Source organism: Cebus imitator, unplaced genomic scaffold (genome assembly GCF_001604975.1).
Source record: "Cebus imitator isolate Cc_AM_T3 unplaced genomic scaffold, Cebus_imitator-1.0 Scaffold261, whole genome shotgun sequence".
NCBI lineage: Eukaryota > Metazoa > Chordata > Mammalia > Primates > Cebidae > Cebus > Cebus imitator.
Window position 1 is genome coordinate 2811273 of NW_016107576.1, and position 68823 is coordinate 2880095.

Consider the following 68823-nt stretch of genomic DNA (forward strand, 5'->3'; position numbering starts at 1 on the left):
CATGAAGAGGTGTTGAGGTTATGTCAAGGAAACAAAACTACCATCACGCTAAAGACCACAGTGAGGAATAACTGGACATATGGCATACAAGATGTTTACTGAATATGTGGAACAGTCTGAATTTTCCTGGGAAGGAGGGGATAAGGGTGGTTTTGGGTGGGTTGGTGTCAATGGCTGGGTAAACATTTGTAAGAAGTAAACAAACTTTTCAATGGCCAAGCTGCTTGTCACCTGTGAGTGCTCCTAAGGAACCGGATGTGGGCTCCCCCACCCTTACCCCAGCATCCGGCACAGCTGAAGGCAAGGCCAACACTCCTTTCAAATTGAAATATTTATATGTACACAGTCTGAGGCTAAGATATTATCATTCTCCTATTGAAGACAAAAGCAATAGTAAAACACATTTAGGTCAAAGGGTTAAAGACCTGTGAGAAACCACTTCTGATAAGTTGGAAACGTGTGTCTACATTTTCATATATATATATATATATATAATGGCAAAGAAACACATATTCATAACTAGCCTTTTCCAAAGAGCGAAATCACAGGGACATGAACAGCAATGGGGCCATTTAAGAGTTCTGTGTTCATCTTGATTCTTCACCTTCTAGAAGGGGCCCTGAGTAATTCACTCATTCAGCTGAACAATAACGGTTATGAAGGCATTGTCATTGCAATCGACCCCAATGTGCCAGAAGATGAAACACTCATTCAACACATAAAGGTAAGCTCATAGTAATTGTCCATGATTTTTTAAAAATAAGCATAATGTTGTGATAGAGAGAACGTGAGTGCTCTATTCCAGTTGCATGACACTGGCAAGTTATTTTTGTGTCTAAGTCTCAGTTTCTTTATCTGTAAAACTGAAATAATAACAAGTTAACCATTAGGACTCTTGTGTCATATGAGATAATAAATGCAATGCACATAACTCAGAGTAATACATTGTTGGCGACTGATGAATGATGTACTGCTGTGGGTTATGCCACTGAAAATTATTTAGTTCTATAGTAAGGCAAAGACAGCTACATTTGACAGATACTGTGAGATGCACAGATTCTTTGCCTGATTTTGCCCTTGACTCGTATCAGACTCTCCGTTTATTCTCCTGATTGGAGCCCCCTTCCCTGTGATCCTAAAAGGAGCCCAAGATGCAAATCTCTAAGTAAGAACAACCCTGACCCTCTGATGGGAGAACACTTTGCATTTTCTCAGCCCCAATTCAAGGGATCCTTTCAGGGATTTGTTGCTGCCTCCTATGAGGCAGAAGGGAAGAGAAGAAGACTTCCTGTCCTGGCAGAGGCATCTATACTGTTAGAGAAGGTCTTGTATGACAGCAAACAGCTAAAAACAAGAGGGCATTTTATAAAAGACCTTATAAAAGACCGCCCTGGAATTTGGCTATAGCACATCCAGAGGAAGTACCATACTAGTAAGAGTACTAGTCTGTAAAATGGGAATAATAATAATAAATATCCCCCTTATAGGATTTTGTGAGGATCAAAGTTTAAAATGCATGTGTATAAAGGGAAGCTGGATGAAGAGTATGTAAGAATACAGTGCAAAACATTGTCTGGGTGAATAGTATGTAAGAATACAGTGCAATAATAAATTAGTCTAAATGTATCTCAGAACTTTAAAAAATAACTTTAAAAATGCATAGTGCCTGGTACATAGTAAGAGCTCAATAAGTGGTGGATATAGTCATTGGTTACCAGTCCCCTTTTGATCTCTCTAGGTGGATAATCAATAGTACAAGGGCCCAGAGGGTTTTCCCCAGAGATCCCTTGCTCTAAGCAGAGGCAAATACAGAAAGGTAATGTTTGGAAAGAAAACCGTCTCTACCTGCCAGGAAGGTGTAGTTAGGGAATTGCAGCAGTAGGGGATGAGGAACAGAGTGGAGGGCACCACTCGCCATAAAGCTTACCTCCTCAACCCAAAGAGGATCAGGCTGTCTGTGATAAAAGAGAGATTCGGACCTCTTGAATCTTTAATCTAAAATGTTGAGTGAGTTTTCGATTGTTTCTAAATTTGGAAATGGCATCAGCAAAAATGTAACCAGTGTGTTTCGGTCTCTGGCTAGACAGTGGGATTCAGTAATATGCCAGAAGGAGAATGTACATGCTGTATTCATCTCTAGTGATACGGTCATTTGTATCTACAGTATGTAGTGCTTAGAGACTTCAAAGTGCTTCCACTTCATTGTTCTTGGAGATTTTCCTCCTGAGATATGTACTTCTCACTACAATTATTAAATTGGCTTTCTAGTATGGATCCTAAAGTTGAGGGTGAGATAAGTTGGCTTTCACCATTTCCTTCTCTGTAACAAGAACACTTAGAGTTAAATTAAATTTAATAGAATACTCAGAGTCCCCAGCTCCTTCCTATTTAATGTTCCAGATCTGCAGAGTTGAGGGACCTCATCGAGAGCTTGGCCACCTTTCCTGACCATTCCTCCCTTTGCTCCAACAACCTACTTGCCGATGAGAAGACTCTCCCCTGGTTCCCTTGTGGGGACAGAAGCCTCTGTGTTAGCTTTTAAAATGCTTGCTTCAGCAGGACCGTCCCCAGATTTCCCTACCTACAAGACTAATTGAAGGCTCTGTACCACTTCCATCCACTGCACTCTTGCTAATATTAGCAAGGGTAATACATGTCACAAGATGAGAAAGGGAGAATCAGGGAAGCTCTCTCTCCCCATCAAACACACACACACACACACACACACACACACATACACACACACACACACACACAAGAAGGTACATGACAGGGTTATTTTGGGGGTCTCTGCAATGCACTGGAGCCCAGGCACTGCCTGTCTTGGCACTGCTATACCAGTTTGCCACTTACCAAACCTACTTTATTTATCCTTTCATTTGTTTATTCATTCAACAAACATTTAGAGAGCATCTAAATTATGTCAAGTACTAGGAGTCCAGTGGTCAATATACTGTCCCTGTCCTGAAGGAATTTCTAGCCCATCCTATAAACTGTCACCACCAACCTTCTCTCAGCCTGAGAGTTTAAGGGGTTAAGTGTGTATTAGGAAATGAGGTCACTTTCTGAAAATGTGGAACAGATGCCAAAACAAAGATCCCTTGTTATTGTTTCTATTACAATGTGGAAAACAAGAGCATTTCATGCTACTTATTCTTCCTGGGAGACATCGAAAATTCACATTTCACAAGTCAAATGATAAGATAATACTCTAATATATGAAGTTTTACACCTACTTTTCAAGTTTTTGGTGATCTTGCCTCATTTTTTAATTTTATTTTTTAAAGTGACATAATATTAAACTCTCCTAGTGAGTGTTAAAAATCTGGGAGTTTTAGAAGAGGAAAATGTAAATCATTAAGAAAATTTACAAAAAAATTAGAGGCAACCATTATTATCACTATTTGAAAGGGAGAAATTGAGGCTCAGAGAGGTAAAATAAGTTCTCCAAGTTCACCCCTTGGGAAGAGGCACAGCAGGATTTACCCCTGCACTAATATCTAAGTGCTGCTTCCCCATAAATTGATGAAGTGTTTCTGCTCCTATGACCACCCCCATGAGGAAATGGAGTCTAGTCACTCTGGTCTGTTCCCACAAGGACTTTGCTCTTCCAATGATCCCTTTTTCTTTTGCATTTTTGGTTTTTTTCCATTGGCATAGAAGTATTTTATAATAGTTCCCATTAAAACAAATAAACAGTCTTGTCCTGAAGTACACTTCCAGGTGCTGCCCATTTCTCCATTCCCCTTTAGTTTACAGAAAAACTTCTTGACCTGTTGTTATTTGTATTCACTGTCTCCACTGCTTCACCTCTCACTTTCTCAAATCCTCTCTTATGGTGCTGCTGTCTTTGTTCTGCTACAAGGGCTCACCATGCTGCCAAGTCCAGTGATCAGTTCTTAGTCCTCATATTAAGTAATAGCTCAGCAGTGCTTTACACTGATGATCATGCCCTTCTCCCTCCAATGCTCTCATCCCACGGCTTCTCATTTCCTCCACAGGCACTGACTGCCCTTCTGAGGCCCCTGTACTGGCTCCTCTTCTTACCTCTGAATGCTGGGCCTGGGCTCAATCTTCAGCCTCTTCTTTCCTCTGTCTATGTTCACTTTTGAAGCAAATGGTTTTCAGTCCTAACAGACCCACTGCCCCCTTTCTATGACAATATCTTCTATCACTCTCCCTACTCTCTTGTTGCAACTCAGGGAATCTGTAGAGACACGTATAATTTAACACTGTAGCTTTTTCATTTTAGAAAAGTAAAATTAGATGTAATTTGAAAATATATAATTATGTCATTTTCTTGTATTTAACTCTTAGTACTACATTGCACACAAAAAAAAATACTTCCATCAGCACTTGGCAAAGTTAAAAAAAAGAAAAATGAATAACTAAATAAATAAAATAATACCATAACATTTAGTAATACATTTAATTTAATGTAGTATATAATCCCAAAATTATTAAAAGAGTCAGCAGGTTTTAAAATCACATTCACTTTATCTCTTCACTACCACTTGCTGTGAAACCTTGAGAATTATTCTGTTTCACCCTCAAAGGTTTATTGATCCTGTAAGGAGCAAATGAAATGAAACTCATAGCTAACACTTTATACTTGCTTGTGCAAAGTAAACATTGTTCCTAGCATGTCATATGTTTCACTTTGTTCTTTACCACAACCTTATCAGCTCGTCACTATAATATTCCATTTTGTAAATGGGAAAACTGAGGCTCAGAATTAGGAATTGCCTAATGTCCCACAAAAAATGGTGCAGCCAGGATTAGGGTCTGCCTCTAGAGTCTGCATTGTTACTGATGATGCTGTGACGCAGAGTATATGGTAGATGCTCACAAAGCTTAGCTGGTATTATTAAAAGGTATTTTTACGTTTCTTCTCATCTTAACAAATAACTCATTTTTGAAAATGTGAAATCCAGATGTGAATTTGAATCACTGGTAATTTATTTTCAGTAAATTGTTATGTATTTTTTTTTTCTTCCCAGGACATGGTGACCCAGGCATCTCCGTACCTGTTTGAAGCTACAGGAAAACGATTTTATTTCAAAAATGTTGTCATTTTGATTCCTGAAACATGGAAGACAAAACCTGATTATGTGAGACCAAAACTCGAGACCTACAAAAATGTGAGAATATCAAGTTCTTCTTCCAAATTCATTTTTCCCTGTAACCCAGATTTTTTTTTAAATCAAAATACTCTAGAATCAAATGTGAATATTTAAAACTTACTCCAGTGTGAATAAGGTTACTTCATTCGCTGAAACTTTGTGATGATAAAAACTTTTTGTTAAATTTCAGGCTGATGTTCTGGTTGCTGAGCCTACTCCTCCACAGAGTGATAAACCTTATACTGAGCAGATGGGAAAGTGTGGGGAGAAGGGTGAAAGGATCCACCTCACTCCTAATTTCGTATCCGGAAAAAAGTTACGAGAACATGGACCACAAGGTATGAAATGTTCTACCTTACTTCTCGTACAATATCACTATTTTACATTCAAAGTGTATCAACACTAGCATTATTTTTGTGAGTAAGCACATATAAGCCAAATAAACTATTAGATATAAACATCATAGCATTTTTCACTTAAAATAGAATATGCATTTCACTTAGAACTTCTAGCGTTTCTCAGCTATGAATTATTTTAGATACATGTATAAATATGATATTTTGAATTTTCATAAATTATTATTATACATTATACTACAACTGAAAAGGAATTTAATTTGTATTGTTAAGCTTCTATGGATCTGTAAGGAGACAACTGAATTAAATCTTCTGCCTGCAATACATATAATAGCCAGAAGATGGCGTATATATGCAGTGCTGGCAGAAGTGCCGGCTTCTAGGCACACAGAAGCTTGATTTTAAAAGAATACAAGTTGCCCAGACAAAGATAGAAAGAAAATATTCCAAGCTAAAGAAACATATGTAAGAAAGACCTGAGTTGAACAAGAGCATGATGTGACCTAGAAAAAGAAGGAGTTCAGAAATTCATCATAATTATAGAGTTGGGAAGTAAGTAGAGAACAGCAAGAAAAAAGGCTGCAGAGAAGAGCGGGCCTGAGGCATCAGGGACCTTGTACAGCATGCTGAGAAGCTGGACTTACCCTGAAGAATGGAGACATGGAGTCCAATCTGGTGACTATTGCAGCAATTCAGGAGTAAGTGGCAATGTGCCTGGAAAGGTGAGAATGGATCAAAAAGACAAAGGTGGTGTAGGCAGACCTTGAGGTTTGATGGGATATGAGCCATAAGGGAGGAGAATTTATTGAGGATGCTGCCCAGGCTGCTATAGGAATTCCTGGGCTCCCATAGCCACGTGTGCTGATCTCTGTCATCATACCTGCACCACCAGGCATTTTTGTTTCTAATCACAAATATCCTCCACTACACCAGGAGCTATATGAGGATAGGGCAGCTGTTTCTCTGTGTCTGAATAACTGCTTGGCACTTACTAGGTGCCTGATTAACATTTGATGAGTCGAAATAAGTATTTATATTTTAGGGAAATGTACAGTTGTGATATTAGATCTAAAGAAATCAAGTCTAAAAAATCAACAGAGCAAAGCATAAACATTCCAAAAAAATTGCTTTCTTCCAGTAATGAGAAGGTAATTTTGCCATTCTTATTGTAATCAGGTTTTTAAAATATTTTATCACAGGTAGGGCATTTGTCCATGAGTGGGCTCATCTACGATGGGGAGTATTTGATGAGTACAATAATGACGAGAAATTCTATTTATCCAATGGAAAAATCCAAGCAGTAAGGTACAGATACTTTGGTTTAACTTTTTCCATACTATTTTAAATTGCAAACTTTTTTTTCTGGAATTGATTACTTTAAAAAATGTGTGTCCTGTTGTATTTTCTAATTCAAATTCATTCTTAGTGCCTTCTTTTTCAGATTTCCACAAAACTACCATTTTGTTTACTTTACGAGTGCTTCAGTTAATTGAATTCTTCACTCTGCAGCTAGAAATCATTTGCCTCCTTTTTAAAAAAAAATGTACCAACTATAATAAATCTACAGGTGCTACGTTCAGTGTCTCCATCATCCCATACCAGCATCAGTGACATTGACAGAGCTAATGAGGCTCTTCAGTTCCTTGAGGGAAGAATAATTTGTTTTTTGTTTTTTTTTTTTTGAGACAGGACCTTACTCTGTCACCTAGGCTGGAGTGCAGTGATGCAATCACAGCTCACTCCAGCCTCAACCTCCTGGTCTAGAGCGATCTTCCCACCTCAGCCTCCCGAGTAGCTGGGACTACAGGAACACATTATGACATCAGACTAATTTTTATATTTTCTGTAGAAATGGAGTCTCACCATGTTGCCCAGGCTGGTTGTTGAACTCCTGGGCTCAAGAGATCCTCCCACCTTAGCCTGCCAAAGGGCTCACACCTATAATCCCAGCAGTTTGGAAGGCCGAGGCAGAATCACCTGGGATCAGGAGTTCGAGACCAGCCTGACCAACATGGCAAAACCCTGTCTCTACTAAAAATACAAAATATTAGCTAGGTGTGGTAGCACCCACCTATAATCCCAGCTACTTGGGAGGAGGCTGAGGCAGAAGAATTACTTGAACCCAGGAGATAAAGGTTGCAGTGAGCTGAGATTGTGACAGTGTACTCTAGCCTGGGTGACAGAGTGAGACTCCATCTCAAAAAAAAGAGAGAGAGACTAAGTGCACTGCTGCCTCCTAGAGCCATGCATAGCCTACGGATGCCTTCAGCCTGTACACTCTGCACTACACAGACCACAGCCTCTGGGGGCTTCTCTGATGCAATTATACATTGCTTTGACTTTTCGAACCCAATGGACACCATTCCAAACCTAACATCTATCTTTCCTAGTTCTCTTTCCTAAGCTTCCAGACAGTTAGACACTGTCTATTGCCTTGGCAGAAAGGCTGATTGGTGGTATTTCTTTCTAGAGATCTTCTAGAAATGTGTACATATAGAGCATGTTTTTCCTTTCCACAGATAAGACATGATTACCACCTACTCTTTAAAACTTTTAATTTTAATATATTAATAATATGTATTACTCTTTATCTTCAAAATTTTAAATTATTTGTAAGGCTTAGAAGCAGTCACACAAATGTCAGTACTGCCTAGCACAGAAGGTTACTTCATTCATGTGATACAAAACATCTGTTGGAAGCCAACAATCTACATCATATTTAATAGGGAAACACTAGAGACATTGCCAGGATCAAGAACGGCCACTATTATCACAATTATTGAACCTTGCTTAGGAAGTTGTGGCTAACGTAATAAAACTGGGGAGGTAAAAAGATGGGCTACTAGAAAGGAAGCGAGAAAATCACTGTTATGCAGATGATGTGATCCACTTAGAAAACACAAGGAAATAAATGGAAATTAAAATTGACAAGGGAAGCCAATAAGGTCACCAGATACAAAATAATTATTCAAATTACTTTTCCATATATTAGCAATAACCAGTTCAAAAATATAATAGGAAACTACTCCATTCAAGACAGCAATGGAAGGTATAACAAAAGTAGAAACAACTCTAAGAAATGTAGAAGATGTATTTAAAGAAAACTATAAAATCCTTCTCAAGGGATTAAAAGAAAACCAAGACAAATTGAGACACATTCAACTCATGGAAGATATAAACTCAAATAAAATTCATATGTAGGTTTTATGAAAATCTAGTCAGAAGTACATCAATTTTTATCTCATTAAAAAAATCCAAGAGTTCGTTTAGTAGATAGTAGCTAAGATCACTTTGGGGAAAAAAGTAATAAAGGGAATTCTTACTTTTCAAATTTTAAATATGCTATAAAACTAAATTAATTAAAACAATGTGGACAGACATTTACATATATGATAATTTAGTTACTATAGGTAGAATTACAAATCTATGAAAAAAGGCAGGATTTCTTGAGATAGACAATTTTTAACTATGTGGGAAAAAATTAACATACTCTTTTCCAATTGGATGAACTCAGAACTCATTAAAGATAAAAAGCAAAATTATAATGAAAAATAGAAGAATGTTAATAAGCGTCAAGTCCCTAGACGGCAAAGCTCTTTCAATGCATTCAATCTTTGGAAAATATAACTAAGAATAATAATTGTGACTACATATAAATTAAAAATTTTGTTACACAGAAACCAAACATAAACTAAATAAAAAGGAAAAAACAGAAAAAGATATTTCCAAAAATAAAAAACTTGTAGAAGCTTAGTATTGTAACACATAAAGAGCTTTTAAAAAATCAGTAAAACAGTAACATCCTAATAGAAAAATAGACAAAGGAGAAAAATAAATAATTTACAAAAGAGGAAATTAAAATCCCTAGGAGTTTGAGACCAGCCTGGGCAATATGGTAAAACCCTTTCTCTACAAAAAAATTTAAAAAATTGGCCTGGCATCGTGGCATGTGCCTGTGGTCTCAACTACTTGAGAGGCAGAGGTGGAAGGAACACCCAAGCCTGGGGATAAGGTTCAAGCTGCAGTAAGCTATGATCACACCACTGCATTCCAGCCTGGGCAACAAGAGTGAGACCCTGTCTCAAAAAAACAAAAAGTAAAGAAAAGAAATTAAAATGTCCAATAATAAAAATATTCATACTTACTAGTAATGAGAGATGTAAATTTGACAAGGATGAGATTCATTTATTACCTAGTAAGTTACTGTCAGTGGGATGAAAGCTCTCACAGATGGTTGTTAGAGGCATAAGTTCATGCATCTTTTCTGGAAAGCAATTTGGGTGACACATATCAAATTTTAAAAATTTCTTGGTCCTGTGATTTCATGTTTAAAAATGCATTGTAAGGAAATGATACAACAGCTGTATCAACAGGCTTTAAAATGTTCAAACTTTTGGACCCAATAATTACTCAGGGAATCAATCACATGGCAAACTTGGAAATACAGTCAAAATTGGATATGAAGTTTTATTTATCCATTGATGTTTTATTTATAGTACTTACAAATTCGTAAGGAAAACTAAACTAAACATGTTAGTCTGAATACATGTGATAGTATTAAAAGATAAAAAATTATTAACATTTTGAATTTTTTTTTGAGACAGCCTCACTGTGTCTCTCAGTCTAGAGTGCAGTGGTGCAATCTCAGCTCCCTGCAACCTCTACCTTTTCAAGCCAGTTTCAAGAGATTCTTGTGCCTTAGCTTCCCGAGTAGCTGGGATTACAGGTGTGTGCCACCACGCCCAGCTCTTTTTTATTGTATTTCTGGTAGAATTAGGTTTCGCCATGTTGCCCAGGCTGGTCTCAAACTCCTGGCCTCAATCAATCCACTCACCTCAGCTTCCCAAAGTGCTGGGATTACAGGTGTGAGTCACCACACCCAACCACATTTTGAAAAATATTAAATAATATATCAAAAAATTATATGCTAAGTTTTTTTAAAAAGCAGGAAACAAAGCTATATGTGCAATGTTATATTAATATGTAGAAAGTAAAAAATCCTTCAACATGGTAACAGTAGCTCATTTCTGATGGTGAGACATGTTTTTTTCTTTTCTTTATGCTTTTTGCCATTTTCCAAATTTGCTATGGTGTTCATGCATTGTTATATACTTAAAAAATACAATTAAACAATAAGATGTAGGAGGAAAGCATTCCAGCTATAAGAGCAACAAAACTCATAAATATCTAATATATGGAAACATTTAAAATAACTATGAACACGCCAGAACTCTACAAAAACCATATGAAATAAACTAGGAAAGAAACAAACAAACAAGAAATGTCAGCAAATCTTTTCTTGTAAATAAAAGAGGGCTCTTCACTTTGTAGGGATGAGGGGAATAGATTCAGAGGTGCCTGAGGACTTAGTTCTCTGTTTTAATGCTAATAGCAGCCCTAAACCAGAGTTGGCTTTTCTGCTGCATAGAAATATATTCTGATACTGTTTTTGTAATCCCCTATTTTCTGGAAAACAGAAATGACTCTGATGACAATTTAATAATTTTGCTATGACAGGGGATGTCCTTGTTTCTTGGATCATGAGAGGAAAATCACATTAAGGCAATCTGTCAGAAACTGAGCATAGACTCTGACCCTTTGAAATGATGACATCACCTAAACATCTAACCTTCCTGTATTTTCAGATGTTCAGCAGGTATTGCTGGTACAAATGTAGTAAATAAGTGTCAGGGAGGCAGCTGTTACACCAAAAAATGCACGTTCAATAAAGTAACAGGACTCTACGAAAAAGGATGTGAGTTTATACCCCAAACCCACCAGACCGAGAAGGCTTCTATAATGTTTGCCCAATACATTGATTCTGTAAGTATCTTGTTCTTTTTTTCCCCCTAGATTATTATGAATTTAGTGAGGCTTTTACTCCAGGTGCTCTAAGGGAGAATTGAATTTTAGAGAAATCATCAGTGAGCAGTGAATTCTCTCTGGGACAAGTTGGGAGTACAAGTCAAGGATAAAGTCCTATCTTCCTTCGCCTCACCCTCCTAGTATCCACGCTTTCTTCTCCATCATCTCCCTGTCACTCGTTTTTTAGTTCAAGTGCTTAGGATTACTTTAAATACTCACAAAGGCATACAAGCACAGACATTCTTACTTAAATAAGGACTTTACTCAGGGGGATTAGGCAGTTCCTTTTATTAGTTAATAAAGACATGATCAACAGGCTCTTGATTTAACTTTCAGAGAGCTCTTTTCAGCCTGCATGTTTGCTTTTGGTGGCTAACTGAAGTTTTCTGTCTTTTTCAGAGTATTGGTTATGTTAGGGAGTTTATACATAGTTTTAACAGCTTTAAATAGTTTTAAAATTTGTAATTTTTTAATGACCAACTGGCCATAAAATGAACTTTGCCAGTCATTTATATTACTGCTAATTATATAAATCAGAAATTTTGCACAAAATGAGATTGAAGGCATCAGTTAACTGACTTCAGTGGGAAGTCTCTCTTCCAGTCTCTCATATAAAATTACATTTTCCTTTTGGAATGGAGGGTGAAATAACTTGTAAGAGTCTGCCAATAGTAATGCAGACTAAGTTTTTAAAATCTGATGCACCATAGCTCACCAGGCCCATTGTTCTTCAATTTGGCATTGCAGTCCATTACCAGACCTATTCATAAACTTCGAGGAGGAGGCTCACATTATGTATTTTAAATTAGCCACAGAGTTAAATCTGATGCCTAGTCAGGTGTGGTAGCCTCTTCCTGGGGCTAACACAAAAGTTTTTCAACTCTTCTTCCTAAAAAGTATCCTTATTCATAACATAAAAACATTATGAAAACAGATGACCTGAAAAATGCACATAAAGAGAAAAATGTTGTACAACAAATAATTACTTTTTAAATTAATAGAATCCCAGATATTAGTATTTGTAATTGAATCATAACATTGTAAAGTAACTGAGAGGAAGAACTACATTACTTCTCTTTTGTATACTATGCCTTAAAAAAAAAATCCCCCACATGCTAGGGATATAAATACTAGCAAGTGCTATATGACTAAGAAAGGGAAAGGAACCATCATTTATTGGCTGTGTTAGGGTTGACTCTAGTCCATATATTCTCATTTATTCCCTGAATGATAACTACCACTGTTTTGTAGATTTAATAATTCAGGTGCAGAGAGGTTAATGTTATTAAAAAAACAACAAAATTATGTTGAGTTTTTGTTGTGTGTCAGACACTAGAGCCAAATTTTGAGGAAGCCAAATGTAACAAGCAGATTTCTATAATAGATGGTGTATTAGTGCATTTTCACATTGCTATGAACTATACCTAAGACTGGGTAATTTATAAATAAAGGAGGTTTCATTGACTCACAGTTCCACGTGGTTAGGGAGGCCTCAGGAAACTTACAATCATGGTGGAAGGAAAAGGGGAAGCAAGGAACACCTTACAAGGTGGCAGGAGAGAGAGAATGTAGGGGAAACTGCCACTTGTAAGTGGCAGTGATGACTTTGTAAAGTCATCAGATCCTGTGGGAACTCACTTAGCATCACAAGAACAGCATGGGGGAAACCATCTCCATGATCCAATCACCTCCCACCAGGTCCCTCCCTTGACTTGTGAGGATTACAACTTGAGATGAGATTTGGCTGAGGACACAGAGCCAAAGCATTTCAGATGGAGTTACAGCCCAATAAGTGCATTGCAATGTTAAAGGGGCTTTACTGAAATTTCTGCAGGATACTGTGAGACTCTAAATAGTGGAATGGAAATTCTCAGGTAGAAGAGAAGAAAATGAGGAAATATTTCAAGAGTGACTTTTTGGCCGAACATGAAGGTAGAGTTTACAATGTAGAAGACAGAGGAGGAGCAGGAACTTCTTGACCAAGTGGGTATCATCTCTAAGCAAAGCCTTAGAGATGCCAAAATCTGGAAGTTTGGGAACTGATAGGCTATAGTAGGGTAAATTAGAGACATAAAATACACAGCCAGCATGAGAATGGAGAATGAAACAAAACTCCAAGTCATGGAGTTTGCCATTTGGTATATGAAGGAGAGGATTGTAACATATAAACAATCATTAGCCACCAAAGGATGTTAAGCAGAGGAGTAAGAGGGAAGATTCTCAGGCAGCTGTGAGGTAGACCAAACAGAGGAAGCAAGATGGAAAACTGCAGTCATCTGAGGGAGGGACTGTGATGGCTTGGATGATGGATATTTCACTGGAGATGTAGGAAAGATGACAAAATGGAGAGGTAGTGAAATATATTCGTCTTGGTTATTTTTTAGTGGGGGAAAGGTGGGAAAACTTCCAGTTTCCTAATTTTGATGATAGGGTGCATAGCTGTGACATCAAGTTAGGAAATACATGAGGAGGAGGAGCAGATGGGAGGAAGGTGATAACGTCAACATGAACATGTGGAGTTTGAGGAGCATGTGAAACATCCAAGTGGATTTTGGAGAGAGCAGGATTATTAGGAGTTGAAGGTTGGAATATAGTGTGTTGGTAAATGACTGGGAAGTAAGGAAGTGGAGTTTGGTGGTATAAGGATGGAGAAACAAGATGGTTCCAAGAGAGGAATGCTGGAGAGGGTGCCATGGAGAGAGTAATGACGGCTTGAAATGGTAAATTTGAGGAGTAGGAAGGAAACCAAAAAGAGGAGATAAATGGATTGCTGAGGAGCACTAAGGGTCCAATGAGATTGAAGCTCTGGTTTCAGGTAGGATCTCTGTATTATGACTATGATTTTCCCCAGCACTGCTCTACAGTGATTGTGCAACTGAGCCAAGGTTATGCATTAGCAGAGCAGACGGGAGAAGGGCAGAGGATTAAAATATTTTAAATGTAGATTTAAAATATTTCTATCAGGCTAGTCACAGTGGCTTATGCCTGTAATCCCAGCACTGTGGGAGGCTGAGGTGGACAGATTGCTTGAGCTCAGGAGTTTGAGATCAGACTAGGAACATGGTGAAACCCCATCTCTACTAAAAATACAAAAAGAAGACAGGCATGGTGGCATGAACCTGTAGTAGTCCCAACTACTCGAGAGGCTGAGGTGGGAGGTTAACTTGAGCCCAGGAGGCAGAAGCTGCAGTGAGCTAAGATTGTATCACTGCACTCCAGCCTGGGTGACTGAGTGAGACCTTGTCTCAAAATAAAATAAAATATTTCTTTTAAATTATTAAAGAGTCTGCCAAGTAGTTTACCATTATCTATATCATTTCATTGACAATTTCAGATAGTTGAATTCTGTACAGAACAAAACCACAATAAAGAAGCTCCAAACATGCAAAATCAAAAATGCAATCTCCGAAGCACATGGGAAGTGATCCGCGATTCTGAGGATTTTAAGAAAACCACTCCTATGACAACACAGCCACCGAAGCCCACCTTCTCATTGCTGCAGATTGGACAAAGAATTGTGTGTTTAGTCCTTGATAAATCTGGAAGCATGGTGGTATGTTCAATGAGTCTCAGTCTTCTGGATGCTGGTCACCGATATGCATGTTCTGAACCCTGACTCAGAACTGATGGGAATAAACACAATCTGAGGGCCAGAACAGTTGTAACTATAACATTGTTTTCAGAAATGCCCATTTCCACTTTGTTCAGCAAAGATTCAGCGTCAACTATCTCATTTGCCAAATTGAATTAATTTTCAATTTATGAGCAAAGATCTGATGAATTATATAAGCATAACATTTTTTATGGTTCACTGACAATATATAAGTCTATAGGTCCATAGCCTTTTGTATTAGTCTACTCTCACACTTCTATAAAGAAATACTCAAGACTGAGTAATTAATAAAGAAAGGAGTTTAATTGACTCACAGTTCTGCATGGCTGGGGAGGCCTCAGGAAATTTACAGTCATGGTGGGAGGGGAAGCAGGCATGTCTTACATGGCAGCAGGAGAGAGAGAGAGGGAGCATGCACAAAGGGAGAAGAGCCCTTTATAAAACCATCAAATCTTGTGAAAACTCACTCACTATAAAGAGAACATTATGGGAGAAACTGCCCCCATGTTCCAATCGCCTCCCACCAGTTCCTTCCCTTGATATGTGGGGATTATGGGAATTACAATTTGAGGTGAGATTTGGTTGAAGACACAGAGACAAACCATATCACCTGATCTAGAACGTATCTAGAATTATTACTAATATATTGGAATTTAATGATTGTGTAATCTGTTGTTATCTTTTACTATTTATACACTGGCCCTAAAATTCTACCCAAAGATGCTGCTAAATATAAATGAGAAATTTTCCCCCATAGGATATGCCTCAAGTAAGCTTATAGTCACTTGCTCTACATTAAGGCAGCCACTCCCAAATTCCCTATGGCCTTTTCTGTTATTAGTCTTTCCATGTAAGCCTAACCCAACTGTTTTTCTTTTGCTTCTCCATTTAGACAGGTGACCGCCTCAATCGACTAAATCAAGCAGGCCAGCTTTTCCTGTTGCAGACGGTTGAGCTGGGGTCCTGGGTTGGGATGGTGACATTTGACAGTGCTGCCTATGTACAAAGTGAACTCGTGCAGATAAACAGTGGCAGTGACAGGGACACACTCACCAAAAGATTACCTACAGCAGCTGCAGGAGGGACATCCATTTGCACCGGGCTTCGATCGGCATTTACTGTGAGACGTGTTTTTCTATTGTAGTTTGAAATGTTTGCAATTTATGTTGCCTAACAAATTTCTATTTCCATTCTTTCCATACATGCGTAGGGTCCAACTAGATGAGATAGCCAAGGACAGAACAATGATTCAAATGATGCAAAGACACAGACCTCCAAAGATATTAGTAACCAATTCATTTACCCTTTTGCGCTCTTTTGCATCTGTGCCTTCGTGCTTTTCTGCATATGTACCTGCATTCAAAATAGTCATGGTGTGCCTTCTACATTCCAGGCAATGTTCTAGGCCCTAAGAATACCATGAGGGGCAAACAGACACTACCCTTCTGTCATGGAAGATGAGAAGTTCTGTCATGGAACTTCTCGTCTTATTAGAGGAGATATATTAACCAAAAAATAACACAAATAAGTGTATATTTACTAACTGTAATGAGTGCTATGAAGTAAAGGTACACAATCATGTAAAAGAGTATCTTCTATGGGAATAAAAAGACCTACGAGTATGGTTAAGCTTTGAGGCAACTGAACACTCCAAACTTCCAGGCATATTGGACCTCCTTTTGGGAAAGCAAAAGGTTTATTTATTGAAGCAGGAGGCTTTAGGAACTGTAACTATGACTGTATTGGTGTCATGCCTAAAAATCTCATCTGACCATCCAATCACATCATCCCTCTATTTAGATATCCTGTCTGTCCATTTTCAGCATAATTAAGTAAAAATTTCTCTATCTAATATGTAAGATCTATCATGATGTAGTCTTTATCTACCTTTCCAGACTTAAGCACAAGGGATGCTCTTCCTGACAGCCTGTGTTTAAGCAAACTGGACAACTTGTCCTTCAGAGAGCTTCCACATCTTTGCCACACTAGTTCCTCACTAAGAGCACTTTCTCCTCCCTTCTTTGAACTTTTAATCATACTCATTCTTCAAAGACCAATTTCAGACACCACCTACTTCTTAACATCTTTCCTGATTCTTTCTACCAGATAGAATTGCTTTCTGAAGCCTATGACTCTTAAAAAAAATTATCTCTTATAATATCTAACTAGCCTGTCTTACATTCTAATTATCCATTTCAATTGAGCAGAACTACTTTAGGAATAGGACTTATCTTCTTATCTCCCAGACTGTTAGCACAATATCATTTATGCCGGAGGTTCCTAGTAAATAAAATTGAATTCATTATTTGATGCACTAATAACACCTGATGTTTAGTTGCTGCAAATATAAAATGCAATATTCCATATTTACTTGGAGGCTATTTAGCCACATGAAACAACATAGTAGATTGAAAAAGGCTGGCAGGCATAAGGTCTCCAAACCTCACAGTGTCTTAGGCAGGTTTGCCTGAAGCCTGCTCGTTGGGCACATCACACCCAATAGCGCTGTTCCAGTTTCCCATGTAGTAGCAGGAATATATTTTTTCCAGCTCATACCTCTTGATGTGGACAATGGGCTTGACCATTTCCTCAAGTGCTTTCTATCACTCTGACCGTTTTAGTCCACCTTGAAGATCAATTCCCTAAAAGTGGTTTCTATTGCATACATAGTCAGCTATAAAACCCTTCTCCAGAGGCCTGCATGCATCTACGTTTTATTACTCTGTCACCCACCCAAGCTTTGACTAGAGGAGCAAATAAGGAAGGAAAATTGACAATGAAATCCCCAATGTGCTGTACCAAACTCTTGCTGTGCAAGACCCTAGTGGAGATGACTAATGTCAGATGGCACAGTGGTGAAGAGAGGACTTCTCATTCTACATTTTCCATTCAGATGAGTGAGAGAGAGTGTGAGGTATACCAGTGGAATTTAGGATACCCCCTGGAGTGGAGTCTGGGTATGGGGCAGGAGAAGCTCTTGTGGCTTCAGGGTGATGAGGCAAAGGACCTTGGATCTTGCACTGTCCTCATGACCCCTGCTGGTCCCTGCTGCAGGCCTTGGTCAGGTCTGCCCTGAACTCCTTGCTGTGGTGTCTGCTGTGGCCATAGGACTTTGGCTTGTTCTCTTGGCTTGCTCAGGGCCCAGTGGTCCTCCCCCAATGACTCAGCTCCACTCTGGCTCTCTCTGTTGGAGCAGAGTCCTGAGCATCACCCTGTCTTCCATCCAGCCTCTAGCCACACTGTACACTCCTCAGTCTGTGTGGCAGGATTAGCCTTCTCTCACCTGCCAACACTCAATTCAGCTGCCTTCTGTCTCCACTGTAGGATATGTAGGAACATCTGCCTGTTTTCCATGACACACAGCAGTTATGGGGAGTGAGACCAAAAAAAAAAAAAAAAAAAATCCAAATTGGGCCTCTCTGGTCTGCAGCTTTATAAGGCCAAGGCCATGGCCACAGCTGACAGGCTTCTGTGCTCTGGGCTCCTTGACACAGCAACAGCAACAGTCACAGCTCTGTTCTCTTAGAGGGAGTCAAGGCAGCCTCCTCTAATAGCTAAAACACAGAGTGGGGCAGAAGACTCCTCTGTCCTCAGCTTTCCCTTCAACCTTCAGAGGATGCCTTCTTTTCTGACTAGGCCTTCGGAGGATGCCTTCTTTTCTGAGATTCTAGGCCAGAGAGATGCTTAGTCTTGATTGCTTGTTTCCCCTGTTTCTGGGTCTCACCTTCCACTCTTTTTAGGGGAAGAGGGGACTCTTGCATTCTTTTCTTAAATAGATAGCATTATTCTTTTATCTAATTTTCCTCCTGTCCTAATCTTATTCAACATTGGTAGCAGGAGTATCCTCTCTACACCATGTAAAAAAAATAAATAATCCAAATCTACCGGGAATAGTTGAGACATAGGTGTCACAGAACAACTAGGAACTGAGGATTAATGGAAACAAAATGTTTTGCTTTAATGAGAAGGGCTGTTAAAAATATTGACAACTCGTGTGACCTAGGTAATAACCAATCAGAACCAACGCCAGCCATAAATAGCTGATATTGTCAGATTGGTGAATATCATACAAGCGAAAGTCTGCCCTGGATCTAATATCCCCCCAGTATAATCCCCATTAAACGAGGATGGTTTCTGAAGGCATCTTGGAGGCTCTGAAAGCCTATAAATGAAAGACCACATGAAGGAAACTAGAAACACCTTATTTGCTGTTTCCCCAGTGCTGTCCATCCCTAGAGTTGCCCTGCATCCCACACCATCCTTCTCTGCAGCAGGCTAGCCATGAGGAAAGACAGCGGTCAAGTTCCATGAATGCTGCTGGGTTAAGATTGTATCATTTCAAGACAGACAGATATTTGGTCATTCCCAGGCACTTTTGTTTATTCCCACTGGAATTTCTTTTCTCCTTTCCTGGAAGCAGAATTTTCATTAACACCTTGGCCACCCTGAGTCTGATAACTCATGCCCTGAATTCTGTCCTTAGGTGATTCGGAAGAAATATCCAACCGATGGATCCGAAATTGTGCTGCTGACAGATGGGGAGGACAACACTATAGGTTGGTGCTTTAATGAGGTCCAACAAAGTGGTGCCATCATCCACACAGTGGCCTTGGGGCCCTCTGCAGCTCAAGAACTAGAGCAGCTGTCCAAAATGACAGGTGAGGGATGATTTGCTGAGATCCCAGGTATTGTATCTCCTACTGGACTGTGAGCTCCAGTCAACTGGGGAGTGGAGGAAGGATGGGATGGAAAGAGATATAGTATAACCTAATTGGCCAGCTAGCCACCCTTACCCCAAAATGACTGTTTGAATGCACTCTGCCCATTTATTTTAAAGCTTTGGATCTAGGACTAGGGAAGCATCAATAAGATGAAACCAGCACAGCACTCTGGTGAGGACTTACGACCTTCTTCCCCAGCCAGGAACCACTCCCTTTCAGTGGCAGCTGGCCAAGAGACCCAGGGGAGACAGATGACAAGCCACTAACTACATAACACCATTGGCACAAGTGCTATATTAGCAACAGAAAGTACAATGAAGCACAAATAAGGGAGTCTTTAACTTTACCCAAAGAAGAAGCATTCAAGAAATAGGAGGAGTAGCAAGGAAGGGGAAAGGGCCTGTTACAATGCAAAAGATCACTCCTAAAATAGAATACAATTCTCCATAAAACCTTAACATATTGTATGTCTAACTCCCATACACAGACAGATGGTTAAAATAGATTCCATATGTCCCCAGCTTCTTTAGCAGAGTAGGTGAACACATTTTTTTCTTGTTTAACTTAGGGATAATATTATGGTTCTCAATTATTATACTGAGTTGCTTCTGAGGCCGCTAAATTGCCAGAGCTGTTTGCTCCTAATACTACCTGTCCTAGGCTGGGTTTCTTAGAAGCAGAGCCTGAGACAAGGATTTGGGTACATGTAATTTATAGAGGGGAGAGCTCTCAGAAGAAAAGGTAGGAGGGAAGGATAGGGCCAGGGAAGGAGCTAAGCACTGATGCAGACCTAACAGAGTCTAGCTGCACCCATAGGGGATTCTGAAATGAAAAGTGCATCACAGACTTTTCTCACCTTGAGGGAGGAGGGTGGCCTTTTGTACCATTGTGCCTATCAGCCTTTGGCTGCGGACTGTCAGAACAGGGCAGAGGAGAGGGGCATGTTATTTCTCTAGGTAGGGTGGCCCCTTTTGGTGAGATAATTTCCTGGAAGAGGAGGCAGCTATAAGCCAACACTTAGAGCAACAGGGAAGAAATGCACTTGGCTGGGTAAGGGGATGTGGGTGGGTCATCAACTGAAATTCTTTCCCTACTGAAATTCTTTCTGTAACTTCAGATGGAATTCTAACAGTTAAAAAGTGTTTTCACAACAACTAACTTAGTGACACCTATTCTAAACAGCCCAAGACTGCCTGGCCTGGTGTAAAATCCTGTTTTTACGATATGCTATTCTGTAGCTGTCCCTTTGTCCACTGTTATTTCTTCCTGTTGTCACATATGTGTCTTTCCTCATTTAGAAGAAAACTCTGAAGCCAGGTTTGTTAGAATTATGTTTCAAATAAGAGTAAACCAACAGTCTTGGAGTACAGCTTAATGAATTCTCTCATGTAAAAGTACAGGACCTTTAATAGGTAGATTTTATAATACAAATTGATATCAAATCATATCAGAGATTCATGGCTACTTTGCAGATAGTTGAAGTAGCCAGGTGACTAAGATGAAGTCTTATCTAAGATGTAGCCAGGTGAATAGCTAGGTTAATCTATTATTTACTAAGATTTAAAAATTAGTGGCTGGGTGTGGTGGTTCATGCCCGTAATCCCAGAATTTTGGGAGGCCAAGGCCGGTGGGTTGATTAAGCTCAGTAGTTCAAGGCCAACCTGAGCAACATGGCAAAACCCGTTTCTAAAAAAAAAAAAAAAAAAAAAAATACAAAAATTAGCCAGATGTGATTGGGTATGCCTGTAATCCCAGCTACTTGAGGGCTGAGGTGGGAAGATCACTTGAGCCAGGGAAGTGGATGTTGCAGTGGGCCAAGATCATGCCATGAACTCCACCCTGGGCAGCAAAGTAAGAGCCTATCTCAGAAAAAAAGAAATAAGTTAGAAAAAAAATAGTATCAAATTCTGAGTTAATGTAGGCACCTATTTGATGTTAATCTATTTATACTTTAATAACATAATGGCATATTTATTTTGTATATTCTCTAAACAACAGCTTAAATGTTACAAATATTTGCTTTCTGGAAAATAATTTCCGAAAATGTAATTGCATTTTAGGAGGTTTTCAGACATATGCTTCTGATCAAGCTCAGAACAATGGCCTCATTGATGCCTTTGGGGCCCTTTCATCAGGAAACGGAGCTGTCTCTCAGCGCTCCATCCAGGTTGGAGTTCTTAATCTTTGGTTTTCATATTTACCCATAATCATCGCCAAGATGGAGAACTTAATGGCTAAAAGTTTTAAGTGTTAATTCAGTATTTAAGTTCAATTAAACTCCATTTAATTCAGTATCACTCTTCTGGTACTGAATTAAAATTAAAATAGATGGTTTGGCCTGATATTAGACATTATTTCTAAAATGCAACACTGTCATTTAAACAAGGCAATTAGTGTTTACTTGTTTGGAAACAATACTAAGTGATTTCTTCATAGAAATCAGCAGCATAAAATATCATAGAGCCAATAATTCTTTTTTAACATCTCTAAACAAGCAACTAGAGCAATATAATTGGCTCAGAATTTTCTTCAGAGTAGATCATCTCAATTACAAATTTTCTGGGACAAGTGTTCAGGGATTACTTGTTTTATTTTTCCATTACATTAAATTTCTGATGTTTGCCAAGATTTACATATAATGGACAGAAAGTGTTTTGTACTGTAAAAAGCCAGTGGCGTCAGTCCAGATCCCTGGATCTTGGTACTGGGTCTGCCATTAACTATGTGACCTAGGCCAAGAACTTTACCTCTGTGGATTTTCATTTCTCCCCCAGGTATAGGCCAGAAAACCTCCAATGGCCCATCTGGTTCCAAAATTTCAAGAAAACCAAATTGCCTTTCAAAAGTCTTGGAACTATTAAGAAAAAGGAACAAATGTAGTTTTTTCAATCCTCTTTTTTAGTAATTGCAGAAATTATTCACATTAATGTTTAAACTAGAGAGAGTGAACAATCATCATTCACAGTGGTATGAACTATAATTTTTATGATGAAAGTTCAGATAAACATAAAGGAATACTGTAATTTCAAAGCCTAATAATGACAGATTTTGAAACCGTAGGCTTTCTGGCTTACCAATGTAGCATTTATTCAATCTAGGAAGACAGCAGCTATACCCATCTGGGTTATTCTGGTTCAGATTTAGAAAATTAAACTCAAGGGCCTGGTTTGGAAAAGGGAGAAATGTGTCCTAGAAAAATAATTAAAATGATAAAAGGACAATTTCACCCACATTAGAACATTTCTGCCCATGATTTTTGTATTTAAGAAACCTAACAGAGAGAGAGAGAGATGGAGAAATGAGCAAGACTCATTCACCAGTGTGCCACAAGAACCAGGTCTAAGAGCCCTTCACTTTCTCCACGTACCAGCTTGTAATCTACCTGTGAAACTAGGAAATTTGGCTCCATAGCTAGGCCAGTCTGTCTTCTAATAGGTGCTAACTTGAGACAATTAATAACTACCTGGGAGATAATGCTCCAAATCACATTTTCTAAAAAAGCCTTGTTAATCCTTCCCCACCTCATTCCCTGCTCTGCAGCTCCCTCATTCTATTCCAAACAAGTCGGCCTTGGCTTATTTCATTTATCTCCACAGGGCCTGCAATACTACCTGACCTAGCAGTTAGGTAATTCAGACAATCCATGTGTGGGTGAAAAATAAACCACAGTGAGTTCTCTTAAGCGTTCAAAGTCTAGTAGATAGGATGAGCTGTATATACCAATAAATATAGGGTGAAGCACAATATGAAGAATGTCAAAGGATTGATAGAAATAAAATCCTACAGGAGATCAGAGGAAGGGGAGATTATTTACAACTGGTAAATGAGATGGACAGCAGAGAAAACTTCATGGAGAAAGTAATATCTGAATTTTGAAGGATGGGTAAGGCTTAGACAAATAGAGAAGACTAAGAAGGCTTAGATAAATGGAGAAGACAAATGTAAAGCCTTCTAGGAATAGTAAAGAGAACAATGATAAAGTCAAAGGGTCAGGGATTCACAAGGATCTTTTGGGAAGCAGTCTTGTTTGGGTGGAGGAAGGAAAATTGTGAAAGCTAAGGCTAGAAAGGTAACTTAGAACTGCATCATAATAGGTCCTAATACCAAATCAAGGACTCAGGCACCACTGAAGTCTTTTTAATGGGGCCCTGGGGAGACAGGGGCAGAAGAGGAAAGACCATATGATGGGAGCTGTACTCTCCAGAAAGTAAGAGCTGTTTTTCTCAACAGCTTGAGAGTAAGGGATTAACCCTTCAGAACAGCCAGTGGATGAATGGCACAGTGATAATGGACAGCACTGTGGGAAAGGAAACTTTGTTTCTTATCACCTGGACAACGCAGCCTCCCCAAATCCTTCTCTGGGATCCCAGTGGAAAGAAGCAAGATGGCTTTGTAGTGGACAAAAATACCAAAATGGCCTACATCCAAATCCCAGGTGTTGCTAAGGTATGAAGTCACCTTTTTTTCTTTCTCATAATTCAACAAAATAAAGTTTAACTCACAGAATAATTGTAGCATTTTAAATGTTGACAGTTGTTAAAGAATAGTCAGTATTGAATCAAAGAGAGAACAAAGAAAAAAAACTCCATCCCATGAAAATCACTCAGTATGCCAGCAAGTAAAGAAAAGGGAAACAGGTGATATTCTGCCCAGGTACTAAAGGGAGAACCTTCAAATTACATAGTAATTTAAGATGCAAAATGATCTTCGAAGTTTCGGATCCTAAAAACTATTTCTTTTATCTCAGGGACTCGTCTGTGATAAAACCAAGGCAATAATAAGCATATAGCTTGCAGACCTTACCACCCCCATCCATCCCCCCACCATGGGATTTTCTTGACCAAGGGAATGATATAGTTAGTTCAAACACACTGAAGCTCCCGTAACTGACAGAGTATCAAACATGCACACCTCTTCTTAGATATGCTTCCAATATGCTTGCATCAGAGGCTTTTTCTGTACGTGACATTGAAGTCAGGTCTGTGTCACCTGAAGTTATTCATGGGAAATGTTTACATGTGTTTTGGTCAGGTTGGCACTTGGAAATACAGTCTGCAAGCAAGCTCACAAACCTTGACTCTGACTGTCACGTCCCGCGCATCCAGTGCTACCCTGCCTCCAATTACCGTGACTTCCAAAATGAACAAGGACACTGGCAAATTCCCCAGCCCTATGATAGTTTACGCAAAGATTCGCCAAGGAGCCTCCCCCATTCTCAGGGCCAGAGTCACAGCCCTGATTGAATCAGTGAATGGAAAAACAATTACCTTGGAACTACTGGATAATGGAGCAGGTAAAATTGAAAAATATATCTTTCATTTTCTAAGAAACAACCAGGGTATGGCAAGAGGGCACAGTCTGATGAGGGCAGTTAGACAGGCAAGGCAGCACAGCATTGGGGTCTGGTTGGGAGAGTTCTCCATTTCCCCACAATTTCTACATTTCAAAATGTTGGAAAACATGACGGCTTCTGCAAGACCCAAAACACATTAGTGGCTCAAGCTCAATAGAGTCAGGGTCTCCAGGGAGTTGTCCTAGGGTATTCCACAACCTCCAAAAAAGAAAAAGAGGAAAATCAATAACTATATTGTGTTAGGTGCATTGTGTATATATATGCATATATACACTAATACATATATACAAAGACATATATAATCTTTGTTTATAATATCTTCACAACACTTTTCTGAGATAGTCTCCCTACATTGCATAGTTTCAGGTGAAGAAACTGAGGCTCTCACATTTAGAAAGCAGCAGACAGAGATTCAAGCACAGTCCTGTATGATTCCTGTATCTATGAAGACTCTATATTAGCTTGCCCCCAAAGTGAAAATTCTACCCATTATTCTTGTATTTAAGAAGTTTATCAGGGAGAGAGAGAAAGAGACTTCTACGTTTCTTTTTGGAAAAAAACATGTCTGCTACTGTGAAGCAAGTAACCTTATTAGAATGAATTCTGTAAATGAATTTCCTACCTAAATCTACCCTGGGGAGAAGTCATGAATTTTATTAAATAATCATACAACATTTTTTTCCTCCACGGTTACATATAGCAGTCTAATTTAGTTCAACAGATACTTATTGAGTAGTTACCTTGTGCTACGTTGGGTGTAACAGAGACAAGATATTATGTTAGATTTCAAGAAGAAAGTCAACAATTCAAGAAGACAGAATGTACACATAAAACCACACACACTACATACACAGTGATAAAAGAAGTAAGCCTCACCCTCAACACACCAAAATCTTAATGTCTTTTGGAGCTAATGCTGAATTTCATGTTGCTTTGAAAATTCATAGTCTACATATGAGTTGGAAATATACAAATACACTCCTGGTTACCTTTAGGATATTTATTAATTCCTTCACTCTTTATCAAGGTGCTGATGCCACTAAGGACGACGGTGTCTACTCAAGGTATTTCACAACTTATGACACAAATGGTAGATACAGTGTAAAAGTGTGGGCTCTGGGAGGAGTTAACGCAGCCAGACGGAAAACGATACCCCAGCAGAATGGAGCAATGTTCATACCTGGCTGGATTGAGAATGGTAAGTAATCTGCAATAACACACCTGGCTTGTGCAAAAGGATTGATTTCCAGAGGAAACTATTAAGCCTGTGGTGCAGAATGGTGCATGAATAAATCAGGGTTTCTCAACCTTGGCACTATTAACATTTTAAGTCAGAAAATCCTTTGTTGTGGAGGGCTACCCTGCACACTGTGGGATGTTTAGCAGCATCCCTCACCTCTACCCATTATTTGTCAGTAGCAATTTCCTAGTCATGACAATCAAAAATATCTCCATATGTCGTCCACTGTCCTTTACATGGACAAACTAGACAAGCCTCGAGTTGAAAATAACTAGACAGAACATAACTTTTGACTGCCTCAGGTCAAAGCCCAGCCCTCTATCAAATACAGTATATCGTGTAATCTTTTTGTACTTCACTCTCCTCAGTTGTAAAATAAGGATAATAATGGCAGCTACCCCATAGGATGGTCACAAAGAATAAATAAGTAAATACAACTAACAAATGTTACTGGCAAATAGTGTTTAATAAAGGTTTTATCATTACTTTAAAAACATTTCTAATGAAGTTCTTTCCATTGAAACATTTCTAATTTATTCTAATGAAGCATTTCCAGAGAATTTTAAAAAGTAATAATTTAGGGTTTGTTATCTACATCAATATCATTATCAAAGTTCACTGTCTGTCTTTCCTCTTTTCTCCTCCTGCTTAGATAAGGGAGCATAGTTGATGAACTTCATGCAGGCCAGCACACTGAGCCCACGTGTAAGCATGTGGGAATATTACATCCATGAAACATACAGTACCATACCACTTTGGGTTACAAACATTTGCCCTGCACTAGAGCAGAAACTGAAACCAAGTTTGCGTCCCAATGGGTTCCAGGACTTGTTTTTCATCAATCTCTACCCTGTCCTGGGCAGGCTTTTTCCTGATGTTGGTTTGGAGGAAGGAGAAGAGCTTCTTCAAGAGGCTTCTCACTGTAGTCTTTACTTGGGTGTGTGATTAGCAAAGAGAGGGTTCAGAGACACATGGTGTCTCTCATGCAAAAATGATAATGGGTGAAAATGTTTTAAAAGATGCCACTGCTTTTTGAGTTAGGGGAAGGAGGCAGAAGGGGACTGGTTTAGTGGCTAAAATGCTTATCACAGCATTTTACTTATAGTAATACATTTTATTCTCGTAAGTATCCCTTTTTAAAGATGGGAAAACAGAAGCTAGAGAGGTTATGGGCCCATATAACTAACAGTGTTAGTGCCTGGCATAGCATGAGAAGGACATGTTCTTCCCTCTATCCCTTAATAAGTCTTAATGGCAGTCTCTACTGGTTCTTTGAATATGAACCCCGAATCTGCTACAGCATTCACTTCATCTTTGCTGAGGACCAGATTAATGGGTATAAAGATTAAACGCTCTTTAACAGATAAAATTTTACGAAGATGTAGAGTTTATGAGAAAGCTAATTCTAAGTAATGCCATGTTAAGATCTTATGAGATATTTTTATTGAAAAGAAAACAGAACCTGAGAATTCTACAGATCAAACAGGCCAGGGTATTTTTTTAATTCCAGGACTACTTTTATACGTGTCTTCAAGAATGTGAATGAAATTGGGATTGATACAAGAACTAGATTCCCATGCACTCACTGAGTAAATTAAGTCTTTCAAAAGCACAGAATTTTGGAACCTCCAACATAAAATATTTCATTAAAAACTGAGATTTAATAAGAAAAGTGGAATACAAACATGGAGAAAGTGAAAGAAATATGCATAGAATAAATAATCAAGGCATTCTTGAAGGTCCAGTTGATTAGTTGCCAAATAAATTAGAAGATAAAGAAACCCACATTATTATTTGGGTGGAAGACATTTCTTGAAGTAGTCTGAGGTTTAAAACAGAGGTAGTATTTAGATCAGGTGTGGTGGCTCATGCTTGTAATCCCAGCACTTTGGGAGGCCATCGCGGGTGGATCACCTGAGGTCAGGAGTTCTAGTGCAACCTGGCTAACATGGCAAAATCCTGTCTCTACTAAAAATACAAAAATTAGCTGGGCGTGGTGGCACGCACCTGCAATCCCAGTTACTCGGAAGGCTTAGGGAGGAGAATAGTTTGAACCCAGAAGGCAGCTGTTGCAGAGAGCCAAGATCACGCCATTGCACTGCAGCCTGGTCAACAAGAGCAAAACTTCTGTCTCAAACAAACAAAAAAAAACAGAGGTAGTTTTTAAATTGACATTGTGGAAGGACAAGATCAGGATGGGCAAAAAGATGGGAAAAGAAGCAATTTCATGACAAATGTCATGAAAATAAATTCCAAAATTTGTTCCACTAAATATTCAGGAAATATCTAAGAGAGAAGAAAAATTGTGATTCTCTGTTTGTGATTCTCTGATGCAACCTGATTTGGGGGCTTGTCTCCAAATATTTAAAATTAATTCTATGTGTGGAGGGAAAGAAGCAGAAATGGGGAAAGGGAAGAGGGCGATCAGATAAGAAAACAGAGGGAGGTATCATTTAGTGGTGTTGCTTATCATATTTTGAGTAATTTTTTAAATGCAGATGAAATAAAATGGAATCCATCAAGACCTGAAATTAATAAGGATGATCTTCAAGACAAGCAAGTATGTTTCAGCAGAACATCCTTGGGAGGCTCATTTGTGGCTTCTGATGTCCCAAAGGCTCCCATACCTGATCTCTTCCCACCTTGCCAAATCACCGACTTGAAGGCGGAAATTCATGAGGGCAGACTCATTAATCTGACTTGGACAGCTCCTGGGGATGATTATGACCAGGGAACGGGTAAGTGGAACCTGGTGTGGACCCTATAAAGGAGTTTACCAGCCAAGCAAAGGAGCAGAACTGAGTGAGGCAGGCAGCCATGTTCTGATGCTTAGGGGACAGAAGGCAGGAGAGCTCTTGCTGGTCCTTTGAAACAAGGTGTAAATTATTTAAAGAGAGGTTTAAAAACTGAAAAACTGGTATACTTTGGGAGTTAGAGGTTTCAGCTATGAAAGGTAAAGCTCGCTTTGTTTCTGAAATCTTGCCAAACTGTCCTTTGACAAACTCCATTTTCTGGGGAGCAGTGATTCCTGGGGAAGAACTGGGAATGGAACATAGATGTCTATAGACAGGGCTGTCTTTTGGAAGGAACTTCAAGTCCTACCAGACTTTCTCTCTCAAAGTGCAGTCTGTGGACTGCAGCATGGGGATCCCATAAACACTTGTTAGAAAGTGTTTTCAGAACCCTGGGTGATTTGTACACACATTATAGTTTGAGAAGCACTGGTTTAACTACTACAGTAGTTAAACTGTCTCTTCTTTCTTCCTGGCACTATGCCTAGAAATGCTAACCAAGGCTTTAAGTCATGCCCAATACAGTTTTACTTTTATCACTGTGTCATTATATACAAACAAGAATGTAAAAGAGATAGTAACCCTTGTAAATTGGTCCATCAGTTTCATTTATTTGGGAACCTTATGGTTTGGTGATATAATTTCTAATAGACTTTTAAAGCTTTTTAAATATATTTTTAAAGCTCTACTGCTTAAGAAGTTTAATATTTCAGAATTAAGTAATGTTTTGCTTTTTTCATTTTAGCTTACAAGTATATCATTCGAATAAGTACAAGTATTCTTGATCTCAGAGACAAGTTCAATGAATCTCTTCAAGTGAATACTACTGCTCTCATCCCAAAGGAGGCCAACTCTGAGGAAGTCTTTTTCTTTAAACCAGAAAACATTACTTTTGAAAATGGCACAGATCTTTTCATTGCTATTCAGGCTGTTGATAAGGTCGATCTGAAATCAGAAATATCCAACATTGCACGAGTTTCTTTGTTTATACCTCCACAGACTCCACCAGAGACACCTAGTCCTGATGAAATGTCTCCTCCTTGTCCTGATATTCATATCAACAGCACCATTCCTGGCATTCACATTTTAAAAATTATGTGGAAGTGGCTAGGAGAACTGCAGCTGACAATAGCCTAGGGCTGAATTTTTGTGAGATAAATAAAATAAATTATCCATCCTTTTTTTGGATTATAAAATGTTCTAAAATGTATTTTGGACTTCCTGTAGGGGGCGATATACTAAAATGCTAAACAACTGGGTACATATGCATAAATGCTATCCATTCAAATGCAAAAATTTAATAATTGTTGAGTCTTTTATTAATGATTTTGAATACTAGAAAGAAGCAATGCTTGCATCAATAAATGGAATTATGTTTTTATTTGTTTTAAGGAGCTTTGCCAGTTAAAATAACATGCAATTACATATATCTAATAGAGTTGCTAAAAGTTGTTTGATTTCTTTTGGTGAAGAAAAGACCAATCTAAATTATTTAAATATAAAAGACATAACTTGTTATATAAAAGTTTTGGACCAGCATCACCAGAAATATGTCTTATTTTCTCTAAATTTGAGCAATGATGGTGCATTTAAGGAAGGGATAGCATTGAAGAAAGAAAGAACAGCATGAAAGTTCCTTAGGCACAGAAATGAATGTTACGTGCATGAAATTACAAGAGTTAGCAATGCTTTAAGCCATGAGAGAGGGGATAAAGTGGGAAAGGTAGCTTCAGTCCAGGTGTGAAGGGAAAGTGATTGAGAAATAAACATTTATTGTGCATTTTGTGCCAATGGCCCTACTAATGTCTTATATGCATTACTTTATTTAATGTAATTCACTTCTTTCAACAAATATTCACTGGCTGCTTACCATTTTCCAGGCCAATGCTAGTTTCTAATGATAGAAAGATGAGTAAGCATTGGCCTTTTTCCTGTACACATAAAAAAGAGCATTTGAGGATTTGTTTTTGAAATCAGGAGGCAGATATGCTCAGAGATATGCTTGAGAAGGGGGTCTCTGAGAACAAATGAAGGCCTTAATAAGTGTGAGAAAGGCCAGCAGCCTGGCAGATGAAAGGGGAAGGAGAAGAGGGAAAGGGGATGCAAGTATAGGCCTAGCAGTATGGTAGTCCTGGTGAAGGACTAGTCACAGATTCCGGTGCCTGCAAGGGTAGATATTCTTGTTGTTTCGAGTTCTCAGTTATTAGCACAACGAGTTCAAGATTTGGGTGGATCTCTTTATGATTGAAAACAAAATATCTAGTATATTTTTTCTGTATAGGCCCAAAATTTCTTTATTTGTAGACCTTTCTTATTTCAAAACCAGATTTGAGGCATCTTAGTGATACATGCAATAAACATAAAAATAAATAAATAAAGCGAAGTAAATATATCATAAAAATTAGAATAAGTGCTCATGTGTAATTCTAGGAAGAATGCATGGGGAACAAAAACTAGAGGAAGGATCACCACACAGAATGCATAATATAATGTTCTGTACAATTGCTACGGCCAAGTCACACATTTCACTCTGTGACAAGTAAGCAGGATAAAGGAGGCATATATATTAACAAGATTAACAGAGCCTATAGTGAAAGGCAAGCCAGAAGCTCAGGAGAAACATGGCTTTTCCTAGTAGTGAGACCCACAGGAAGTTTTATCCATGGATCCTCTGTTTATTAGGGCACTGTGATGTTAAAGCCTGCAGCCACAGCATCATCCATATAATAATCATAACAACAAGATTAATATAGTACTAATTATATCCTTCACTGTAAGCCAAAGGAGTAGCACCACAGCATTGTTCAGGAAAGCCAACTATACAGGGACCCAAAAAATGCAGTAGAGAGTTCCAAGACTAGGAAGACCTTGATGCTCCTACAGTCAGTACTTTTTATTGAGGGCACATCCAGTTGCTTTGCCAGCCAAATGGGCAGAGAGTTAGTTTGGAGTCCTCTTCTGAATGTTACAAAACCAAACCAGGCACAAACCTGACGAGAACGCCACTTACCTGCCCCATGTGACAAATGAGTCTGAGGTCCCAACTTCAGAGAACATGGATGCCATGCGTTTATCCTGGAAAATTTCCAGTAAGTCACTCACTGAGATTTTAATTTCCCATTTGGGTGAATTCAGTGAAATATAGCATGGGATATAGTAGTAAACTGCAGAGGGGCATACAATGTGACTTCAGAGAAGAAGAGATATATGTCAGCCTATGGATAAGATAGAAAATAGAGAACAACAAAGAAAAAACAATCTTATGTACTCTGGGTTATAGGAAAGTTTATTGCAAAATAGATCTGTATTGTCACAGGTGATAAAATAAGCCAAAATTTTGCCTTATGCCATCATTGACACACAATGGCATGAGTTTCCTTAGTTTCTGATAAGCCAATTAAGTGAGTGAGTAAATATGGTAAATCTGTCCCAGGCATTGGTAATTCTCTTAATATCCAAGTATCCGGCATCAAAAGAAGGTAGGGAAAAATATTCTCCAAACTCCCCTTTCCAACTTCCAAGCTAGGCCATTACCCCTATGGTCTACTGTGGTTTGTTTAAAGCCTCCATCCTATGCCATTGATCTATGCCATTCTTCATCCCTTCTCTTCACTGTCATTTACTGTCCTCACCCAAACTAGGTACAACACTCTTCCCCCTGACCTCCTAAAATCACTGAGTGGTATCAGAATCTATATGAATGAGTCAATTAATATCTTAGCCTTGAAATTCCTTGATCATCACCCCACCTCCACTAAACTTTAGCAAACTATTGTTTTGAATAAAAACAGTATATTTTTATAAGTAAAAAATGAGAATATTGGCAATTTTATATGGTTTGACCAAGTACTGCTAAGGCCACAATTTTCATCTAATAATGACCTGAAACAACTCCACCTGTGAAATCTTAAAACCCAGTATCCTATTATGGCCACAGCCTCCTAACTCTCTGCGCTGTTCACTTCCTACCCCACTGAACTGACCATGTAATTTCATGATGACTTTCATCCCTTGATTGTTTCTTTTTAACTAGTCCATCATCTTCTTCTTTATATGGTCCCTATATGCCTTGGGGTGTCACTTCAAGTTCTCCTTTGACAAGTCCTCAACTCCCACATCTACTTACCCTCTCAACACACCTGCCCTGAAAATCTCTAGCTTTGCATTAAGCATATTTTCTGTGTGCTTGAGACATTTATTTTTCTATTCAGAAAATAATTTTAAAGTACCCATACCCATGTTGTATCCCAAGTTACATGTTAAACACTAAGATTACAATGGGTAATAAGCTACATAGTTTCTGCCAACTAAAATACAATCAAGCAAACAAGCACTTAATGCACAGGTCTATAAGGAACTTAAATTTACAAGAGAAAAACAATCCCGTTAAAAAGTGGGCAAAGAACATAAACACTTTTCAAAAGAAGACATACATGCTGCCAACAAGCATATGAAAAAATGCTCAATATCACTAATTATTAGAGAAATGCAAATCAAAACTATAATGAAATACCACCTCATACCAGTCAGAATAGCTATTTTTTAAAAGTCAAAAAATAATGGATTCTAGCAAGGTTGCACAGAAAAGGGAACACTTATACACTGTTGGTGGGAGTGTAACTTAGTTCAACTATTGTGGAAAGCACTATGGTGATTCCTCAAAGAGCTAAAAGCAGAATTACATTTGACCTAGCAAACCCATTACTGTGTATATACCCAGAGGAATATAAATCATTCTACCATAAAAACACATGCATGCAAATGTTAACTGCACCACTATTCATAATAGCAAAGACATGGAATCCACCTAAATTTTCATCAATGACAGATTGGATAAAGAAAAAGTGGTTCATATACACCGTGGAATACTAAGCAGCCATAAAAAAGAATAAGATCCTGTCTTTTGTGGGAACATGGATGGATTTGGAGGCTATTATCCATAGCAAATTAATGCAGGAACAGCAAACCAAAAACCACATGTTCTCACTTGCAAGTGAGAGCTAAATGATGAGAATTCATGAACACAAAGATAAGAACAACAGACTTGAGGATGGAGGGTGGGAGGAGGGAGAGGAGCAGAAAAAATTAGCTATTGTCCTCTGGTCCTTATACTTGGGTGATGAAATAGTCTATACAACAAACCCTCGTGACACAAGTTTCCTACCTAACAAACTTCCACATGTACCCACAAACCTAAAATAAAAGTTAAAAGCAAACAAACAAAAAAGCAATGCACAGTATGTAGGGTCTGTTTCAGGGGAAGCACATATTATAGGAACTCATGCTTTGCATACCTAATCCATATGTGATATCTGCCAGAGAAAGTGATCCTTCCCCTTTCATGATGTCTGGATATATGTATAAAATAAGGCAAAAGCAAGAGAAAGAAATGAAGCAAAATAACCCTAATAAAACCTCTGTTTCTCCAAATATTACTACATCTTGGAATTAGTCATGTTGGGCAAAATCTACTTCCAGGTACACTGGAATTCCTCTAGGGTTTGAGTTCTTTTTAAATTAATTTTTTGTTAGATATTGACAAGTTGTAATTGTATATATTTTTATGAGGTACAAAATGATTCTGATATATATATATATACACACACAATATGGAATGATTGAATCCAGCTAAGAAAAACATCACCTCAAATTCTTATCATTTATTCCTCCTGTCTGACTGAAACATTACATACTTTGATCAACATCTCCCCTTTCCTCTAACTCTCCAGCCTCTGTTAATCACCATTCTACTCTCTGCTTCTATGTGTTCAATTTTTTTTAGCTTCCACAAATAAGTGAGAACATACGGCATTTGTCTTTTGTCCCTGTCTCACTTCACTTAGAATAATGTCCTTCAGGTTCATCCATGTTGTCACAAATGACATAATCTCATTTTTTAAGGCTGAATAGTATTCCATTGTGTGTATATATAGATATGTGCTGTACTCACACGCACACACAATGAATATATATATACAGCTGTATATGTATGCATATACAGGTACACATACATGCATCCAAACAGATGAATGGATAAATAAAATGTTCTGTATATGGATGGATACTTAGACTGATTCCATAACTTGGCTATTGTGAATAATGTAATGAACATAGAAGTACAAATATTTCTTCAACGTATTGATTTTGAAACTTTTGGATATATACCCAGGAGAGGAATTGGTGGGTTATATGGCAATGTAGTCTTTATGGGGACCTTTATGCTGTTTTCCGTGATGATCGTCTTAGCTTGTAGTCCCACCAAGAGTATACTAGGTTTCCTGTTCTCTATATCCTTGCCAACTACTATTTTTTGTCTTTATTATAATTGCCATTCTGGTAGCTTTGAAGTGATATCTCATTGTGGTTTTAATTTGCATTTCCCCAGTAATTATGGATGTTTAACATTTTTTTCATGTATTGTTGACTATTTGTTGAATTGGTGGATTGTATGGACACTTGTATTATGTTAAGTGTAATTATGACATTACTGTCTTTATTTGAAGATTATGTATCATCTCAGGAGATGTGTATGGATTCAATTTGACAATGGATGGTTAATACTGAGTGTCAACTTGATTGGATTGAAGGATATAAATTATTGATCCTGGTTATGTCTGTGAGGGTGTTGTCAAAGTAGATTAACAGTTGAGTCAGTGGGCTGGGAAAGGCAGAGCCACCCTTAATCTGGGTGGGCTCAATCTAATCAGCTGCCAGTGAGGCTAGAATATAATCAGGCAGAGAAATGTAAAAACAAAGACTAGCCTAGCCTCCCAGCCTACATCTTTCTCCCATGCTGAATGCTTCCTTCCCTTGAATATCCAACCCAAATTCTTCAGTTTTGGAACTGGGACTGGCTCTCCTTGCTACTCAGCCTATAGACCGCCTATTACGAGACCTGGTGATCGTGTGAGTTAATACCTAATAAACTCCCCTTTATCTATCTGTATGTATATGTTTCCCTTTAGAGAACCCTGACTAATACATCCTTTTTTGAGAAATGTCTATGTAGGCCCTTTGCCCATTTTTAAAATCAGGTTGTTTTCTTGTTATTGAATTGTTTGAGTTCCTTATATATGTTAGATATTCACTCCTTATCAGATGTATGGCTTGCAAATATTTCCTCCCATTGCACAGGTTGCCTGTTTACTCTGTTAATTGTTTTCTTTGCTGTGCAGGAGGTTTTTAGTTTAATGTAATTCCCATTTGTCTATTTTTTAGTTTTGTTGCCTGAACTTTTGGAGTCAAATCCAAAAAATCATTGCCCAGAACAATATCAAAAATAAAGAAAATATAAGCACTATAATCTTTAAATTATACTTTCAAACTATACCTGATATATGACCTCAATAGATTTTAATTGCCTCCAAGTAATTCTACATGGTTTCAGACTTTTAAAGAAATGCCAAAATCTTTCCCAACAAAATTTGTTAGAGTGATTCATTAAATGAAGAAAGAGAAGACAAATCAACAAAGTAGTGTTCATGGAGGCGTACAGCAAAATTTCACATAGACAATCAAATTTAACAACCCAGATAAGAACTAAATCATAAGGACAAGAAAGTCATTGCATTAAGCCCAAGTAATGCACAGTTATTATAATTGAGAAAAATCTATTTAACTCAGTTCCTGAACCCACATGCCAAAAGGGAAACATGTTAACCTATTTTAACTGTTTCTAGAGATAAACCTTTCCCTAAATTTCAAAGGAGCTCAAAATTCTTGAGGGAGAGGGGAGACTTTAAAAAGTGATGACCTGTGGAACAGACAGCACAGTTCAAATGCCAGAGGACACACTGAGTTCATGAATGATTCTGGCAGGCACAGGAATGCACTATTCCTGCTGGTAGGACATGAAAGTGGGACCCCAGGCAGCACTTTAATGATCCAGGCAACCAGTCCATATAGAGAAAGTTCTCCCCCCAAGACACTAATCTGAGGGTTGGAAAGCAGAATACTACCACCATTACCACAACAAATGATTGGGAAAAGTGCAGGGAGAGAAAGAGGTGAGCAGAACTCAGGGCCTTGACTGAGAAGAAAATGGTGTGACATTATTATCATTATCATTATTTATTTTATCTGATAATGATAACAGCTGCTGTTTCCTGGTTTTTTGTTTTTCGTTTTTGTTTTTGTTTTTTTTTTTTACCAAGTTCCAGGCACTAAGCGCTTCACATATTCACATCTAGGCCCTCCACTAACATTTAAGTGTCCTGAGGCAAGAGGACAAATGTAGATCCAAATGCCATGTGTCTAAATATGTGAACATTATAAATCAGCTGTTACAAGGTGTTATCTCCTACTTTGACAAATATACTACCTTCATAATGATTTGGAAGATCAGGTTCAAATTTAAAATTCTTGGAAACCTCTTAGTGTGATGGTGGAACATGGCAGCTTGGGAACAGATGAGCCATGGTTCGCCCTCTTCCTATCTTTCTCCACTCCTCAGTCTAAACTGCAACGGGCCTCATGCATATGGGTGTGGCCTCATTAGCCCATATACCACATCAATAGCTACCCTTTGCCCATCTTTCCAACTTGGAGGTATACATACCCTTGTCACAATCTTCCCTAGGGAGAACTGGCCCTGGCACCCACGTAAGTTGTGGCACACACAGACCATGAAGGAGGATGAGTCATTTGTGAGGGAATTTCAGGTTGGGTACCTCACACATGTTCTAGAAATGGGGGCTGCAGGAGGACTCACAATGGATGTCACAACCCCTTGGTCCTGTGGACTCTCCACTCCCTCAAAAGAATACAGGACACATTACATAATTTGGGGGATTCAGAACAAAATGAAAATGTAGGACCAAGGCCTCATTCAAACATCAGGAAAAAAGTATAATTAAAGCTACTAAAATGTAAAGATTTTTTCTTTCTTCCACAGTGCTTCTCAGCTTGTCATGGTGGTTTGTTTTTTTTTGTTTGTTTGTTTGTTTGTTTTTGTTTTTGTTTTTTTGTCAATTAATGTTCTAAGTAAAGAAATATTATAATTTTAAAGTGTTCATATGAATTTCACAATGTATATTATGCACTGCCAGTTTTAAACACAAATGTAAGAACTTTTAATTTGTATGTTGAATACACATTTTGTATTTTGTGGCTTATATATGCATACAAACTTTGTTTTGTCAAAACAATGAAAATACTGCACAAAACTGGCTCAAGTGTTTTTATTTCACTTAATATGTTCACATTCTACCAACACTCTCTACCTTTAGCTTACTGATGAATAAGACTGAAAGGAAGAGGAACTACAGGCTGCCCCATTTATCTCCTTCTTTCTATGTCATCATTTTCAGCATGAGTAATTGGCAAATACAGGGAAGTAACACAAATAAGAAAGGATAGATATAATCACCTGGTCATTCATGTTTCTTGGAATGTCATTGTCTTCTTTTTGTGTTTGAAGAAAGTTCTGATTTGAACTGAAAGCATTATCTCAAGAATTCAGGGCACCTGCTTACTCAGTCCTCGAAATGGCATGCTCATCTGGTACTTTGAGTCTCACTGACCTTCCATGTACTCTATGTCCACCCAAATTCTTTACTCGTGAGGCATCAGGAAACTGTATGCAAATGGCACCGTAAGGAATGGCAGATACACATATTACACCTATCTCTACTACTTACACACACACTCTATTGTCCCATTGGACTTGCCCTATAAAACACAAGTTCAAAGATAAAATTATTAAGAATTTTAAGACAATTGTTGCAGAGGATTAAACCAAGCACAGGACCCTTTTGAGTGCAGGACCATAAGTGACTACACAGGTCTTTCTCATGCCCATGAAACTGGCCCTGAGCCCACTAAGGGGAAGAAATGCCTTATTAAAAGGCTGTGTGGATGGGCAATTAAGACTGAGAGCTAAATGATCTGCCTGCAACCCCACTTGGTAAGTGACTTAAGCAATATGTAAATCAGAGTTAGTCTGACTCTGGAAACCAAACTCTTTAATCAATTTATTATATTTCCTCTTGAAAGAAGCTTAGTTGCATGAACTGGGCCAACACTGTACAAGCCTCAGATGTTCACAGCTTTAGTCCCTATAGCTAAGAAGCATTTTCAGGTTAATTCATTGGCAGGCTCACTGCAGAAACATAGTCACAATTATATTAATGCTATTCACAAGACATTATTAGCCGGATGAAGAAAGAAGCTGAAAACTACTTTCCTTATAGTAGTGACAGTTAGAATATTTAGAATAATAACAAAATACTTATTATTGCTTAGATACTAAGAATTTTTCTTCACAGAAACCCTAGGTCGATAATATTATTATCCACATTTACAAATCAGGAAGCTGAGGAAAAGATTGGTTCAAAAAGTTGAGTAAGGTCACACAACCAGTTAGTGACAAAGCACTGGGTTAGTTGAATCCAGACAGTTTTGCTACTTAGAGCCATCTCTCACTATACATGGATCCATCTCTCTGTTAATGAGCTCTGCTTGCAGGCAGGTAGAACTAAAGCAACTGACCCAGACAAGAGAATCTATAAATACTTCTAGAATAATAGTACAAGAAACTTCAGGAACATTTTGGTTTAGCTGATGAACATCTAACATTAGCCAGCTTTTCTTGCATTTTACTTTTCAGGATCACAAGGTCAAGAGATCAAGACCATCCTGGTCAACATGGTGAAACCCCGTCTCTACTAAAAATACAAAAAATTAGCTGGGCATGGTGGCGCGTGCCTGTAGTCCCAGCTACTCAGGAGGCTGAGGCAGGAGAATTGCCTGAACCCAGGAGGCGGAGGTTGCGGTGAGCCGAGGTCGCGCCATTGCACTCCAGCCTGGGTAACATGAGTGAAACTCCGTCTCAAAAAAAAAAAAAGAATTTTTAAATACTTTCATAATAGACCTAATTTTTTTTATCATGTAGCCAAGGTCCTATATGCAGGAAATATTTTGTATTTAATTCAATGTCCTGTGTACCTTCCTTATCTATATTTGCAATACAGCCAGGAACCAGGAAATAAGAGGAAATTTATATGGATTCAGGGAAGAACTGGAATAAGGGACTATTCTTAACATTGCCATTGACTGGAATCTTTATGACTGTGCGTCCATCAAATTTACTAACTGAAAGTACATAGTTAATGACCTAGTTTGCTTGTCTGTTTTTTTTTTCTGTTTTATCACTGTATAATTTATGTCAATCAAATTTGCTAATTTAACATGATATAGTTGTCTAGTTAGTTGGAGGTTTTTGTTTAGTTGTTCTGTTTTACTGCTGAATCAATTCTTAAATCAAGAGAAATGGCATCTTGCTAATGTTTGTCACTGTGGGCTAGCTGGTTTGAGAAACTAGTGAGACTTCGAATCAGAGTCCTGAAACTGGTTTTAGATGCTTTAAATTCTTACCACTTGTCTATCTTTATACATGTATATGTAATAGAGACAGGGATCTTGCTATGTTGCCCCAGACTGGTCTCAAACTCCTGGCCTGAAGTGATCCTCCCATCGCAGCTTCCCAAAATGTTGAGACTATAAGTGTAAGCCACCTTACCTAGCCTATTCTCTGTCTTAAAAGAAAAAAAAATCACCACCTGAAATGATTTAAACCATTAAAGAAAAAAAGCTACTATAGAAAAAATATCTATCATGTTTTGATTTAATTCATCAACAATAAGTTACATAAACAATTCTATGTAAAAAGCCAATATTTCTTTGGAACTGTCCTTTAATCCTTTGGGAATCTATTGTATTCAACCTTCATTTTGACTCATAGCAAAGACATCATCTGAGTTTTTTTAAGCTCTAATATGCAGAGAAGATAAAGAGAATGGTTGATTCTTGAAAATGTTTTTTTGCTCCACTCAACCCAAGAACAAATTCTTTACTGTCAAAAGCATTTTCTAGACCTCACCTGGAATAAGCTAGGAAAAAAGGATTGGTAAATTTAAGAAACCTGTTACTAACTTTATTTCATTTCATTTTTTATGTTTTTGAGATGGAATCTCGCCCTGTTGCCCAGGCATGATCTCGGCTCACTACAACCTCTGCCTTCCAGGTTCAAGCAATTCTCCTGCTTCAACCTTCTGAATATCTGAGATTACAGGTGCACACCACCACACCCAGCTAAGTTTTGTATTTTTAGTAGAGACAAGTTTCACCACGTTGGCCAAGTTGGTCTCAAACTTTTGACTTCAAGTGATCTGCCTGCCTCAGCCTCCCAAAGTGCTGGGATTACAGGTGTGAGCACTGCACCTGGCCCGTGTTACCAAGTTTATATGCAAGTGATTCTCTTTTATTCTTTCCAGGAGCATCCATGTCATTGGGTACAGCCCTTAGCACAGAGGGCCCAGAGTCTCATTTGATGACTGGTTGACACAGATTACTCTTACACAAGCCGAAAAAGAGTATTGATACCATCACAGGACCACATTGGGAGTTATAGTCAATGTCCAACTGCTTAATCAATATCCTGTGGGGAAAACATAATTAGCATGAGGCCCAAAAGGGAAATAAGTCACTGGTATAGAAATAGGTATTTCCAGGTGCCAGTATTTAGTCTCTGGGGTAAATTTGTTTTCAAAATAGATGAATTTGTTATAGAAATGATGGGAGAGTAAAGTAAATTTCAATGTCTATTTCATTGCATATGTGACAAATTATTCCAGAGAAAAAGAGTGAATATTTCTCTGTAAAATTTCTTCCAAAAGAAAATTCCAAATTTTTTCAAGATACTCTTGTATTCCATGTTTTAAGCACAAGATAATCTTGCAAACATTTCCTTGAAACACCTCCTGCTACAACTTAAAACCAGTACTGATTTTTTCCATCTCAAAAAAATAAATAGAGAACAGTCATTCCTGGTTAATGTGTTCTATGCATCTTAAACTTGAATGTGTACGTGAATCACTTGGGAGCTAAAGCACAGATTTTGGTTCAGTAAGTTCAGGAGCCTAAGATTCTTCATGTCTAATAAGCTCCAGATGATAGTGGAGGACCTCATTTTGCATGTCAAGGATTGAGACTGCCCCACTTCTCATACCTTTGGCTATCTGCCCTTGCCATCTTTGCTATCATTGATTCACCCTGGATGGGCACCTGACTCAGAAGCCTTTTCAGGGCTCTTCTCAAGGGCTTATTCAACAGAAACCAGTGAAGAAGATCAATGTCTCTGACAGCAAAACTATGTGTTGTAAGGCTCAGGGCTCCTCTCTGTCCATTTTTCCTACTGAAAGGGGGAAGCTGGTATAAGAGGTGAGGCCAGTAGACCAAGAGATGCTCAGAACACTGGCTACATTCACAACCCCAGTTTTCCCAGTTCCCTCTGAACCTGAGCTGTAGGGGCAGCCTCACCTTTATAACGCTATTTGAGACATGCCCAATATTTTTTATATATACTGTGTATTTAATGAACTTGTTTGAGTTGGTTTTCTGTCACATGCAACCATCAGAGTACTGCCTAAGTATAATACTCATACAGTACTATTAAATTTCAGAAAATAACTTGTTTATGTTAATTTCCATTTTTGAGCTAACTAAATCACTTATTGTAACCTTTGTACACAGAACCTATTTTCTAAATTTTTGTTTCTCACCTCTTGGTCTGAGTTCTCACTGTCCAGCACCTGAGACATGATATTTATTGTCTCGGATTCATTTATTCATGGAGAACAATTTGTATCACATGACAGGCACTGTGCTGGAAGCTGGGACCATGTGATCCCTGTTTTCCAGTAGCTTAAAATTTAGTAGGGGATACAGATAGGACAACACAGTAATGTAATGTGATGTAATATAATGTCATATAAATATAGAATCATAAAGGAGACAGTATCATAGAGAGGGTGGTACCTTCTCAAAGTCCTAATGGACAAACAAGGAAGAAGGAAATTCCAGTCAGAAACAGCCAAATAGGCAAAGGTACATAAATGAGAACTATAATGCTCTACTTAGAAAAGTGCAAATGTTTCATCCCAAAGCATGAAGAGGAGAAAACAGGAGGGTCAAGGGTAGAGAGGCAATGGGGAAATAGCCAACACAAATCAAGGAAGGCTTTAAATAACGTGACAAAGATCTTGGACTTTATCCCATAGGCAATGCGTAATGATTGCAAAAAGCAGCAACAGGACTGGGTTATGTTTTAACTTAGATTGTGTTGCAGGACAACTGTGTTGTTGAGAACCATCAGGATAGAGACAAAGAGCTCTGTAGAACAGAGTTAGCAATCTTTGAGCTAGAAAGATGCTGAACAAAGTTATAATGAGGCATAATAAAATATTTTAGGATCAACTGTTTTTTTCTTTCTCATTACCTGTTACAAAAAACCTATCTTTCTTACATTTTCTTTTACACATAGGTAATTTTGAAATTGTTACATTATCATTTTAAATATTTCTCTATGAACATTATACTATTTTATCATTTAAAAATCTATACTGAGAGTCTCTGTCTTACTAAAAGTGAGTTTAACAAATTCAAATAGGTTTATTTATTTATTTCTTGCATTTATTTCTTCCATTTCATGTATTTCCTTTTTGTTTCTTCTGTTTTCCTCCGGTCCTAACAACTATTGGATAGATTGAGTTTTACTCTGCTGGTTTGAAAATTACACATTATGACTTTAGTCCTCTGGTGTTTTCTCAACTTAAGATGTGTTCTTATCTTTAGCATTCATTGATTTATTTCCTACAGTAATAGAATTCTAAAGCTTGTCAATAGCTATATTTTTCTTATCCCCTTCTCTTTCAACAGAAATGCCTTAGTAAGCTCTTGTGTCTCTCTGGACTCCAACACCAATCTGATTCATGTTGGTGATTTCTAAAGTTTAAACATTGATAGACTTTTGTTGTTGTTATTTATTACTTTTTTAGACAAGAAATTTTACTAAATTATTTACTAACACTTATTTGCTATATCTTATTTGCTTCTAATTGGAGAATTTCCCCAACAGTGCTTTTAACATGTGTGTTAGGTGGTCTGAGTCTTAGTATCTTTGATATTGTTTCCAATTCATGCTAATATGTAAGTGATCATTAAAAATACTAGGTTTAATTTTTTTCTTTAAACAGTTTGAAAATATATTCTACTACTTCTTGCACCTAAGGCTGCTGTTCCAAAGTCTGAGTTAGATATGTAATTGGTCATCGTCAGCATACAGAGGATAACTGAAGCTATGTTTGGGAGGGAGATCAGCAACTGAAACACAGGGGAAGAAAAGGGAGCCAAAAATGAACTCTGAGAAAAGCCAGCATTTAAGGAGGAGAAACAAGAAGAGGCATTGTGAGCTAGACTGAAAAAGAATGCCCATAGATTTGCAAATATAATCAGAAGAGCATTATGAAAACCAAGAAAGGGGGCAGTTTCAAAAAAGAGGGAATGATCAGCAACAACCTCAAATATTACAGAGAGGTCTAGCAATACAAGCATTTCAAATTATTCTTTGCATGTAATAATATATACAAATTACTGCATTTTCTTTAAGATGAGGAAGGTTTGTATCATTTTTCTATATTGGGGAGGGGTTGGGGGGAGTAGGAAACCAGAAGAGAAGACATAAAAAAGAGAGAGGACAAATAATACATCAAGAAGGTACTGTAAAAGAATGGAGAATAAAGAGCACAAGTGTACAGAGATTACCCTTTAAAAAGGTAATGATGAGCATTATCTGATGCTTAAGGAAATAAATAGTCATGAAGGCAAGCATTTGAAGGAGTTCATGTCCAGGAGCTTGTAATTTATTTGTGAAGTAGGAATCAAGGCCTTTTGCTGATTAGATAAGGAGTGAGGTGAGTTAATAGTTCCAGTAGTGTTAGAACTATTAATGATACCAGTAAACAATATCAGTAGTACTGGTCTACTTGTACTTGTCATATGAGATATCCCTTCTAATTAGACCAAAGAGCAAAAACATTTGCCTAAAGTAAAAATTAGATTTCCTCTACTGATTCCCCAGAATCATAAGCTAAAATAAACCTAAGAGAAATGTTGCTTCTATTTCCTTCAAAAATTGTGAAACGGAACCATAATGCTTCAGTTGCATGTTTAAGAATCTATTACGTTTTTCTTTTAATGTTATGAGATTAAAGCTGTTTGATGAGTCTAAAGTCAAGGGCTATATTTAACTTTGGTTCTTTGGGGAAAATTTTGGTTCCAACCCAGATTTTTGTAATTTTAAGCTCTATAATTAAGGCAAAGACTAAGTAAACAAAATTTTACAAAGTTAAAGAATGACCAGGGAAGAAAATTTAGGTCCCTGTATAGTTTCCTAGGGCTGCTATAACAAAGTGCCACAAATGTATTGTCTCACAGTTCTGGAGACTAGGACTCTAAGATAAAGGTGCTGGCAGGTTGTTTCCTTCTGAGTTTTTGAGGGCTGTGAGGCAGAGTTTGTTCCCTTTCTTTTTCCCTAGCTTCTGGTAGTTTGCTGGCAATCTTTGGCATTCTTTGGCTTATAGACACATCACCTGATCCCTTGCCTTCATGTTTGCATGGTGTTGTCCCTATTTGGGTGTCTATGTCTAAATTTCCCATTTTATAAGTACACTAGTTATATTGAAATAGGGGCTTCACCAGTATAATCTCATAATTAATGACATCTTTAATGGCCCTATTTTTAAATAAAGTTATATTGTGAGGTACTAGGGGTCCAGACTTTAACATAGGAATTTTGGGGGTAACAAGATTCAACCCATAATAGTCCTTTTTCAAATTTCCCAAAACCCTTTCCAAATAGCCCCTTTTAAAACTTTTCAGGTCATGAAAAGTGACCTAGGGCATTTCAAACTCTCAGTCTATGATTATTACCTTTGTTTTTGTTTTTATTTTTTCCTAGTTTTTCTGCTTATAAGAAGAAAAGCAAAGGTGAAAAGGAGGAAGCCATGTATGTAAACAACCTAGGAGAAAGGTTCTGGCAGCCTAAAGAAACATGTGAATAGAATTCTGGTCTATATAAGAAGGCTGACTGCAACTTAAAAATTCAGGATTTTAAAAGATAATTTTGTTTAAACAAGAGGGTCAAAAATATCAGCCAATTAATAATTGAAAAGAGTTAAGAATTAATGAATGCCAGACTATGCATCTGTCTAATATCCAGAATTTATAAGGAATTTAAATGATTCAACAGGCCAAAAACAACCCCATTAAAAAGTGGGCCAAAGACATGAACAGGTGCTTCTCAAAAAAATACATATAAGCAGCCAATAAACATATGAAAAAAAAATACTCAGCATCACTAGTAATCAGAAAAATGCAAATCAAAACCACAATGAGATACCATCTCACAGAGTCTGAATGGCTATTATTAAAAAGTCAAAAAACAATAGATGTTGGCAGGCTGAAGAGACAAGTGAACACTTATACATTGCTAGTAGAAACGTAAATTTATTCAGCCACTGTGGAAAGCAATTTGAAGATTCCTCAAGGAACTAAAAATAGAATTATCATTCAATCCGGCAACACTATTAGTGGGTATATACCAAAAGGAAAGAAATTGTTCTACCAAAAGGACATATGCACCCAGTTGGTGGGCATGGTACACAATAGGTAGTTTTTAACTCATGCACGCCTCTCTTCCTCCCCAGTGTCTATTGTTGCCATGTTTATATCTATGTGTGCTTAATGTTTAGCTCCCACTTAAAAGTGAGAACACGTGGTGTTTTGTTTTCCGATCCTGCATTAATTTACTTGATATTATGGCCTCCAAACACATCCCTATTTCTGCAAAGGGTGTAATTTTGTTCCCTTTTATGGCTGCATACTATTCCACATTTTCTTTATCCAATCTACCATTGATGGTCACCTAGGTTGATTCCATGTCTTTGCTATTGTGAATAGTGTGGCTCAGAAAGGTGACAAAGTTAGACTCAGAAACCATTTCTCCAGCTTTCTAATATAGTGGTTCTTCCTCTGTTTCTAATGACGTCCAGTCTGTTCTATATGACCATAAGTCAATCAGTAAATACCTACTAAAAATCCTTAATTACAAAAGAAGGCAGAATATAAGGCATGACTGGTGCTTCAAAGAAGCTTACAATTTTGTTAGGGAAATAAGACATGTACACTATAAAAAGATGATAGTACATAATTTTAGGTTATTGTCCTTCTGGGTGAGAACTGCCTTCTGCATCCAGATCTCTATGACTTTAGAACTTTTTCCCCATATGACCTCCATATTCTGGCTACAGGTGATTAGTTTAGAGATTGGCATGTGACCCATGATGGGCCACTTATAGTATCTCATTCCCCTTTCACTCTGATAGTTGGCCAAGGGATGGGTACCTAAGCCAAGTCAGGTCAATCAAAGTATTTGTCTAAAAAATGGAATGAATCAGTTCCTTTCCGGTGAGAGAAGCCTTAAAGCATAAAACTCGGTTTCTGTTCTTGCCTCTATTTCTTGTCATATGGATAAGGTCAGCCTTCATAAGAGTGAATGGAAGTGATTAAAGGCAGTAGAAACAAAGGAGGGAGAGAGAATGTGTAAGTTCCTGGTTTCAGCTGCTCCTGAAATTAGTTGTAACTTGACCTTCCCACACTTCCTTGTTCAGTCTTTATTTGGATCTAATAAGTATTTGTCACATGTTAAGCACTATTCTAATCATCTCACAATAAGAACCCATTTAATCCTCACATCAGTCCCATGAGGTAAGAATCATTACTACGCCCATTTTACAGAAACTAAAGCACAGGTTTAGTAACTTGCTTAAGATCACACTATGGGTAAAAGTAATCAAGCCGGATTTAAATTCAGCCAGTGTGTTCTAGAACCTGCTCTTTCAACCAGAATGTCATAAATATTGCTGTTATACATTGCATTACACTAAGTTGCATCATTTATCTCCACATCTGTCTTCCGTGCTAATCTGTGACCTCACTAAAGTCAAGGGCTATATTTAACTTCTTTTTGTATCTTTAAGGCCTACCACAGTGCCTGGTCAATAGTCAGTAGGGCACTCAGCAAATGCTTGTTGAACTATTGGTAACCTTGGAAAACTGAGGTTACCAATACCAGACACCAACCTACCTAATAAAGGCAATAACACTGTGGTAAGTGCTAAACTCATTAACTTAAACATGTGAGATAATAGAAAATGTTGAACCTTCATCCTCTTAAGTTTCTGAATTTTTCCCTATGGTAAAATATATAACATACAATTTACCTTTTTGACCATTTTTAAGTACGCAATTCAGTGGCAGTAAATACATTCACATTTTTGTGCAACCAGCACCCCCATCCATCTCTAGAACTTTTTCATCTTCTCAAACTGAAACTCTACCCTTTAAAAAATAACTTCCCATTCCCGCCTCTCCCCAGTTCCTGGCAACCATCATTCTACTTTCTGCCTCTATGATTCTGACTTTTATGGGTACCTCATAAAAACTGACTCATACAATATTTGTGTCCTTTTGTGACTGGCTTGTTCCACGTAGCATAATGTCTTCAAGGTTCATCCATGTTATAGCATGTGTCAAAATTTCCTTCCTTTTTAAGGCAGAATAATATTCAATTGCACATATATATCACATTTTTTTAATTCATTCACCCATCAGTGGACACTTGGGTTGTTAACTGAATAATGCTGCTATGAACATGCTGTGAAAATATATGTTCAAGTTCTATTTTCAGTTCTTTTGGGTATATATCCAGAAGTGAAATCGCTGAATTATATGGTTTTTCAGTGTTTAAATTTTTGAAGAATTACAATACAATTTTTCAAGATTGCTGCATCATTTTACATTCCCACCAGCAATGCAGAAGGATCCCAATCTTGCCAACACTTTTTATTTTATTTTATTTTATTGTTTTGTTTTGTTTTGTTTTGTTTTGTTTTGTTTTGTTGGTTTGATGATAACAGCTTCCTAGCAAGTGTGAAGCAGTGTCTCATTGTGAAGTTTCTAACATTTTTTACCAGTGTTTATCTTTCTGGCAACTCTGAATACTCTAAATTTCATACTTACTTTTGAATCCTACACTGAAAGAAAACTTCTTCAAAATTGTAGAAATAAAGAATACTTCCCAAAGTATAGTATTCTTTCTATTTTTATGCATACTAGCATGGAGGTACTGAAATACTCTACATTTTGTACATAATATACAAAATTCATACTTTTTCCTGGTCAACCCTATGTTAGTCTTTGTCCTCCCTTTAACTGAGCAATTTATTTAGACCCTATTGACCTTTATTCTGTGTTTATATCAGCTTTCCAATTTTTCAGTTATTCAAACATTTTATCCAGTTCTTCAGGTGAGAGTTATTAACAAGTGAATGATGAAGCACATTATTTATCAACTGCATGTTATATAATCTAGGGGCAAATTTTTTAACATTTTATACTATTTATATTATATAGTATTTATTTAATTATGTATTATTTATTTAAATACTTTATATTATTTTATATTATTTGTTATTTTACATTATACTTTATGAAGTATATTATTATTTTATGAAGTTTTCTCCCTTAAAGACATATTGTCTTAAATAACTGTCAAAAGGAATTTACTTATAAAAGAAACAGAACAAACTTTTTATTGACTTGGTGAGAGGCACTTTGTCTAAAAGAAAATTAAAATTGATTTGCTCTGTGACAATCTTCTGAATAAAATATTTCAAAGTACACAGAAACATTAAATTTCTATCTAGAGGGAAAACCCATTACATAAACACTGTATTTCACTAAATAAGGAGCTCAATAATATCTTTCAATTTGTTTACTTTGAAGCACATATATGTAGAAAGATGAAAAACAAGCAGCCCAACCAATAATTAGCCAGGCAAGTATTTCATTGAAAGAGGGACATTTCCTTCCAACTATCCCTCCCCCAGGTGGCAAGAGAATTGCCTGAGCAGGTTTTACAAGAATAATTCAAAAGCTGAAATAAGATAAGAATGGCACAGCTAACTCTGTATCAAGAATGAAGGCCATCCCTGGTAGAGAAATGCAAAGATGTGAATGCCTAGCAAAGAAACTAGATCAACCATGAAGGATTATGTGGGTGGCAGGGCTGCCACCACAAGCCTATGACCTTACCAGAGAAATTATTATGTAATAATGCATGTGTATCCAAGTCAAAGAAACAAAGGAATAGTTTGGCCATTACAGCCAAATGGTGAACATCAGTGCTTCTCAAAATTGAATGTGCATATGAATCATCTGAGAACCTGTTAAAATGCCTGAAACTCTGGGATAATGCCTGAAACTCTGCATTTCTAACAAGCGCCCAGCTGATGAAAATGCAGCTGGTCCATAGACCACACTTTTTTTTTTTTTTTTTTTTTTGAGACAGAGTCTTGCTCTGTCACCCAGGCTGAAGTGCAGTGGTGCAAACTCTTTCTCCCAGGTTCAAGAGAGTCTCTTGCCTCAGCCTCCCAAGTAGCTGGGTTTACAGACATGTGCCACCACGCCCAGCAGATTTCTGTATTTCTAGTAGAAACGGGATTTCATCATGTTGGCTGGAAACTCCTGACTTCAAATGATCCGCTCACCTCAGCCTCCCAAAGTGCTGGGATTACAGGCGTGAGCCACTGTGCCCAGCCCATAGACCACACTTTTAACAGCAAGATGTACAGAATTAGGAGATATAGCAAGTCAGATGGAAACTGAAATTTTCTGAGGCTCTTGGTGGCACGCACCTGCAATCCCAGCTACTCAGGAAGCTGAGGCAGGAGAATTGCTCGAATCGGGGAGGCAGAGGTTGCAGTGAGCCGAGATTGTGCCACTGCACTCCAGCCTGGTGACAGAGAAAGATTCCGTCTCAAAAACAAACAAACAAACAAACAAACCAACAACAACAACAACAAAAATCTTTTGCTATTCTGATAAAAGAGCAGACGTTGTTGGGGCCACCACATTCCTCTGTAGCTGCAGCAGCCACCTTATGATGAGTAAAAAGCCATAATCCAAGGTTGGTGAAGAAAAAATGTAGAAAGAACCTCTGTTCTTATTGCCATCATTAAGCTAGTATACCAGCCCTAGGCTGCCTTGTAAAGAAAACAAATCCATGTTTGGTTCACCCACTATTAATCAGGCGTTATAACTGAAAACACTCCTAATAAATAGATATAGGTTAGAAGAACTAATGTGTGAAGCATGGACCAACAAGCTAGCAGGACAGGGAGAGGAGGAGTAAAAGACCTGCCTAGGTAATCTGGCCCGGTGTGGTGGCTCATGCCTGTAATCCCAGCACTTTGGGAGGCCAAGTGGGAGGATTGCAAGGTCAAGAGATTGAGACCATCCTGGCCAATACGGTGAAACCCCGTCTCTCCTTTTCTACTAAAAATACAAAAAATTATTCTGGTGTGGTGGCGCATGCCTGTAGTCCCAACTACACCCCTAGGCTGAGGCAGAAGAACGGCTTGAACCCAGGAGGTGGAGATTGCAGTCAGCCAAGATCGCGCCACTGCACACCTGCCGGGTGACCGACAGACTCCATCTCTAAAAGCAAAACTCCACTGTGGACTAGAAATCCCTAACTTTTTTAGGCCTCATTTTTTTGAAGCAGTTTTAGGTTCATAGCAAAATTAAAAAAGAGGTACAGAGATTTCCCATAAACCCCAGCTCCCTACACATGCATAGCCTACCTCATTATCAACTTCCCAACCAAATATATTGATATATTTGTTATAATGGATAAACCTACACTGACACTTCATAATCCCAAATTTTATAGTTTACATTAGGGTTCACTCTTGATGTTGTACATTATATGTGTTTTGACAAATGTATAATGACGTGTCCACTGTTATAGTATCATAAAAAGTAAAAATCTGTGCTTTGACTTTTTATCCTCCAGTTCCCCCATTCAGTCTCTAGCAATCACTCACCTTTTTACTGTCTCTGAAGTTTTGCCTTTTCCAGAATGTCAAATAGTTCGAATTTTACGGTATGCAGCCTTTTCAAATTGGCTTCTTCCATTTTGTAATATGTATTTAAGATTCCTCTATGTCTTTTCATGGCTTGATAACTCATTTCTTTCTAGTGGTAAATAATATTTCATCATCTGGATGTACCACAGTTTAATTATCCACTCATCTCCAGAAGGATATCTTGATTGCTTGCAAGTTTTGGCAATTATGAATAAAGCTGCTATAATCATTCATGTGCAGGTTTTTATGTAGATGTGTCTTTGCCTCTTTTGGATAGATACCAAGGAATATAACTGATGAATCATATTGTAAGAGTAAGTTTAATTTTGTAAGAAACTGTCTCCCGAAGTGGCTATGTCATTTTGTATTCCTGCCAATGAAAGCCTTTGCTGCTCCAATATTGTCAGCATTTAATCTTGTCAGTATTCTAGATTTTGGCCATTCAAATAGGTGTGCAGTGGTATCTCACTGTGGTTTTAATTTGCATTTCCCTGATGACCTATGATGTGGAGCATCTTTTCCTATGCATATTTCTTATCTGTGTATCTTCTTTGGGGAGGTGTCTGTTAAGGTCTTTGGCCCATTTTTTAATTAGGTTGGTTTTCTTATTGTTGAATTTTCAGAATCCTTTGTATATTTTGAATAACTGTCCTTTCTTAGCTGTGTCTTTTGCAAATATTTCTCCTAGTCTTCTTATTCACTTGACATTGTCTTTTGCAGAGCAGAAGTTTTAAATGTCAATGAAATGCAGCCTATCAATGATTTCTTTCATGAATTGTGCCTTTGTACTATATTTAAAAAGCCATCACCATATACAGGTTATTTAAGTTTTCTCCTATGTTACCCTCAAGGAGTTTTATAGTTTTGCATTTCACATTTAGGTCTATGATCCATTTCGGGCTAATTTTTCTGTGAAGGGTATAAGGTTTGTGTCTAAATCCTTTTTTGTTTTGCATATGGATGTCCAATTGTTCCAACACCAAACTATCTTTACTTCATTGTATTTTTTTTGCTCCCTTGTCATCAGTTATGATCAGTTGACCATATTCATAGGTCTATTTCTGGGCTGTCTATTCTGTGCCCTTGATTTATTTACCTTTTCTTTCTCCAGTACCACACTGTCTGAATTACTATAGCTTTGTAATAAGTCCTTAATCCAGGTAATGACAGTACCAAAATTTGGTTCTTCTCCTTCAATACTATGTTGACTATTATGGGTATTGGCTCTCTGTATAAACAGTAAAACCAGTTTGTTGATATCCACAGAATAAGAATTTGTTTAATTTCTTCTTAAATGTTTGGTATAAATCACCAGTGAACCCATCTGGACTTGATGCTTTCTGTATAAGGAAGTTATTAATCATTGATTTAATTATATGATCTATTTTCTCTCCTTTCTTAGCATTATCAGTTATGATTCTTTTACTTTTTTTAGTGGTTGCCCCAGAATTTGCAATATACACTTACAACTAACCCAACTCCATTTTCAAATAACACAACATCACTTCACAGGTAGTGTGAGTACCTTATAATACAAAATAATTCTAATTCCTCTGCCCCATTTTTTGTATCTTGCCCCATTTTTTGTATCTTTGCTGTCATTCATTTCACTAAAATATAAGCATATATATGTTATATATATGATATGTAGAAAGATGGATGTTGTATCTACATATATAGATATAGCATACATCTATCTCTATATGATATATAATATGTACACATAAACATGCATAATCTATTATTACTACTACTTTTGAACAATTGAAAATAAGATACAAAAGTTTTTGTTTTATCTTCACTTATTCCTCCTTCAGTGCTCTTCCTTTCTTATAAAGATCTGAGTTGCTGACCTATATCATTTCCCTCTTCTCTAAAGAACTTTTAGAGAGTTCTAAAGAACTTTTTTGCAAGGCAGTACTGCTGGCAACAAATTTTCTTAATTTTTGTTTAAGAAACTCTTTATTACTCCCTAATTTTTGAAGAATAATTTCACAGGGTATAGAACCCTGGGTTGTGGTAAGGTGGTGGGGGTGGGGGAGGGAAAGTGTCCTCTCATCCCATCAGCCCATGATTAGTCTTTTAGTGAGCTTATGCCCCTGAACTGCAAAATGTCACAAATGTGTCTCAGGTTTTTCTCCCTCCTTAGATGAGACAGGGTGGCTACAGTTGGCTGGATCTGGATATTCCCCTTCCTTCAAGTAAGATAGGCTCTGAAGAAACCCCAACAGGTTAGACTCTGGTTAAATAGTTTTTCCTGAGGGCAGGTCTTGTTAAGAAGACTTAGCTTAAATATCATAATTTTCTAACTCAATCACTAGCCCTGACTCACCCAGGGAATCCCTAGGGTCATGATTCCTTGTTCCTTCCTCCTTGTTATTATATAATTTTATTATGGCATTTATGAGATTATATCATAAGTCTTCATTGGGACATTACCTTCAACAGTTTGTGGTTTCCTTAAGGGCAAGCAACTTTTTATTTTCTCAGCTTAACACAAAGGAAATACATCATAAACATGTAAGGAATTAGTCTAATCACTACATGACCTGCTAAATTTGTTTCTCCTAGACAAGATTTCTATTGCTGCCCAATTACAAAAGTTAAAAGCTTCTGCATTAGGAAAAGAAAATTATAAAATTTGTCAGAATCTGGTTTTTGCACTAGCATTTTAATCATTTGCTTTTAATATTCTTCCTCAGATAGAGGGCTTGAATGAATGGATTGTAGACTATGAGTGGATGAATCTATAAGTACTTTCTCCCGGCATAACATTCTTCAGACAAACTCTCTTCAAAGCAATTTTGTTCAAAGGCTACTTCTCCTTATGGTTTTTTCAATTCTTCTGATTACATAAAGAGAAATTTCTAAATTTAAGAGCCACATGTTAGAATATTTCTATAGCATCTGCTAAACTTGCAGCTTCTAAGAAGAAAGGGATGCCTTAAGCTCAGGATACTGCTGGTGTACAAATAGCAGCAGCAGAAGCAGCAGCTAGAGAGAGTAAGGAGAGGTTAGTGCAGCACTGGTGCATAGGAAAGCATGAGAAGAGGTAACATGGGGCTAAAAGTCAAATGTCTCCAGTTTAAGTTTTGCCATTAACTCAGTTACCTTCCTGGGACATCAGTATTCTCATCTGTAACATCAGTAGGTGAATTAGATGGTCTCTAAGGTATTTTCTAGCATGAAAATTCTATCATATGGATATTCAAAATCTCAACTCCTAAATCCTAGACATAGAAGATTTCCTGTTATGGTAAAAAGGGTTCAGAGAAAGGAAATGACAGGTTGGATTGCTCAGGTGAGTCTTCATAAAGAAGTAGAATTTAAGCTGGATAGAATTAACAAAATGAGTATGGTCAAGAGCATACGAGTGGAAAGTAAAAATAAGTTTCCACAAATTTTGACTGGAGGAAAAGATTTATCATAGGTAATATTGAAAGATAAAACTGGATATTATAATTTGGAACTAGATTATGATGAATTCTATAATGAGTAAAGGATTGTGCCAACATAAAGGTAATGATAAACTCTTGAAGAATTTGAGAAAGAAAAGGTAGTATTTTATATAAGGTAATCTGATGTTGTACAAGATAGATTGGAACTGGAAGATACAGCTAAGAAATCTTTAAGAAGACTGCCAAATTGTCCAGTTATGACATGAAAAATATTTGAAAATTGAGGGTTTTATACCATTTTGTTAATATGTAGAGAGGTTAGTTAAACAGACTACAGTCCTCTAACAGTGAGAGAAAATGGAATAATCTCCAACAGTTCATCTATACATGGAGAACCTGTAAATTTCTATTGGTTCATGTAAGACTTTATTGCCCTTTATACATATCATCACTTCCCCTTGATGGGTTCAAATGTGCAGGTTTGGGAGTAGGAGCAGGAAAGAGCTGAAGTACTACATTGTAGAGCAGAGAAAAAGTATTTGGAGTTCCATAAATTTAACAATCCCAGAAGGAAGGGGTAAAAAGCAGAGAATAAGGGAAGGAGAGGGGAAAACTGGGCACTAAGTAGAAAGAAAGGCAGGCCAATGAGAAATCCTTAATGGTGGGATTCCCAAGAATGTACAAAAATAGGTGACGTCACATTGTTTCCTGTTTAGTATATTTAGTATATTAAAATGGGAAAAACGGGACCAGGCATGGTGGCTCACACCTGTGATCTCAGCACTTGGGAGGCCGAGGTAAGTGCATCACCTGAGATCAGGAGTTTGAGAACAGCCTGGCCAACATGGTGAAATCCCATCTCTACTAAAAATGCACAAATTAGCCAGATGTGATGGTGCATGCTTTTAATCCCAGCTACTTGGAGTGGGCGGGGCGGGGCTGAAGCAGAGGATTGCTTGAACTCAGGAGGCAGAGGTTGCAGTGAGCCAAGATCATGCCACTGCACTCCAGTCTGGGCAACAGAGCAAGACTCTGTCTCAAAATAAATAAATAAATGAACAAATAAAATAGCAAAAAACAAAAATGAAATATAGCAAACCCAGCCATTTTCCTTTTCAGAGTTTAAAACTGATTAGGAAATAGACATAGGAGTCAGACAGATTATAAAAATATTAGGTCCATATATGCTAAAGCTAAATTAACTAGTACGACTTGACCTCGAGTCACAATTGGGATTTCTAATGCTTCCTTCTAATTCTAGAGCTCATAGACATACTCCCCTTTCATTCCCCAAAACAGTCTACAAAGCAGGCATCTATCTGACTAGATACAAAGGGAATCACAATTCCACATAAATTGGCACTGGGAATAGGGAAAAGAGACTTATTTCTGGATCTGCCTCTAGAAGGCAAGGCATAACCCTGACCTACATGTGCTTAGCACAAGGAATCCAGAGCCTAAGAAATACACACGCTCGCATGTGTATCCAAAAGAAAAGAGGAAGAAACTAACCTTCACTTAATAAATTCCAACTTATTTATATCTCAGGTTCTCTGTTGATAGTGAATAGCTTGTAATAATTAAAATTTAATGTTGCCTTCAGAAAATTGTATAAGGATAACTCAGCTTTTCAGTTCAAGAAGAGGCTCTTTTCATTTTTTTAAATAAAAATTTTACGAATATTATTTCTTCCAGGAAATAAAAAATGAAATCATAGCCTACCTCAATAAGAATCCAAATTTTCTAATAAAGAAAATGACTATTACTCTCTTAGCATGTAACTGACTCATGATTTAAAAGTCCAGTGACAGGAGACCTTTCTGTTTTCATGGAAATGAGAAGTCCTGACTGTCTCTGGAGAATTCAATGTTAATGAAGGTAGAGTGTAGAATGATGATAACCAGAGGGTGGGAACATGAGAGGATGAAGAGAGGTTGGTTAATGGGTACAAACATACAGTTATGTAGAAGGAATAAGTTCTAATATTTAACAGCAGCATAGTAGGGTTACAGTTAACAATAGTTTATTGTATATTACAAAAGAGCTAGAGGCCAGGCGTAGTGGCTCACATCTGTAATCCCAGCACTTTGGGATGCCAAAGCAAATGGATCACCTGAGGTCAGGAGTTCAAGACCAGCCTGGCCAACATGGTGAAGCCCTGTCTATACTCAAAATACAAAATTAGCCTGGTGAGGTGGTATATGCCTATAATCCCAGCTAATCGGGAGGCTGAGGTAGGAGAACCACGTTGCAGTGAGCCAAAATTGTACCATTGCACTCCAGCCTGGGCAAAAAGAGCAAAACTCTGTCTCAAAAAAAATAAAAGAAATTCTGCCAAGATGGCTGAATAGGAACAGCTCTGGAGCACAGTTCCCATCGAGAGTGACAAAGAAGGCAAGTGATCTCCTCATTTCCAACCGAGGTACTAGATTCATCTCAATGGGACTAGTTGGACAGTGGGTGTAGACCAAGGAGGGCAAACTGAGTCAGGGTGGGGTGCTGCCTCACCTGGGAGCTGCAACTGGCCACAGGATCCCCTCCTACCCAACAGAGGCCAACAGGGACTTATCCTGGGCCACTCTGGCACTCCAGTTCAGATACTGCGCTTCTCCCATGGTCTTTATAGCTGCAGACCAGGAGGTTTTCAATGGGCTAACAAGTGCCACAGGTTACCAGCACAAATCAGAGTGGCCATTTCAGCTGGCACCACAGGTTTTGGCTGGCACCTGAAACACCTGCAAAACAGACCCTCTCACTTCCCACAAAAAAAGGGGAGCTGAAGGCAAGGAGCCAAGTAATCTGGCTCTGTGGGTTCTTCCCCTATAAAGATGAACAAACCAAAACCCTCCAGCTTGAGAGTTTCACAGCCAGCACAGCAGTTTGAGCTCAAACCGGGATCATTGAGCTCAGCATGGGAAAGGGCATGCACCACTGCTGAGGCAGTTCTAACCATACCTGTGTAAATAAAATCATGGAGAAGTTTACACAGCAGCTGGACTGAGCCTGCAGCAGCTCAGCAGCACATTTGCAGGCAGACTGTGACTAGACTCCCTCCTTGCTAGGCAGGGCATCTCTGAAAAAAAAGGCAGCAGTACATCAAGGATTTATAAATAAAACCCCACTTTCCTGGGACAGAGCATCTGGAAAAAGAGGCGGTTGTGAGTTCCACTGCACCAGACTTAACTGTCCCTGCCCCACAGCTCTAAAGAGAGCAATGGAGCTCCCAGTACAGCACTTGAGCTCTGATAACGGACGGACTGCCTCCTCAAGTGGCTCTCTGATCACCATATATCCAAAAAGACACTTCATACAGGAGAGCTCTAGCTGACATCTAGCAGGTAACCTCCTCAGGTGAAGCCACCAGAGGAAAGAACAGGCAGCAATCCTTGTGGTTCAGCAGCCCCCAAGGGTGATTCCCAGTCAAGCAGGGTCTGGAGTGGACCTCCAGCAGTCCTGCAGCAGAGGGGCCTTACGGTTGGAAATAAAACTAAAAAAAGAAAGAAACAGCTTCAACATCAACAGAAAGGACATCCACTCAGAGACTCCTTCCGAAAGTCACCAGCTTCAAAGACCAAAGGTAAAAAAATCTACAAAGTTGGAAAGAAACCAGCACAAAAAGGATGAAATCACCAAAACCCAGAACACCTCTCCTCCTCCAAGGGATCACAACTCCTCACCAGCAAGGGAACAAAACTGGATGGAGAATGAGTTTGACCAATTGACAGAAGCAGGCTTCAGAAGGTGGATAACAACAAACTTCTCTGAGCTAAAGGAATATGCTCTTACCCAATGCAAAGAAATTAAGAACCTTGAAAAAAGGTTAGAAAATGCTAACTAGAATAACCAGCTTAGAGAAGAACATAAACAACTTGATAGAGCTGAAATACATAGCACGAGAACTTCATGAAGCATACACAAGTTTCAATAGCCGAATCAATCAAGCAGAAGAAAGGATATCAGAGATTGAAGATCAACCCAATGAAATAAAACAAGAAGGCAAGACTAGAGAAGAAAGAGCAAAAAGAAATGAACAAAGCCTCCTAGAAATATGGGATTATGTGAAAAGATCTAATCTATGTTTGATCAGTGTTCCTGAATGTGACAGGGAGAATGAAACCAAGCTGGAAAACACTCTTCAGGATATTATCCAGCAGAACTTCCCCAACCTAGCAAGGCAGGCCAACATTCAAATCCAGGAAATACAGAGAACACCACAAAGATATTTCTCAAGAAGAGCAACCCCAAGGCACATAATTGTCAGATTCACCAGGGTTGAAGTGAAGAAAAAAATGCTAAGGGAAGTCAGAGAGAAGGGTCGGGTTACCCATAAAGGGAAACTCATCAGACTCACAGTGGATCTCTTGACAGAAACTCTATAAGCCAGAAGAGAGTGGGGGGCAATGTTCAACATACTTAAACAAAAGAACTTTCAACCCAGAATTTCATATCCAGCCAAACTAAGCTTCATCAATGAAGGAGAAATAAAATCCTTTATGGACAAGCAATTGCTGAGAGATTTCATTACCACCAGGCCTGCCTTACAAGAGCTCCTCACGGAAGCACTAAACATGGAAAGGAACAACCTGTACCAGCTACTGCAAAAATGTACCAAATGGTAAAGAACATCGACAGAGTGAAGAAACTGTGTCAACTAACAGGCAAAACAACCAGCTAGCACCAAAATGGCAAGATCAAATTCACACATAACAATATTAACCTTAAATGTAAATGGGCTAAATGTCCCAATCAAAAGATACAGACTGGCAAATTGGATAGAAATTCAAGACCCTACAGTGTGCTGTATTCAGGAGACCCATCTCACATGCAGACACACATAGACTTAAAATAAAATGACAGAAGATTTACCAAGGAAATGGAGAGCAAAAAAAGCAGGGGTTGCAGTCCTAGCCTCTGATAAAACAGACTTTTAAACCAGCAAAGATCAAAAGAGACAAAGAAGGGTATTACATAATGGTAAAGGGATCAATGCAACAAGTAGGGCTAACTATTCTAAATATATATGCACCCAATACAGGAGCACCCAGATACATAAAGCAAGTTCTTAACAACCTACAAAGAGACTTAGACTCCCACACAATAATAGTTGGAGACCTTAACACTCCACTGTCAATATTAGACAGATCAATGAGACAGAAAATCAACAAGGATATCCAGGATTTGAACACAAATCTGGACCAAGTGGACGTAATAGACATCTACAGAACTCTCCACCCCAAATCTGCAGAATATACATTCTTTTCAGCACCATATTACACTTACTCTAAAATTGACCACATAATTATAAGTAAATCACTCCTCAGCAAATGCAAAAGAATAGAAATCATAACAAACAGTCTCTCAGACCACAGTGCAATCAAATTAGAACTCAGGATTAAGAAACTCACTCAAAACCACACAACTACATGGAAATTGAACAAGCTGCTCCTGAATGACTACTGGATAAATAATGAAATGAAGGCAGAAATAAAGATGTTCTTCGAAATCAGATGAGAACAAAGAAACAAGGACCAGAATCTCTGGGACACATTTAAAACAGTGTCTAGAAGGAAATTTATAGCAATAAATGCCCACATGAGAAGTGAGGAAAGATCTACAATTGACACCCTATTGTCACAATTAAAAAAATTAAAGGAGCAAGACCAAATTCAAAAGCTAGCACAAGACAAGAAATAACTAAGATCAGAGCAGAACTGAAAGAGACAGAGACAGGAAAAAACCCGTCAAATAAAATCAATAAATCCAGAAGCTGGTTTTTTGAAAAGATTAACAAAATAGATAGACTGCTAGCCAGACAAATAAAAAGGAAAACAGAAAAGAATCAAATAGATGCAATAAAAATTTATAAAGGGGTTAACACCACCAATTCCATGGAAATACAAACTACCATCAGAGATTACTACAAACACCTCTATGCACATAAACCAGCAAATCTAGAAGAAATGTATACATTCCTGGACGTGTACACTCTCCCAAAACGAAACCAGGAAGAAGTTGAATTCCTGAATAGACCAATAACAAGGTCTGAAGTTGAGGCAGCAATTAATAGCCTACCAACCAAAAACAGCCCAGGACCAGATGGGTTCTTGGCCGAATTCTACCAGACATACAAAGAGGAGCTGGTACCATTCCTTCTGAAACTATTCCAAAAAATATGAAAAGAGGGAATACTCCCTACCTATCTCCTTTTATGACTCATGAACAGAACCAAAGACAAAAACCACATGATTATTATCTCAATAGATGCAGAGAAGGCCTACAACAAAATTCAACAGCACTTTATCCTAAAAACTCTCAATAAACTAGGTATCAAAGGGACATATCGCAAAATAATAAAAGTTATTTATAACAAACCCACAGCCAATATCATCCTGAATGGGCAAAAGCTGGAAGCATTCCCTTTGAAAACTGGCACTAGACAAGGATGCCCTCTCTCACCATTCTTATTCAACATAGTATTGGAAGTTCTAGCCAGAGCAATCAGGCAAGAGAAAGAATAAAGGTCATTTAATTAGGAAATGAGGAAGTCAAATTGTCTCTATTTGCAGATGACATGATTGTATATTTAGAAGGCCCCATAGTCTCAGTACAAAATCTTCTTAAGATGATAAGCAACTTCAGCAAGTCTCAGGATACAAAGTCAATATGCAAAAATCACAAGCATTCCTATACACCAATAACAGAGAAACAGAGAGCCAAATCATGAGCAAACTCCCATTCACAATTGCTACAAAGAGGATAAAATACCTAGGAATACAGCTAACAAAGGATGTGAAGGACCTCTTCAAGAAGAACTACAAACCACTGCTAAAGGAAATAAGAGAGGACACAAAAGGAAAAACATTCCATGCTTTTCCACAAAAGGAAAACATTCATGGTTAGGAAGAATCAATATCATGAAAATGGCCATACTGCCCAAAGCAATTTAAAGATTCAATGCTACCCCCTTCAAGCTACCAATGACTTTCTTCACATAACTGTAAAAAAAAACACTTTAAACTTCATATGGAACCAAAAGGGGCCTGCATAGCCAAGACAATCCTAAGCAAAAAGAACAAAGCTGGAGGCATCATCCTACCTGACTTCAAACTATACTATAAGGCTACAGTGATCAAAACAGCATGGTACAGGTACCAAAACAGAGATATAGACCAACGGAACAGAACAGAAGCCTCAGAAGCAACAACACACATCTACAACCATCTGATCGTTGACAAACCTGACAAAAACAAGCAATGGAGAAAGGATTCCCTGTTTAATAAATGGTGTTGGGAAAACTGGCTAGCCGTGGGTAGAACGCTGAAACTGGACCCCTTCCTTACACCTTATACAAAACTTAACTCCAGATGGATTAAAGATTTAAATATAAGACCTAACACCATAAAAACCCTAGAACAAAACCTAGGCAATACCATTCAGGATATAGGCATAGGCAAGGTCTTCATGACTAAAATACCAAAAATAATGGCAACAAAAGCCAAAATACATAAATCGGATCTAACTAAACTTAAGAGCTTCTGCACAGCAAAAGAAACAATCATTAGAGTAAACTGGCAGCCAACAGAATGGGAAAAAATTTTTGCAGTTTACCCATCTGACAAAGAGCTAATATCCAGAATCTACAAAGAACTAAAACAAATTTACAAGAAAAAAACAAACCCATCAAAAAGTGGGCAAAGGATATGAGCAGACTTTTCAAAAGAAGACATTTATGTGGCCAGCAAACTTATGAAAAAATGCTCAGCGTCACTGGTCAGTAGGGAAATGCAAATCAAAACCACATTCAGATACCATCTCACGCCAGCTAGAATGGCAATCTTAAAAAAATCTAGAGACAACAGATGCTGGAAAGGATGTGGAGAAAGAGGAATACTTTTACACTGTTGGTGGGAGTGTAAATTAGTTCAACCATTGTGGAAGACAGTGTGGTGATTCCTCAAGGACTAGAAATAGAAATTCCATTTGACCCAGCAATCCCATTCCTGGTTATATACCCAAAGGATTATAAATCATTCTATTATAGAGACACATGCACACGTATGTTCATTACAGCACTGTTCACAACAGCAAAGACCTGTAACCAACCCAAATGCCCATCAGAGATAGACTGGATAAAGAAAATGTGGCACACATACACCATGGAATACTGTGCAGCCATAAAAAAAAGGATGAGTTCATGTCCTTTGCAGGGACATGGATGAATCTGAAAGCCATCATTTTCAGCAAACTGATGCAAGAACAGAAAACCAAACACTACATGTTCTCACTCATAGGTGGGTGTTGAACAACGAGAACACAGGGACACAGGGAGGGAAACATCACGCAATGGGGTCTGTTAGGGTTTGGGGGGCTAGGGGTGGGATAGCGGGGGTGGGGAGATTGGGGAGGGATAACATTGGAAGAAATACCTATTGTAGGGGACGGGGGGATGGAGGCAGCAAACCACCATGGCATGTGTATACCTATGTAACAATCCTGCAAGATCTGCACACGTACCCCAGAAATTAAAGTATAATAATTTTAAAAAGCTAGAAAAAAAGATTTAAAACATTTCCATCACAAAGAAATAATAAATGTTTGAGGTGATGGATATTCTAATTACCCTGAATTGATCATCATATGCATGTATCAGAATATCACATGAAGCTCACAAATATATACAATTACTATTTCTCAATAAAAAAGAGAAAAAACAAATATGGTGTTATTCTGACAGTAATATCTGTAAAAACACAAGTTTGATATGTTGGATACATCTTTCTATTACACAGTAAACAAATACTTAACAACTATTTTTTTCATAGCTCTTTTTGACCCAGTAATAGACAAGGAAACTCATACCTTTTGAGTGACTCAAGTGAGCCTGTTTGCCTGAGTTGAATCTAGTTTAGACTCACTTAGCACAGTCTTCTCTGATTTACGACAAGCGAGCTTCTGCTGGAATGTCTACCTGAGGTTGGTTTGATGGAGGCAGTGGCCCTTGAAGCTGGACCAGCTGACCTGGAAACTATAAGGTGTAGACTAGTTATGGAAGTGGGTGTCTCTGAGGTTACCAGAGCAGCATCCCACTTTTCTCTTAAAGGAAGAGTATTAGAAACTCAGCCAGGGGGATAGATGGAAAATAAGACAAGGACATACATTTGTCTCCAATTTCGCTGTTCCTCTGACACCAGGAACAAGTAGGGAGAGACTATTGTAAATATTCACCTATTTTCACCAGGCTGCATGTGCTCATTGCCTGAAGGGAGCTTTTCCTAATGGCTTTGGCAAAGAAGAATTCTCTCCCTTCCAATTGTGTAACCTAGAGTTTCCTGAGTTTTTTAAGGCAATGATAGCACCTCCTCAATATAAACTAAATGCTCCCCCAAACAATAGAGAGGATCTAAGTCCACCAGGCTTCTTCAGTATTTCAAAGGCCTTGGACAAGCTTTTGCCTAGGCATTGTGATAAGCTGTTATTTTTGGTTAAAATAGTAATCATTCACTTATTCAGTTAGTCAACCAGTCAAAAACAATTTCCTGAGCACAAGTTCTATGGGATGGGAGCATGTCTGGTTTTCTTGGAGCCACCAAAGCTGGAGTTCAGGGAGAAGTACGGAGCAAGAAAAAGGAAGGTCAGTGAGGCCAAGAGTGCATATGATGTATTTGTTAATACCCAATCTGTTCACTCCAGATAATCTCAGTTTCCCAGAGCTGCCAGTGTAACAGCTCCTTTTCATAATTCTGTGAATGTACAATTATCCTGTAATATTCCTGAGGGAGTGGAAGGAAGGTGTAGTATGCTATCTAAGAGGACAGTCTGAGCACATATGATAAAGCTGCTATCCTGGGGATGTTGCCAAGGATTCAACATCATATCCTTTTACCTGAACTCTTAAAGACATTTTCTGCTATTGTTTTCAGTCCTTTTTATGGATTTCTGATGAGTCCTGGCATCTTTTGCTTTAAGACAAGACATTCATAATTCAGTAACATCTCCTAACCTAATCCTCTTTCTCCTTTTCATAAAACCTTATTACACTATTAGCCTAGTAAAACAGAATTGCCTTGTGATGGAGTGATTAAATCCATGGGCTCTGGGATAAGAATGCTGCTTTCAGATCCTGACTTTACCAGTTACTAGCCATGTGATCTTGGCAAATTACTTAAATCTGTGTGCCTCAGTTCCTCCATACATAAAATGAAGGTAATATGCATACTTACCTTAGAGAGTTGCATTGAGGGTTAAGTGAGACAATCTGTGCTCTGGTAAGAACTGAATAAATGTGAACTATTAATGTGATTTACTCTGCCTCAATAGTAACCAGCAAACTACCAGATAAAGTTTTCGATATGCTTGTATGGAAACAAATTTTATTATTTCTTTACTGAACAGTATTTTCAGGTTAATAATTTGATTTCTTAATTTATCAAAATCTTTAAAATCTTTAATTTGGACCTAAAACCATCTTAACTACTTTGCTATTAATTACATTTAACTATCTTATTGTCCCTTCCATTATTTTTACCATTGTAGTGATGATAAATTGCTTTGTAAAAATGAAGGACAACATTAGTATTACTGTATCTGTTCATTTTATTTGGATTTTTATTAATATTCACATTCTACTCTACAGAAAATATAAAGTATATGTCTATATTTAGGACATTCATCAAAATTAGTATAGAAAATGTGTCCCCAACATACTTAAGGTAGCAAAAGCCATCTATGACAAACCCACAGCCAACATTATACTAAACAGGGAAAAGTTGAAAGCATTCCCACTGAGAACTAGAACTAGACAAAGATGTCCACTTTCACCACTTCTATTCAACATAATACTGGAAGTTCTAGACAGAGCAACAAGAGAAGAAAAATAAAGGTCATCGAAATTGGTAAAGAGGAAGTCAAACTGTCACTGTTTGCTAATGGCATAATCATATATCTAGAAAATCCTAAAGACACATCTAAAAGGCTCCTAGAACTGGTCAATGAATTCAGCAGAGTTTTGGGATAAAAAATTAATGTACACAAATCAGTAGCTTTCCTATATTCCAACTGGGGCCAAGCTGAGAATCAAATCAAGAACTCAACCAATTTTACAACAGTGCAAAAACATTAAAATACTTTGGAATGTACTTAAACAAGGGGATGACAGACTTCTACAAGGAAAACTACAAAAAACACTGCTGAATAAGTCATACATGACACAAACAAATGAAAACACATCCCATGCTCATGGATGGGTAGAATCAATATTATGAAAATGATCATACTGCCAAATATAATCTACAATTTTAATGCAATTCCTAACAAAAACTAACATATTTCTTCACAGAACTAGGAAAAAACAATCCTAAAATTCATATGAAACCCAAAAGAAGCCTCCATAGCCAAAGCAAGACTAGGCAAAAAGAAAAAACCTGGAGGCATTACATTATCTGACTTCAAACTATACTACAAGGCCATAGTTACCACCACAGCATGGTACTGGTACAAAAGCAGGCATATAGACCAATGGAACAGAATATAGAACCTAGAAATAAACCAAAATACTTATAGTCAACTGATCTTCAACAAAGCAAACAAAAACATAAAGTGGGGAAAGTACACCCTATTCAACAAATCCTGCTGGCATAATTGGCAAGTCACATGTCGAAGAATGAAACTGAGTTCTCATCTCTCACCTTATACAAAAATCAACTCAAGATGAATCAAAGACTTAAATCTAAATCCTGAAACCATAAAAATTCTAGAAGATAACATCAAAAGAACCCTTCTAGACATTGGCTTAGGCAAAGACTTCATGACCGAAAACCCAAAAGCAAATACAACAAATACAAAGATAAATTGTTGGGACTTGATTAAACTAAAAAGCTTCTGCACAGCAAAAGAAATAATCAGCAGAGTAAATAGACAACACACAGAGTAGGAGAAAATCTTTGCAATCTATACATCTGACAAAGGACTAATATCCAGAATCTATAACAAACTCAAATCAGAAACAAAAAAACAAACAGTCCCATCAAAAAGTGGGCTAAGGACATGAATAGACAATTCTCAAAAGAAGATATACAAATGGCCAACAAACATATGAAAAAATGCTCGACATCACTAATGATCAGGTAAATGCAAATCAAAACTACAAAGCAATACTTCCCTGCTCCTACAAAAATGGCTGTAATCAAAAAAATAATAGATGTTGGCATGGATGTGGTGAAAAGGGAACACTTTTGCACTGCTGGTGACAATGTAAACTAGTACAACCACTGTGGAAAACAATGTGGAGATTCCTTAAAGAACTAAAAGTGGGCCAGGTACAGCAGCTCATGCCTGGAATCCCAGAACTTTGGGAGGCCGAAGTGGGCAGATCATGAGGTCAGGAGTTTGAGACCAGCCTGGCCAACATGGTGAAACCTTGTCTCAACTAAAAGAAAAACACACAAAAATTAGCTGGGCATACCTCACTGCAGAGGTTGCAGTGAGCCGAGACTGCACCACTGCACTCCAGTCTGGGCAACAGTGAGACTCCATCTTAAAAAAAAAGAGCTAATAGTGGAGCTACGATTTGATTTGATCCAGCAATCCCACTCCTGGGTATCTACCCAGAGGAAAATAAGTTATTATATGAAAAAGAAACTTGTACATACATATTTATAGCAGCACAATTTGCAATTGCAAAAATATGAAACCAACCCAAATGCCCACCATATATATACACACACATACCTACATGCATACACACACACACCAGGGAAAACTACTTAGCCATAAAAAGAAATGAAATAATGGCATTTGCAGCAGCCAGGATGGAATTGGAGACCATTATTCTAAGTGAAGTAACTCAGGAATGGAAAACCAAAAAACTTATGTTCTCAATCATGAGTGGGAGCTATGAGAATATAAAAGCATATGAATGACACAATAGACTTTGGGGACTCAGGAGAAAGACTAAGAGGGGATTGAAGGGATAAAATACTACACATTGGGTACAATGTACACTCCTCAGGTGGTTGGGTGCACCAAAATCTCAGAAATCATAATTAAACAACTTATTCATGTAACCAAACCCCATCTGTTATCCAAAAACCTATTGAAAAAAAAAAAATCCCTGCTGTCAAGGATCCCTTAGAATATGAAAAACAGTAACAAAATAAAAATGTGTTCCAAGAGGAAATGTGCAATGCATTTTATAAAAAAATCTGACTTTTTTTTTTACTCTTAGTCACATTTATGATAACATGCAATAAAACAATCATGTGAATTAGTCATATCTTTCCCCACATGTACCTTTATACAGTCAACATCCCATAATCAACCAATACTGATTAACTTTTAGGAATATAAATATTCCATATATATATATATATATATATATATATATATATATATATCAATGGAATCTAACAGTCAACACATTTTATGGCTCTGTAAAAATAATTGAAATAGCTAGAGAGGAACAATGGGGCTATTAAGAGGTTTTGTTTTCCTCTTAGTTCCATACCTGCTGCACAGGTCAAATAGTTCCTTCATTAGGCT

At 37.9% G+C, this 68823-nt stretch overlaps 1 protein-coding gene across 1 annotated transcript; it reads left to right on the plus strand.

Moving 5' to 3' along the window:
- The first annotated feature begins 429 nt into the window (after window positions 1-429).
- On the plus strand, window positions 430-30259 carry CLCA1 (chloride channel accessory 1). Its single transcript, XM_017499860.2, has 14 exons — window positions 430-724; window positions 5001-5141; window positions 5314-5461; window positions 6679-6784; window positions 11125-11302; window positions 14679-14897; window positions 15850-16077; window positions 19441-19615; window positions 21739-21845; window positions 23909-24124; window positions 24710-24971; window positions 26059-26229; window positions 28770-29009; window positions 29809-30259. The coding sequence occupies exons 1-14, from the start codon at window positions 563-565 to the stop codon at window positions 30198-30200; spliced, it is 2745 nt and encodes a 914-aa protein (XP_017355349.1). The 5' UTR covers window positions 430-562; the 3' UTR covers window positions 30201-30259.
- Window positions 30260-68823: the final 38564 nt, after the last annotated feature.

What these genes read in the sequence shown, in the direction of transcription:
- CLCA1 (XM_017499860.2), top strand. Translation starts at nt 563, where the DNA reads ATGGGGCCATTTAAGAGTTCTGTGTTCATCTTGATTCTTCACCTTCTA. An exon ending in ATAAATCTGGAAGCATGGTG is followed by an intron (nt 14,898 to 15,849) that starts GTATGTTCAATG and finishes TTCTCCATTTAG; the next exon opens with ACAGGTGACCGCCTCAATCG. An exon ending in ACCTGGCTGGATTGAGAATG is followed by an intron (nt 26,230 to 28,769) that starts GTAAGTAATCTG and finishes TTTTAAATGCAG; the next exon opens with ATGAAATAAAATGGAATCCA.